Consider the following 72089-nt stretch of genomic DNA (forward strand, 5'->3'; position numbering starts at 1 on the left):
ATTCATAAACATTCATCTTACACAAAAAACTTTAAAAAGGATTTGGTTACCTCACCTCAGAGTTCCTACCAGCCCATCATTGAAGCTTTGGAAAGAAGAGTTCTTTGAGTTCAGAAGTGAAAAGGGAGGATATAAAAACAGGAACACCAAAAGGCAGTTGACCCTGAGATCTAGATCCAGGCTGAACCTAACACATCTTAGCCCATATCCACCAAAAATGCTTTCTCCAATCTGTTTGACATGTATAAAATGATGATTTCTTCAAGAAAATCAGCCCCACTCTGAAACAGAGCAGGATAACATGACGGTTAAATGCATTGGCCCTAGAGGCAAACAACCTCAATCTCAGCTCTACTATGTAAGCTATGCAACAAACAAGTAATTTTCTATCACTCTGTTTTAATTTAGTCACCTGTAAAATGATAAAAATAGAATTTGCCTGATAGGATATCTGTGAAGTTTTAAAGTGATTTACCCTATGGAAACTGCTTAGAACTATGCCTGGCACATATGAAGTGTTTTTAACGGTAGTACTGTGAATTAGTTTTCTGGTATCACTCTTCTATTAACTCTCTAATAGCAAAATAACTGAGGCAATAAGAATTCTAATAGAAAGAAGAGAGGAAATATATCCTGGAGTGCTGTAGAATGAAGAGGTATTGTTTAAGTGAAAGAAGACATAAGGTTTCAGGAAAGAAAGGCACTAGAAGAGGAGAAAAACAGAGTGGGATATGGGATGATGTTAAGAAAATATTTGACCAGGTAATTAATATGTTGGCCACAACTGACATTATATCAAAAAAGAAGCAGTCATTTTCCCCCTCTTTTACATTTTCATTCTTTTTGCACAGAATGGTCTATGGTTCTTAGAACTCAGAACACAATCTAGCGCTAAGGCCTTCAAAGGCCTCTAAACTAATCTGGGAACCAACTAATTCTAACCTTCTTTTTATTATAAACAGAGCTCTAAATTCTGACGAAGACTCTACAATTCAGAGTTTGAATATAGTAATTAACCAAGCCTTTTGCAAATATGTACCAGCAGAAACCCAAAGAGAGAGCTTCCATATAGAGCCCAAGGGTAAAAATACAAAGAAAAGGAGCAGAGTCCTGATGAGGATGGCTGATACAGAGTTCCCGAAATGGAAATATAGGAACCATCTGTTAAAAATGCATACTTGATGAGTTGTAAGCCATCAGGACCTTTTAAAGTCTTTACCATGTTAAGTACATCTGGAATCACACTGGTTATTGGGTGCTCAGAAAAGAAGCAGGCTCCAGCTGACTCTGGGCACTAGTAGCCAAATTGAAGTTAGAACAAAAGAAAAAAATACCATTAAGTAGCCTTCCTCAGGGAGCAGCACAGGAAAAAAGAGGCAGGAGTCAGGAGAGATTTATTTCCCTAAACACTGTAAACAAACGCTGCAGATTCTGACTTCTTGAGCCAGGGCAGGAGGTTTCCATGGGGAGAACCGCTTCAAGAAAGGTCATGTTAAGGTAAGACGAGAAATTCTTTTTCCAAAAATGACATAATTCAAGCTTTCCCAGAATGTCCAGTTTCTTATATTGAGCACTTACTCTGTGTCAAAATGTGGGCAAATCACACATAATATCTTATTTCATCTTTATTTTAAAACCCTATGATTGGAGTGATGTTGTTACTCCACTTGATAGATAAGGGAACTGAGAATCACAGAGAATAAGGGAGTAAGGAGTTTGTACAAGGTCACAAAGCTAGTCTGTGGTAAAACTTCAAATCCCTCACTAGAATTTATAAAATAATACGGATTACACGAATATTCCATACGAGAATATTCCATATGGAATACGAGAATATTCCATAGACTACTTGGCTTTCTATTTCCTAAAGAAAGAATGGGAAAGTAATAACATCAATTTGGAATTACACCAAAATCTTTAAATTTGTTTTAAACATAATAGACTTTTACAATTTCAGATACATACATGATTTCTACAGGCGAATGACTGCTTCTTGTATATGTAATTTAGTAAATCAACTGGTCTAAGTAGATTACATAACAAAAGTCTACTAAGAGATTATTAAAGTTAGTAGGAACAGAAGAAGAAGCAGTCATTGCCCTTGGGTGACATTTCTATTTGGGAAACGTTGGAAGTTTATTTCTACAAGATTAAGAGCAGTACAAGAATATCCCATTAAACGAGATCCTATGAATCTAAAATTTTCTTAAAGGAAAAAATAAAACTACTTGATAATAAATTATATTGTTCTGCTTCCTTACCAACACACATTATTTCACACACACACTCACACCCAAACACACACACACATCCTTTTACACCATCTCATCTCCTCGAGCAGAGCCAATAGTGCATTATTAACATGCTACATTAATTTAGCCCTGTTTTTCCTATACCATTAACTTTTTTCCTGGCTCTCTATATGTCAGTGTACATTAGTTTTTCATAGAAAAGTTACAATATCTGTTCTAAAGCTTAACTAAACTTCAGCGTAAATCTTCCTTGTCAAACCCAATCCTTTGACCCATCTTTAATCTGTGTTTCAAATTTACAGTTAGAGAAAGATGTGAGAGGGTGATATCAATGTAAAGCAAAATAGTGTTTTGCCTTGATAAATTTCAGTGTATAAAATCACTAACTCTAGGAACCAAAATAGGACTTAAAATGTCATCTTTTAATATTTTTTAAAGATTTTGCAAGCCAGCATGAAAATAGGAATGGTGTAAGGAGACTGATGGAGACATATTAGATATGTAATTAAAGCTATAGTTGTGCAGAATACTGTTAGCCCAGACATGTATTGTCACTGATAAAGAAAAAAAAGAAAAGAGTTGCAGGGTTTTAAAAAATATTTTGCCAGTGAAATATATAAAAACATTCCCCATACTTTGGAAATGTCATACAATATGTGTCAAAGAGAAGTCTCCTTCTCTTTGCAGCTCTGCTCAATGTTTTATGTTTCCATCATTTGTTTCCTCCTGTTTTGGTGATATGGATGTCATGTGTCTGTGGACCTAAAGGGAAAACTCACATAAACGAAATGTCTACGTTGACAACTTTACAGTTCATCTGCAGTAAAGACATCCATTGAGTGTGATAAAATTCCATTGCAGTATATCATCTAGAGACTTTACAAAAGAAAAGCCCTAGGTGCTCAGCACCCATTGTGGCTACTAAGGTGCGTATACTGCTTTATGTTTCCTTAATTTCCAATGTCCCAATTAGATCACAGACTAGCATATTACGCCTTCTTTATAAATGCCAGGATTTGATTTGAAGTTATAGAACAGTCATTTATTACTTTTGGGTGAAATTCCCATTTTGGAAATATTGGAAGTGAATTTCTACAACATTAAATGCATGCAGTACAAGAATACTTCATTACATGAGATTCTATGAATCTAGCATTTATATGGAAGACAACAGGGATAGCAAATATCTGATTAAAGTAAATGACTAACAGGACTCTTTTTTAATTTTTAATTCTGAAGATGCAAGGCAGGTTTGTATATTTATGGGATATATGGAATATTTTGATGAATTATACAAAGTGTAATAATCACAACAGGGTAAAAAGGGTACCCATCACCTCAAGCATTTATCCTTTGTGTTACAAACAATGACATTATACACTTTGAGTTACTTTAAAATGTACAATTAAAGTATTACTGACTACAGTCACCTTGTTGTGCTATCAAATACTAGATTTTATTCATTTAACTAATGTTTTGTGCCAATTATCCATTTCCACTTCTCTGCCTACCACCCCAGCTACCCTTCTCAGCCTCTGGTAATCATCCTTCAACTTTCTGTCTCCATAAGATTAGGTGTTTTAATATTTAGCTTCCACAAATGAGTGAGAACATGAGAAGTTTGGCTTTCTGTGCCTGGCTTATTTCACTTATGATGACCTCCAACTCCATCCATGTTGTTAGAAATGACAGGATCTCATTCTTTCTTATGACTGAATAGTACTCCATTGTGTGTATGTACCACATTTTCTTATTCCACTCATCTACTGATAGACATTTAGGTTGCTTCCAAATCTTTGCTATTGTGAATAGTGCTGGAGTAAACATGGGAGTGCAGATATCTCTATATATTTGTATTACCTTTCTTTTATGGATATATCTAGGAGTGGGGTTGCTGGATCACATGATATCTCTATTTTTAATTTTTTGATGAATCTCCCAACTGTTCTCACAGTGATTTTACTAATTTATATTCCCACCAACAGTGTACAAGGGTTCCCTTTTCTCCACATCCTTGCCACCATTTGTTATTGCCTGTCTTTTGGATAAAAACCATTTTAACTGGGGTGAGATGATATCTCATTGTAGTTTTATTTTGTATTGCTCTGGTGATCAATGATGTTGAACACCTTTTCACATGCCTGTTTTCCATTTCTGTGTCTTCTTTTGAGAAATGTCTATTCAGATCTTTTGCCCATTTTTGATTGAATTATTAGATTTTTTTCTATAGAGTTGTTGGAGTTCCTTCCATATTCAGGTTGTTGATCCTTTGTCAGATGAGGAGTTTGCAAATATTTTCTCCCATTCTGTGGGTCACGACTCCTTTGGGTGGAAGTGACAAAAATTCAATGGAAGATAGCTTAAACTATAACAGTAAGAGCAATAATTAACATTCACCAAAAACTTACTGTGTTCCAAGCATTTAGCTAAGTATTTATCACACATGTGCTAGGTACTCTCCTTGTCTCGTTTTTGACACATGAGGAAATGTGGCTCAGAGAACTCAAGGCACTTGTCCACACCAACAGAACTGGTAGATCATGGATTCAGACAGGAATCGAGCCAGTTTGACACTTAATTACTATGCCACAGGGAAAGAAAAAATCATTTATCTGAAGAAAACAAGGGGTGGTCAGAAAATTAAAGGAAGAATGAAACAACACCCCAAGTCAGGAAAGAGGGCAGAAAATAAAACCAAGAATTATCTTATGTTAAAATCTTGCATCCTTTTCTCCTACACAGTAACAGTCTCCACATGGCAGAGAATATGGCTATGAACAGGTCAGATTCCCATCTTTACCACTAAAGTTGAAAGGACATAGCATCAATACAACCAACATCCAAGACTGAAACATTCTGGGGAAGGATTCTGATGCATACCCACCCTCGGACCCAACAACAGGCTGGCGAAGTGCTGCAAATGGTCCACCTCCTGCTGGTTTGAAGGGGATGGAAAGGGCTTAGGATCCATTATGGAACCACATGGAAGGATTTGAGTAGTATTCCAAAGAAAGGTGCCGTTAACAGAAAAACATAAAGGCAGTTGTATTATAATGGAAATAACAATACATGTTTATTATTCTTGGATGCAGAGGTGTGGACTCCAGACTTCACTCGTGTGGCAGAATCAGAGGCCCTTGGGAATGTCTGCATTTCCATGCATCTTCTAATTCATTTAAAAATAATCATTTCTACCCTACCGTCTTTATGATTCTTTCAAATGTGGTAACATTTTTCAAAATATTAAAATTCATCGATTTGATTTGTGACTATTTCAAAAGGCAAAGCTTTGTACTATTTATAGGGATAAATATGTATACAAGCTAAGTAAATTGTATGCAACACTTTGATCTTCTAAAGAGAAAAAACACTTCTCAAGTGTTTCAATGGTACTACTTTAAAAACCAAACTTTAAGTGTGAAATATATACTAAATATAAATTTTTCAAGTTATTTATTAAAGCAAATATAAAAAGTCTTTGGCTGGTAGAAAATTCTATTAAGATTTTTCATGCTCCTATAACAAAACAATTATACCAAAATCTTTCAAAACTCACTTTTCACTAATTAGATTTACATTTTTGCCCTTCATTCTTTAACTCATCTATTCATGTACTTGTACATGCAAGGTGTTTTAAAATTCTATCACAATGAGTATAAATTAATTGCCCTGACTCTATCAAGAAATCAGCAGCCACTTAATGACTTCATTCAACAAATCCTACAAGGAACATTAGCCTCAAATTTTCCCTCTTCACTGAGTCTAACAATCAAAGTCCTGTTCCACCATAAAAAAAATGACTTTTTTCCCAAGGTAATGAGAATTTTACAATAAAATTTGAATTGTCTAGAATCACAGGTAGCCTCTTCTAAATTTTGTTTTGCATGTTGTTTCACTATTCTTTCCAAAATATACTAGCTCCCTAACAATTCTGTCAAACTAGATGTTACGGAATGGTTTGGCCCTCATTAGACCATTAGAAGATATAAAACATGTTTTAAATTTAACATGAGAGAGAGAAATATTCTTCCCATGTACCTGAGAAAGAATTTCCAGAGATACTTGGATAACAAAACTTCCTCCAAAGAATTTGAAACTCTTTGAAGCATCTCATTCTTCCAAACCCTTAATATACTCTAAACAATCATGACAGCAAAATCGCTTCACGATATCTACTCAGAGCTAAAGTGAAGAGAAAGCATTCCTTATTCATCTGAACTAGTAATATCCAAAATAGAAATAGAAAGAAGAGCAAAAACGTCTTTCATATTTGTCTAATGCACGATCATTAAGCACTCATTATTATTTTTGCTCAAGCATATTCTATCATATTAATAAATCTGTTCTCATATGCAAATGGCCCACAGAAATTCAGTCTTTCTTATTCCTGAGTGGTTCTAAGAAAGACTTCATATCCATGAACAATTCTTGCATGCATGTCACTATATGAATAAACAACTCCTAAAGGTTATCTTGAATGTCACTAAGCAGACACTGCATATCGAGCAAGAATGGATCTAAACATTGAGGCAAACTAGGTCCGAATTTCCAGAGAATCAAAATAGCAATTAAAGAAACTTCTTATAAAATTCAGAAAGTTCAGCACTGATTTCTCCACTACTGATGGGAATCAGAGTAGCCAATGCATCTTCCTGTCTTTTAGGGTTGTTTTATTCAATGGCTGGAAAGAAATTACAAAAAATATTTTGAAAGGCAAAATGATTTTGAAATAAAAAGCCACCACCCAAATGGATTAGACTGTGAAATCTCTTGGTCCCATTTAACAGAGTGGAAGCCTTCCACAAAGATCTGGCTATCTCTGAGACAAATCACTCAGGACAGTTCAATCTATGCTCCCAGAGCATTTAAATTTAGGATATCATTTACACAGAAACCCTCTAAATCTGATACATTCACAGGGTCTCACTAAGTGAAGTCATATTTGTATTCAGTGCTAGATGATACTGCTGCTACTTGCGAAAAGTGGTGTCGTTTGCTGAAATTTCTATTTTAAACCCAGCATTCTTTGTGATAATAGTTAGTCTGTGATGTTGTGTCCTCAGCTCCCTGCCACAGTTGAGGGAAGGGCAACTCTCATTTTCTGGAAGTAGCTGACAGATGTTTCCTTCATGATAGAACCAAACTTTCCATCAGTGTGTTTTACGAAGGTGTTCTGCTGAGACCTGGAAACCATCAGTTGTATTCACAGGTGAAGAATTCTCTCCAACAAGGGAGAAATTGTAATGGTATAAAGAAGCTACTGGAGAAGACAAAGAACACACTGTCTTCATCTTGCAGCTGGAAACTGGTTATGTTTGCTCCAGCTACTCCAAATAGCAGCTGAAATCTAAAAAGAAATGTGAAAAAGAAGATATTTTTCTTAAGGTGTTTCAAAAGCATAATAAGCAGAGAGGAAAACATTATCACTCAGGATAGGATCTCCATATGACTATCATGTCCCTTTCTAAGAATATTCCCTGGTGTAGTCTGTCTCTACCTGGATACTCACTATCCACTACTTCTCTTGACTACTTAGGCTTAAGAGATAAAAAGAAAGCCCTGACTCCAGCAAAACTAACAGGATTGAGGGTATCCATAGGCCTGAACTGAAGTGGCTTTTCCTTGGAGAAGCTTCTCCTGACACCCAAACAGGATTTGGTTTTCCCCACTATTGATTTTACTGGAATCATCTACTTTTTCTTCATAGTATTTATTCCAGATGTACAAACGTAATTAAATTATCATTTATGATATTATTTGTTTACTGTAGACTGATTAGGGGAAATGAATAAACAGATGTTACTAAAATAAAAAAAAATTCTCAGTTAAACCATGAGAAAATTTAATTATTTAGAATTCTTTGTTCCAAAACACTTAATTGGAAAAAAAAAAAAAAAGAGGAAGGGAGAAAGGAAGGAAAAGAGGAAAGGAGGGATGGAAAAAGGGAGGAAGGGAGTGAGAATCTTACTGATTCACCTGAGGGAATAGTCCAGAGTAATTGTAATTTCAGTTGAGACTGAATCTGGAGTTCAAACAATGTGACCACATTGTTTGTGACCACCTTTTCTGAACTACATTTTCACAGGCTGGCTTCTTTCAATGGCCTTGCTTCAAGGTTACATGCTTATTTGTTATGCCTAGTGGAGAATAAGAGAACATTTTATTCACTAACTACTCAACTAAAGTCAGATAATTGAGACTTTTTGGCCATATCTTAACTTGGCAGTGTGCCCATTCTTAAGCCAATCAGTGTGGCAGGGATTTGTGGACAGGCTCATTTGCTTAAGCCAATCAAAACTCATTCTCAGAGCCAAGCATAAGATTGTTGCTCCCAAATCTCATCACTGAAAAATCCAGGGTACTATTCAAAAGGCAAAAATTAAGAATGGATGCTACAGAGACAAGAAATAAATGTCTACAACAATGACCAATGAAATTTTGCACTCAAAGCCTCAAAGAGGTTTTCAGTAGGGAAATAGCAAAACCCGATTTAGGTTGTAACTGCTACCAGTGTGGAGTTGTTGGATATAAAGGGAATTTTTAAAGCAAAACAATAAGATTTGATGACTGGATAGAAATGATAAGAGAGGATATCATAAGGAGGATGGCTCTGAATTTTCTAGCTTCCACGAATGCATAGATGTTTCTGCCATGGATTAAGATAAAATATACAGGAGAAAGAGCAAACATTTAGGACTCTTAGAATCTCTGTATTATTTTTTACATTCTGTAGCAAATAGCTTTTATACAGATAGAACATTGGAAACTACAGAGGAATGTGTTAATCAGTCATGTGGTGAGCTTAATAGGCTACCACCTCCCAAGATCATATTAAAATAAACATTGAGTTACAATAAATTACAAACACATTGCCTAACTCTATTTTCTCATTTTTTTAGAGATAAAATTATATCTCTATTTTAGTCGCCAAAACAGGATATCCTACAACTTGAATAGCTTTTTACTAGAATAAAAGCTGAAACTCAACTAGGAGTACCCAGTGAATTCCAGTACTATTTCTGCTAAACACAGTGGAGGAATTTTTACTCTCTCACCTGAACTCACATCAGCTAAGAGAGTTTATTAATTAGTTTTGCTGCATGACAAACCACCCCAAAATTTAGTGGTTTAAATTACAATGAAATAATTTAACTCACAATTCCATCAGTAGGCAGTTTGGGCTAGGCTCAGCTAATCTGGGCCTGGAAAGCAGATTTCAGCCAGGACACAACCAGGGTCAGTCAGCTGCCAGGTCAGCTGGGGTCCCTATTTTCTCCTTAATAAGGTCTATCAATACCCAATAGGCTAGCCTAAGTTTATATAAAGAGTGACAGTACGGTTCCAAGAAGAAGAAAAAAGCAAGATCCAATGTACAAGTGCTTTTTAAGTCCTTACTTATATCACATTTGCAAACATCCCATTGACCCAATTAAGCCACATGGCCAAGGTCAGGGTTACTGTAAGGGGGCACTACTGAAAAGCTTGGAAAGAGGAATGTGTGAACCCACTGGAGCTTTTATGACAATTAATCCACCACAGTGACCAACATTTGACCTACACAAAGTATTAACCATAAGATACTTTCTTACTCTTAAACCTGAGGGAGCATTGTATCTATATTAAAGCTTCCTAAATTTTTAGAGTTGGGGAAATTAAGAAAGTATTTTTTATTCTTTTCATTAGACAATTACGTTAAGATTCTTGTTCTGGAAAATTGGGGTGATGAGTTTTCAATTTGCTATCTTACTTAACATCACCCTCTCTGACACAATTATTTATAACTACATTGACAGTAAAATTCATAAGGCTTTATTTAACTAAAAAAATAGAAATTTGAATTAGCAACAATTTATTTTAATTCTGATCTTAATATTCTCATTGCGGTTCTCATTATTAATCTGCACCAACCAGTTTCAATCAGTTCTCAACAGTGAATTTCTATCCTAAGGCTCATGATGGCCTTTTTCAACTTTGCCAATCAGGTACGTGTACGTTCCTGACAATAACAAGTCGGCTAAAAACATAGTTTTGGGAAATTATATCTGTAATAATGAAACAGAAAAACAATTAAGACATTTGAAAATTCAACTTCTGTTTCTAACCATGAGGCAGCAACAAGGGCCAGACTTCCCACTTGAAATAACTGTTGTGTTTTTATTATCATATGTTTCAAAAAATTTTTCAGTTTCTTTCTTAATATCTTCATTGATCAACTGGTCATTCGAGAGCATATTGTTTAATTTCCATGTGTTTGTATAGTTTAAAAAAATCCTCGTTATTGATTTCTATTTTACTTCCATTGTGGACAGAAAAAATACTTGACATTATTTGAATTTTTTGAATGTTTTAAGAATTGTTTTCTAGATATATATCTAGAAAACCCCATTGTCTCAGCCCAAAATCTCCTTAAGCTGATAAGCAACTTCAGCAAAGTCTCAGGATACAAAATCAATGTACAAAAATCACAAGCATTCTTATACATCAATAACAGACAAACAGAGAGCCAAATCATGAGTGAACTCCCATTCACAATTGCTTCAAAGAGAATAAAATACCTAGGAATCCAACTTACAAGGGTTGTGAAGGACCTCTTCAAGGAGAACTACAAACCACTGCTCAAGGAAATAAAAGAGGATACAAACAAAGGGAAGAACATTCCATGCTCATGGGTAGGAAGAATCAATATCATGAAAATGGCCATCCTTCCCAAGGTAATTTACAGATTCAATGCCATCCCCATCAAGTAACCAATGACTTTCTTCACAGAATTGGAAAAAACTACTTTAAAGTTCATATGGAACCAAAAAGGAGCCCACATCACCAAGTCAATCGTAAGCCAAAAGAACAAAGCTGGAGGCATCACGCTACCTGACTTCAAACTATACTACAAGGCTACAGTAACCAAAACAGCATGGTACTGGTACCAAAACAGAGATATAGATCAATGGAACAGAACAGAGCCGTCAGAAATAATGCCACATATCTACAACTATCTGATCTTTGACAAACCTGACAAAAACAAGAAATGGGGAAAGGATTCCCTATTTAATAAATGGTGCTGGGAAAACTGGCTAGCCATATGTAGAAAGCTGAAACTGGATCCCTTCCTTACACCTTATACAAAAATTAAGTCAAGATGGATTAAAGACTTAAATGTTAGACCTAAAACCATAAAAACCCTAGAAGAAAACCTAGGCAATACCATTCAGGACATAGGCATGGGCAAGGACTTCATGTCTAAAACACCAAAAGCAATGGCAACAAAAGTCAAAATTGACAAATGGGATCTAATTAAACTAAAGAGCTTCTGCACAGCAAAGGAAACTACCATCAGAGTGAACAGGCAACCTACAAAATGGGAGAAAATTTTCGCAACCTACTCATCTGACAAAGGGCTAATATCCAGAATCTACAATGAACTCCAACAAATTTACAAGAAAAAAAAAAACAACCCCATCAGAAAGTGGGCGAAGGACATGAACAGACACTTCTCAAAAGAAGACATTTATGCAGCCAAAAAACACATGAAAAAATGCTCACCATCACTGGCCATCAGAGAAATGCAAATCAAAACCACAATGAGATACCATCTCACACCAGTTAGAATGGCAATCATTCAAAAGTCAGGAAACAACAGGTGCTGGAGAGGATGTGGAGAAATAGGAACACTTTTACACTGTTGGTGGGACTGTAAACTAGTTCAACCCTTGTGGAAGTCAGTGTGGCGATTCCTCAGGGATCTAGAACTAGAAATTCCATTTGACCCAGCCATCCCATTACTGGGTATATACCCAAAGGACTATAAATCATGCTGCTATAAAGACACATGCACACGTATGTTTATTGCGGCATTATTCACAATAGCAAAGACTTGGAACCAACCCAAATGTCCAACAATGATAGACTGGATTAAGAAAATGTGGCACATATACACCATGGAATACTATGCAGCCATAAAAAATGATGAGTTCACGTCCTTTGTAGGGACATGGATGAAATTGGAAATCATCATTCTCAGTAAACTATCGCAAGAACAAAAAACCAAACACCGCATATTCTCACTCATAGGTGGGAATTGAACAATGAGAACACATGGACACAGGAAGGGGAACATCACACTTCAGGGACTGTTGTGGGGTGGGGGGAGGGGGGAGGGATAGCATTGGGAGATATACCTAATGCTAGATGACGAGTTGGTGGGTGCAGCGCACCAGCATGGCACATGTATACATATGTAACTTACCTGCATGTTGCGCACATGTACCATAGAGCCTAAAGTATAATAATAATAATAATAATAATAATAATAATAATAATAATAAAAACACACCCCCTGGAAACAGGAAAAAAAAAAAAGTGTTACTGTTATAACTCTAATTTTAATAGTAGTTTTAACATTTCACAATTTATATATTCACTCTTGATTTTTGTTTGAGAAAGATTTATAATTTAAAGTAGTTTTCTTCTATTCATATTTAAAGTAAAGCTTCAATTAGAAATGGTTGTTGCATTTCATCAATGTCATCTCAGCATCTATTGATGCAAACATATTGTTTACTTCTTTGTCACACTGATGTCATCAATTATTCTGGTATTCTCTGTAGTGGTAACCATATGCAGTTTCATACTTGGTCATTGTGAAGTCGTATTTTTAATACACTTCTGGATTTGCTTTGCTATTATTTTATAAAGTGTATTTGTTCTATCTCTATTAAGACATTTCCACAATGTCTATCAGACTTTGGCATTAAGGTTATCTAGAAATCCTAATTAGAATTAAGGCATTTTCCATATTTTTCTACAACTTAGACTAAACAACATAGGGAATGTTGTTTTTAAAATTTGAACATAATTTACCTTTAAGACCATGTTTATCTTTATTTTTCAACCCCGTCGTGGTTATTATTCTCTCACTTTTTCTTCCATTACTCACAGCAATTTTGGTTTATTCTACCAAAAAATACTCATTTTATTTAAAATGTGCTCCACAAATTTTCAAAAAGTAGTCTCCTATGATTCGTAAGTTTTTTTCTTGCAAATACATGTTAATCAACTTCTAAGTGTTCAAGAACACAAGAAAATTCTCTTTCTGAAATATATATGTATCTATGTATATCTATTAAAATAAAATTATCGAGTATATTATTTAAAAAAAAAAAAAAAGAATTGTTTTGTGGCCCACCATAGGATCTATTCTTGAGAATGATCCATGCACTGAGGAGAAGAATGTGTATTTTGCAGCCATTGGATGGAACGTTCTGTAAATATGTACAATGTCCATTTGGACTATGGTGCAGTATAAGTCTGAGGTTTCTTTGTTGATTTTCTGTCTGGGAGATTCGTTCAATGCTGAAAGTGGAGTTTTAAAGTCTCCAGCTATTATTGTATTGGGATCTATCTCTCTCTTTAGCTCTAATAATATTTGCTTTATATGTCTGGTTGTTCCAGTGTTGGGTGCATATATATTTACAATTGTTATAACCTCTTGCTGAATTGACCCTTTTATCATTACATAATGATCTTTTTTTCTCTGTATATAGATTTTTTCTTGAAATCTATTTTGTCTGATATAAGTGTAGATACTTCTGCTCTTTTTGTTTATTTCCATTGGAATGAAATATCTTTTTCCATCCCTTTATTTTCAGTCTATATGTGTAGAGATTAATCCATTTACTTGTAATGTTATTCGTGATAAGTAAACACTCACTCCTGCCATTTTGTTATTTGTTTTTTGGTGGTTTGTGGTCTTTTCTTCCTTGTTTCCTTCCTGCCTGCCTTTCTTTTAGTGAAGGTGATGTTCTCTGATGGTATGATTTAGCTCCTTGCTTGTTTCTTTAGTATCAGTTGTATATTTTTGATTTGAGGTTACCATGAGGCTTGCAAATAAAAGAGCCCATTATTTTAAACAGATAACAACACTGATCTTATAAAAAAAAAATACTAGCCAAAACACAAGCAAATAGAAAATAAAAACTCTACACTTTAACTTCATTCCCCCAGTTTTTAACTTTTTGTTCTTTTCTACTTATATCTTACTATACTGCCTATGTCAGGAAAAGTTGTTGTAGTTATTATTTTTGTTTGGTTCATCTTTTTGTCTATTTAAGATATGAGTGGTTTACATATCATGATTCCAGTGCTATAATATTCTGTGTGTTTCTGTGCACTTACTATTGTCAGTGAGCTTTGTACCTCAAGATAATTTCTTATTGCTCATTAACATTCTTTTCCTTCAGAATGAAGAACTACCTTTAGCATTTCTTGTAGGACGGGTTAAGTGTTGACGAAAACCCTTTTGTTTGTCTGGGAAAGTATTTCTCCTTCATGTTTGAAGCATATTTCGCTGGATATATTATTCTAGGAAAAAGCTTTTCTTTTCCTTCAGCACTTTAAATATGTTATGCCACTCTCTCTGTCCATAAGGTTGCCACTGCAAAGTCTGCTGCCAGACATATTGCAGTTTCATTGTATGTTATTTGTTTATTTTATCTTGCTTAAGATCCATTCTTTATTTTTGAGCTTTAGGAATTTGATTATTAAATGACTTGAGGTAGTCTTTTTTGGGTTAAATCTGCTTGGTGTTCTGTAATTTTCTTGTGCTTGAATGTTGATATCTTTCTCTAGTTTGGGAAATTCTCTGTTATTATCCTTTTGAATAAACTTCTATCTCTCTCTCTCTCCACCACCCCCCACCGCCCACTTTAAGGCCATTAACTGTTAGATTTGCCTTTTTGAGGCTATTTTCTAGATCTTATAGACATGCTTTATTCTTTTTCATTATTTTTTCTTTTGTCTCCTCTGACTGTGTATTTTCAAATAGCCTGTCTTCAACCTCACTAATTATTTATTCTGCCTCATCTATTCTGCTATTAAAAGACTGATGCATTCTTCAGGATGTCAGTTGCATTTTTCAGCTCTAGAATTTCTGCTTGATTCTTTTTAATTATTTCAATCTCTGTTAAGTTTATCAGATAAAATTCTAATTTTTTCTCTGTATTATCTTGAATTTCTCTGAGTTTTCTCAAAACAGTTTTTTGAATTCTTTGTCTGAAATGTCACATATATCTGTCTCTCTGAGCTTGGTCCTTGGTGCCTTATTTCACTTTTTTGGTCAGATCATGTTTTTCTGGATGGTCTTGATGTTTTCCAGTGTCTGGGCATTAAAGAGTTTGGTATTCATTGTAGTCTTGGCAGTCTGGGCTTGTTTGTACCCATTCTTCTTGGTGCGACCTTCCAGTTATTCAAAGGGACTTGAGTGTTGTGATCTACATTTCTGGTCACTGCAGCTGTAACTGCATTAGGGGGCACCCCAAGCCCAGTAACGCTGTGCTTCTTGCAGCCTCACAGAGGTACCACATTGGTGGTCATGGATAAGATCTGGAAAAATTCTCTGGATTACCAGGCAGAGACTCTTGTTCTCTTTCCTTATTTTCTCCAAAACAAATGGAGTCTCTCTTTCTGTGCTGAGCTTCCTGGAGCCGTAGGAGGGGTGACACTAGCACCCTGTGGCCACCACCGCTGGGACCGTGTTGGGTTAGACCTGAAGCCAGCACAATACTAGGTCTCATCTAAGGCCCACTTTAACCACTACCTGGCTATTGTCTATGTTCGCTGAAGGCCCCAGGGCTCTAGAATCAGCAGATGACAAAGCCAGCCAGGCGTGTATCCTTTTTTACAGGGCTGAGAGTTCCCCTGGGAACTGCTGGGTCCAGAGATGCTGTCAGGGAGCCAGGGCCTGGAGTCAGAAACCTTAGAAATCTACCTAGTACTCATACTACAGCTGAGCTGGCACCAAAACCACAAGGCAAAGTTCTTCTCACTCTTCCTCCCCTTTTCCCAGATACAGGAGTCTCTTTCCATGTCCAACTGCACCCCAGGCCTGTAAGGACTACTGCCAGGCTACCACTAATGTTCACTTCAGGCCCAAGGCCTCTTCAGTCTGATTGTGGTAAATGCTGGTAGGCCTGGAACTCAGCCTTCAGGGCAGTAGGCTCCCCTTTGGTCCAGGGTATATCCAAAAATACTGACCAAGAGCCAACACTTGGAACTGGGGACCCCAAAAGCATGCTTGGTGCTTTACCCCACTGTGGCTGAGCTGGTACCTCAACTGCAAGACAGTGTCCTCTTTACTTTTCCCTCTGCTTTTCTCAAACAAAAAAAGAGTCTTATCATAGCCACCACAACTGTTAATGTGCTAGGTCACACCTAAAGCCAGCACATCTCAGAGTAATCACCAAAGGCCCATGGCATGTAGTACCTGATTACTGCTGTTGACTATTGAGGGGTCAAGGGCTCTTTAGCCAGCAGGTGATGTATCTAGCTAGGACTAGTACCTTCTCTTCATGGCAGGGAATTTCCTTCTGGCCCAAGGTGAGTCTAGAAATGTCATGCAGGCGCTAAAGCCTCACTACTCTGCCGGGTGCCCTATCCTACTGTGGCTAAGCTGGTATCCAAGTTGTAAGACAAGGCCATCTTTACTCTTCTCTCTCCTCTTCTCAAGCAGAAGGCAGGGGTCTCCTTCAGAGCTGCAAGCTGTGCTGATTGAGGCTGGGTTAAGGGTGGTGCAACCACTCCCATGGCTGACCAGCCAGTATCTCACTAGATCTTTTGCCCCCCAAGTCCAATGGCTCCAAGACCAGCACAGCACTAGGACTTGCCCAGTAGTTGCATTCCTTGTGGCCTAGACTGCCTTTCAAGTTTATTTAGAACCCCCAGAGCACTTCAGCCTGCGGTGGCAAAGCTTCCCAAAACTCAAGTTCCAACAACTGGGATGGGACTTCCCTCTGGCAAGGGCCGGTCTAAATGCTCCCTCCATGGGCACTGGCTGAGTTCTGACTGGTGTTGCTTTCCACTACATTAGGGCAGCACTGAGTTTCAATGAAAAGCCCCAAAATCGCTGTATTCTCCCTCTCTCAAACACAAAAATTCTCTCTCAGCACCACAGGATTCTGATGGTGCACGGGTTAGTGTTAACAATTCAAGACTGTTTTTCCTACCCTCTTCAGTGTCTCTTTCACTGATATGAGTTTAAAACCAGGTGCTGTAATCACTCACCTAATTTTTGCGTTTTATGAAGGTGTGTTATTTTGTGTGTGTAGATAGCTGTTAAATTTTGTTTTCCTAAGGGGGGATGAGTGGTGGAGGCTTCTATTGAGCCATCTTGCTCTGTCTCCTCCTCTATGTTCATTATCTTGATGTGGTAAAAGTTTCACAGTTAATAGATATGTCATAACCCTTTGAAAGTTAAATATATGTAGTATGTTAATTATACTCCCATAAAGCTGTAGGAGAAAAAAATTTAAAAATCTAATAAACAGTTTGAATTTTGAAACTAGTATTCTCTTTGAACTTCGATATGTTAGTGATCATCTCTGAGTCCCAGTTTTTTCATCTATAGAAAAGAAGGGTTGGTTCAAATGACTTCTAAAGATTTTTCAAGGTTAAATGCCTAATTCTTTTGTTTTATGTGTTTATTATCTCAGGCATAATAGATTGTATATTTGTTCACAAATATGTGCTACTTCGTCTCATGACCTCTCCCCTTATGGTGCTTTCCTGTGGGTAGATTATATTCACCATTGCATGGCAGATTGGCTTTGCCATGTGATTTACTTTAGTCAATGAAAAGTAATTGGAAGTAAAATGAGCAGAAGCTTTAAGACTATGATTGTGCCCTATCCGTTACCCTTTTCCATGTGATTAATAAGTCCAAACAGGAGCTGCTCCTTCAGCCTGGGTTCCAGGATGAAGAAGATGTGGAGCAAAGCTGAAGACCTGCATGGGCATTAATGTGAGCCAGAAAGGAATATATTTTTATAAGCCTCTAAGGATTGAGGAGCTTTTGTTAATATTTGGTAAAACTATCACCTATAATAAGTTTGAAGTAAATACTGTATGTAATAAATTTTGGGCATTAAGCAAATAACGTGAAAAACAGAAGGCTCATAAGAATGAGTTAGTTGCATGTGCTATTTCTCCTATCTGACTTTAAGCTTCATGAGGATGAGCAATACAAATTGTTCATTTAAAAAGAAAGTGATGAGCTCAGAAAAATATATATGTATGCGTATATATATATATATTTATATATATACACATTTTTTTTTGACTGGTTTTCAAGTAGCACTTAAAGGGAACATAGAAAGTCTGGGAATTCTAGGTTGGGAAGATTAAACTAATTCTTAATTCTAACTAATGAATTATAAATTGGAAGGAACCACACGGAAACTAAATGTAATTAACACTCAGCCTCTAAACCAGGACCAAATCAATAATATGCTGAAAAGCTTTTTTTTTTTTTTTTGGATTGTTATCAGTGCTCTTGTCTTATTAATACATTTTAAAAGAAAAAACTTTGAATGGATTATGTTCTCTGAGGCCACAACGGTAGGAGAGCTCTTCGGAGGGCTGGTCTAAATGCTCCTTCCATGGGCACTAGCCAAGTTCTGACTGATGTTGCCAAGTTCTGACTGATGTTGCTTTCCACTGCATTAGGGCAGTACTGAGTTCCAATGAACAGCACTGTACTTCATTGAGGTGCTACATGTATAGCACACATTTATTAGAGAGTTGTTGGTTGGCTTACTTCCTTCATGAGATGAGACTATCCACTGTGATACCTTCTCAACTGGAAGGCCTCTTCCAAATAATCAACTGGCTTCTACCACTTCTGTGTCCTTTCTTATATGAAGAGTTTCTACTAATAATGTCATCAATGTTATCCCAAGTGAGTTCCCTGAAATACATATTTTGTGAAATGTTAATGTGTTAAGCAAAAATGGGTTTGTGGTCAAATTAGCTTAGAATGCACATAGTTAAACAAAATTAAACAGTTTTATCTAGTATAGAACTCACAGATTTTAAAATGCCAATGGATATGGTGAATCTCCAAGGAGGGACTTGATATGCAACATTTGCCAAACTTATTTGACCACAGAATGCTTTTTTCCCCTAGTGCATTTTGCATATTTTATATTCTATGGAAAACACATAGAATTTAATATTCTATGGAAAAGCTATTTCAACACTGTGGGAAACACTAAATGTATGTTAACATCTGTGTTTTAGCCCAACTTTACTTCATGTGGCGACTTCCATGATACTAAGAATAATTAGAAGCAACAATGACAAATCTTAAATTTTTGCTTCTGGTTCTTTTCTATGCATTTCTATATTTCATAAGGACTTGAATAATCAATACATTCTTTGTTCTTTCATTGTACCAAGTTTGTAGCTCAATTACAGCACTTCTTTCCAGCTGAGAAACTGCCTTTTGTTGTCCCCATTGCAGCAACACGTGGCCCTGGTTCAATGGGAAGGAAGCCAATCATATCTAGTTGCTGGCCCAATGCCTGGCACACCAATTGAAAGCTATATATGAGCATGCAGCTCTAAAAAGAGTTCTGAAAAAATGTTGAAAAGTTGCTTATCTTGCTGGGTCTCTCCAGCCCCTTCCGCTCCTTGTCTGTTCATGCCATTTTCCAGCATCTTTGAGATATGCTATTGCCCTTTGTTCGTTCATTATTCCCATTAACTCTGCTAGTTAATCCCCTCAATGTTCTCCAGATATGCTCTGTGCTTTCATTTCCTGCCTCTGCTCTGGTTGTCCCTTTTTCCCAAATGTCCCTTATTTCCACATAGGCAAGACTGCTTATCCTTCAAGGTCCAGTTCAAATGATCTATTGCCTTGATTCCCTAATTTTAAGAAAGCTCTCTCTTGAGAATATCCACAGCACGTAGTTTTTGACATGAAGCATGCTCTTTCATATGGTAATTTATGTACATGTGTATCTCTTCTGACTATTAAGTTCCATGAGGGTGGATGGTACAATTTGCTCACCTTCATCTCTTCCTGTGCACACGCTTTCCTCACCTATAATATGTTTCAGAAGACAGTGATGTGTAAGACATTTATTGAAAGTCTTCCACATTGACTGTCTCTATCTTGGTGCAACACACATACATCAACATTGACTGGCTCTATCTTGGTGCAATGTACACTAGTATATAAACTCAATACCCTTTTACTTCCATAGAAAATAATTATTTGCAATAAATATGCTAGTAATATAGATTTTATAAATATTTTATAGAAAAGAAGATTTACGGCCAGGCACGGTGGCTCACACCTGTAATCCCAGCACTTTGGGAGGCCGAGGTGGGCAGATCACCCGAAGTCAGGAGTTCAAGACCAGCTTGGTCAACATGGTGAAACCCCATCTCTACTAAAAAATACAAAAAAAAAAAAATTAGCCGGAATGGTGGTGTGTGCCTGTAATCCCAGCTACTCAGGAGGCTGAGGCAGGAGAATCACTTGAACCTGGGAGGCAGAGGTTGCAGTGAGCCAAGATCATACCATTGTACTCCAGCCTAAGCTACAAGAACAAAACTCCGTCAAAAAAAAAAAAAAAAAAAGAAGATTTACATGCCACACTCCACAACACCCTTCATAATTTTTATGTGTTCAATACGTCACTTCTGTTAAGTCCCTATAGACCTTCTGCCCATGAGAGCACTTCATCATTTTCTCTCTCTCATAGCCAAGCACACTTGCTTTTGGCTTTTCCATTCCAATACCCTCTTCCCCAGCTGTTAACTCCCTTTCTTCCTTTATATGCAGAAAAGATATCTCCATATCTGAATCAACATACTCTCAGGAAAGGTGTGTATAATCACTGTCCGCAATTTCTCTCCTTCCACTCAATCTTTAACATACTCCAATTACACTTTTACTACCATCACTCCACCAAAAATTACTCCCATCAGGGCCAAAATACTTCCAAACAACTAAACCCTTTGATCAATTTTGGATGAAGCATTTGACTACTAATCAGTCGCTCCTCCTTAATACTTTTGTTCACTCAGCCTCCTACATAGTACATTTTTGTGGTTTTCCTTCTACTCAACTCTTTGCTTCCTCTCAGTATCACTTGGTGATTTTACTTTTTCTCCTTGGCTTCTAAGTGCATACCTTCTAGGAACTAGTCATTGCATATTTTCTCTTCACTATCCTCATTTGTTTCATTGGAGATCTCATCCAGGCCCACAGCTTAAATATATGTTCGCTAGCAACTCCTGAATTTATTTCTCAACCCAAACTTTTTCCAAAGTCCAGATTCCCATATCCAACTTTCTACTCAACATTTCTACTCAACTGGTTAACAGCCTTCTGCACCCGCACACACCCTGGCTGCTACTCCAATCCCTGCTCTATCCACAGCCTTCTAAGTTTCACTGATGGTAATGCCTTTCTTCTTGGTCACAGGACACGAACCTTGAAGTCATCCTTAATTCTTCTTCTCCTCACACTCTTCAACCAATCTATCGGAAAATTATCCTGGCTCTACTTTCGTAGTGCATCCAAAATAAGAAGTCCTCTCACCCCATTCATTGCTACTCCCCTGCTCTGAACCACAACCATGCTGCCTGGATTGCTGCAATACCCACTTAACATGTTTCCCTACTTCTACCCTGGACCCACTTAAATCTGTTTTCAGTTTAGCAGCCAAAGTGACCATTTAAAATGTGAGACCATGTCACTCCTCTGCTTAAAACCTTCCAATATCACCCCTCTGCTCAAAACCTTCCGAATTTTACTCAAGTAAAAACGATTTACAAAAGCCTAAAAACTCTACATTTCTTAATACTTCTCTGACCACCTCTCTTTCCCCTTTCTTTGTCAGTCCTTCTTCTCCAGCTGTACAGCTACACCAGCCCCCTGGATGTTCATCAAACACCAGGCATCCTTCTGTCCTAAGGCCTTTGCTCCAACTGTTCCCTCTTTCTAGACACACATGAAGACACAAAGAGACCTGTTCATCTTTGCTTAAATCTCACTTACACTAAGCATATTATTTAATACTAAAACCTGGCATGCAGATGTGCATGCATACATACAAACATGCACTTAGCATTCCCAATCCACCCTACCCTATTCTAATTATTTTCCATAGCATTTATCACCTTCTGCCATAATGTATGATGTGTTTACTTATTACTTCTCATTTTATTAAGTGTTACCACAGATGGAATATGAGTTCCATGAGAGGAGACATTTTAATCTGACCTATTTGTTTGTTTGTCTTTTACACTGATATGTTCCAGATACTTAGAATAGTACCTGGTACTTAGCTGATGCTCAATAAATATTTATTGAAAGAATAAGTAGCCAAGTGTTAAAAAAAAAAAAAGTTCTTGACCTGGACCTACTTTCTTTAGTATACAATAGGGACAGAATAATAATTGTCACTATTCCCTTTATAAAAGATTTATATATTTTGTTTCCTTTTTAATACGAAAATACTAGCAATTCATAATTGTTTATTCCAGCAGTACCCAACCTTTTTGGCACCAGAAACCAGTTTCATGGAAGAAAATAAATCAGAGGGGTGGGGTAGGTGGTTTCAGAATGATTCAAGCACATTGCATTTATTGTGCATTTTATTTCTATTATTATTTACATACCCATCATAATGTAGAGTCAGTGGGAATCTTAAGCTTATTTTCCTGCAACTAGATGGTTCCTTCTGGGGGTGATGGGAGACAGCGACAAGTCATCAGGCATTAGATTTTCATAAGGAATGCGCAATCTAGATCCCCTTTGCATGCACAGTTCACAATACAGTTCACAATACTATGATAATATATTCCCAACATTGATCTGACAGGAGGCAGAGCTCAGGTGGTAATGCTTGCTTGCCTACTGCTCACCTCCTGCTGTGCAGCTGGGTTCCTAACAGGCCATGGACCAGTAGCAGTCCATGGTCTGGGGTTTGCAGATCCCTGGTTTATACCTTTCACCTCCTCCTACAGTGTGATCCTCCATGTACAACTGACATTTCTAGGCTCTTACACATTATTAAGATCAGTCCTTCTTCCTCTCTACTTACCCAAACAACCCCAACTCTAATATTTTAGCAGCATATAGACAATATTCAATAACATTTTTATAAAATTACAAGAGAAAGTTTGTTTAGCCTTATTAATCATTGTCTATCATGTCTGGATTTTTAAAATCATTCTTTTTATTGCATTATAATGCAATGAACATATAATAAACTGCACATATCTTACATGTTCTGTTTTATAAAATTTGACTATTGTAAATATCAATGAAATCTATCTTCCAAAAGAAGTTATGGACTATTTCTATCATAAATGTAAAGTTCCCTCAGGCCACTGTCTTTCAACTGTCTCACACTCATCCATAAGAGGCAATCACTGTCCTCACTTCTATCCACAGAATTATTTTGCCTGTCTATGAACTTTACATAAACGTGTATGGAATGCATTTTTATGAGTCTTAGTATTTTTTCTCAACATATGGTTTTGAGACTCACTCTTTTTATTACATGTATCAGTAGTTTGTTTTTCATTAATTGTTGAGTATATTCCACTATACAAATACACCACAATGAATTTATCCACTCAACTTTTTGACAGAGAGGTATTTCCAGTTTGGAGTAACTAAGAATAAGGCTGCTATGTACATTCTTATGTAAGTGCTTATGTAGATAAATATTTTCATTTCTCTCAATAAAAACAAAGAAGAGGAATTTCTGGGCTGTAGAAATGTGTTTTTTTTTTTTAAATTTTACAAGATATCACTAAAAAGGTACCTGAAGTTGTCGTAACATTTTTATCCTCATGAGAAATATATGAAAGTCAGTTACTCCACTCCTCATTCACATTTAGTGCTGTCCATCTTTTTCATTTTAGCCATCTTGGTGTGTGTGAAAGGAGATTTTACTGTGATTGTAATTCATATTTCTCTGTGACTGATAATGTTGACAACTTTTCATGTGCTTAGGAGTCATTCAAATGTCATCTGTTGTGTAGTCCCTGAGGTTTCTTTGCCCATTTTGAGTGGAATGCTTGTACTTTGATAGTAAATTTATAGGAATTCTTTACATATTTTCAATATGAGTTTTTTGCCAAATACCTATGCTACAAATATTTTCTCAAGGCTGACTTACCTATTTATTTCCCTAATGGTGTATTTTGGTGAGCAAATAATTATAATTTTGATGCTACCCAATCCACGAGTTTTTTTCTGTTACTGCTAGCTCTTTTTGTGAAAACCTAAATAGAGAGATATATCCTGTTCATGAATTGGAAGACTAAACGTTGTTAAGATATCAGTTATTTCCATATAGCTCTATAGGTTCAATGCAACTTCAGTGTAACATACAGCAGAGGTTTTAAAGAAATTGACATGCTAATTCCAAAATTGTATAATAAAATGTCATTTATTTATAAACATTAGACCAATATATTTAAAAATATAACTGCTTAAGTGAACTATGCTACCTTATATCAAAATTTGTGAAAAAAAATCACAGGAAATAAACCAGGATGGTATTTGTATTAGGGTAAAAAATAGATCATGGGACATAATAAATTGTCTGTATTTAGACCCACTTGAATATGGTTAATTGATTTCACTACAGATAATTAATTTAGTCAATTAAATGTAAAAAGAAAAAGGATTTTGAACAAATAGTGTGTATTAGTCCGTTTTCACACCACTGATAAAGACATACCTGAGACTGGGCAATTTACAAAAGAGAGATTTAATGGACTTACAGTTCCACATGGCTGAGGAAGCCTCGCAATCATGGCAGAAGGTGAAAGTCATGTCTCACATGGTGACAGACAAGAGAAGAGAGCTTGTGCATGGAAACTCCCCTTTTTAAAACCATCAGATCTCATAAGACTTATTCATTATCACAAGAACAGCAGGGAAAAGAACTACTCCCACAATTCAATTACCTCCGACCAGGTCCTTCCCATAACACGTGGCAATTCAAGATGAGATTTGCGTGGGGATACAGCCAAACCATAACATTTTGCTCCTGGCCCCTCCCAAATCTCATGACGTTACATTTCAAAACAAATTATGCCTTCCCAACAGTCCCCTAAAGTCTTAACTCATTTCAGCATTAACCCAAAAGTCCATAGTCCAGTGTCTTATCTGAGACAAGGCAAGACCCTTCCACCTATAAGCCTGTAAAATCAGAAGCAAGTTAGTTACTTCCTAGATACAATGGGGGTACAGGCGTTGGGTAAATACAGCCATTCCAAATGGGAGAAATTGCCAAAACAAAGGGGCTACAGGGTCCTTGGAAGTCCAAAATCCAGGAGGACAGTAAAATCTTTGTGCTCCAAAATGATCTCGTTTGACTCCATGTCTCACATCCAGGTCACGCTGATGCAAGAGGTGGGTGCATGGTCTTGGGCAGCTCTGCCCCTGTGGCTTTGCAGGGTACATACAGCCTCTCTCCCAGCTGCTTTCACAGGCTGGCATTGAGTGTCTGTGGCTTTTCCAGGTGAATGGCGCAAGGTGTTGGTGGATCTACCATTCTGGGGTCTGGAGGATGGTGCCCCTCTTTCCACAGCTCCAATAGGCAGTGCCCCAGTAGGGTCTCTGTATGGGGGCCCCAATCCCATATTTCCCTTCAGCACTGTGCTAGCAGAGATTCTCTATGAGTGCCCTGCCCCTGCAGCAAGTTTCTGCCTGGGCATCCAGGCATTTCCATACATACTCTGAAATCTAGGTTGAGGTTCCCAAACCCCAATTCTTGATTTCTGTGTACTTGTAAGCTCAACAACATGTGGAAGCTGCCAAGTCTTGGGGCTTGCACCCTCTGAAGCCACAGCCAGAGCTCTACATCTTTCAGCCAAGGCTGGAGCTGCTGGAGCTGCTGCTCTGAAGCCACAACCAGAGCTCTACATTAGTCCCTTTCAGCCAATGCTGGAGCTGCTGGGACACAGGGAACCAAGTCCCCACACTGAACACAGCACAGGGACCCTAGGCCTGGCCCACAAAACCATTTTTTCCTCCTAGGCCTGTGGGCCTGTGATGGGAGGGAGTGCTGTGAAGATCTCTAACATATCCTAAAGACATTTTCCCCATCGTCTTGGAATTAACATTCAGCTGCTTGTTACTTACGCAAATTTCTGCAACTGGGTTGAATTTCTCCTCAGAAAATGGGATTTTATTTTCTACTGCATTGCCAGGCTGCAAATTTTCTGAACTTTTATGCTGTCCTTCCCTTATAAAACTGAATGCCTTTAACAGCACCCAAGTCACACTTTGAATGCTTTGCTGCTTAGAAATTTCTTCTGCCAGATACCCTAATCATCTCTCTCAAGTTCAAAGTTTCACAAATCTCTAGGGCAGGGGTAAAATGCTGCCAGTCTCTTTGCTAAAACATAACAAGAGTCATCTTTGCTCCGGTTCCTAACAAGTTCCTTATTTCCATCTGAGACCACCTCAGCCTGGTCTGTATTGTCCATATCACTATAAGCATTTTGGGCAATGCCCTTCAACAAGTCTCTAGGAAGTTCCAAACTTTCCCACATTTTCCTATCTTCTTCTGAGCCTTCCAAACTGTTCCAATCTTTGTCTGTTACTCAGTTCCAAAGTCGCTTCCACATTTGCAGGTATTTTTTCAGAAGCGCCCCACTCTACTGGTACCAATTTACTGTATTAGTACATTTTCATGCTGCTGATAAAGACATACCCAAGACTGGGTAATTTACAAAAGAAAGAGGTCTCATGGACTTAAATTTCCATGTGGCAGGGGAGGCCTCACAATCATGGCAGAAGGTGAAAGACACATCTCACATGATGGTAGACAAGAGAATAGAGCTTGTGCAGGGAAACTCACCTTTTTAAAACCATCAGATCTTGTGACACTTATGCACTATCCCGAGAACAGTATGGGAAAGACCTGTCCCCATGATTCAGTTACCTTCCACCAGGTCCCTCCCATGACATATGGGAATTCAAGATGAGATTTGGGTGGGGACACAGCCAAACCATATCATTGTGCTAGCAAAATTACATGTACATAGGGGGAGAAAAAGAAACAACACTGATCACACTTCATTCCCAAGCAGTAATTTAGGGTGGATAATAAAGCTAAACTTAAAACATGGAATAACATTTTATAAAAAAAAAAAGATAAAATCTTTATGATCTTAAAGTAGGCAAAGATTTTTTGAAAATAAATTTTTTACTCTACTTCCAGGTTATTGAATGAAGCCAATCTGATTCCTTTATCTGAGCTCATTTGTTAATGGAGAGCAAAAGGTGTAAAATATAGCCTATTTCAGAAAACATAAGGAGAATACTTGGAAAATTCAACCTTAGGAAGAATTTAGTACATAAGGTTGGAAAGAAAATATTTTTTGAGCAGAAGATACCCTCTTCAGATGCCTCTGTAATAAAAAGATAGCCCTCTTATTTGTAATATGTACCTTGTTGTATAAACGGTTACCCTATGGTGACTACTATGTTATAGAGACATGCAAGGACAGGCCTGCATTCCTATCATTAATGGGTGGGACTTCCTTGAGAAAGTAGCCATTTCCTGGTGTCAGTCATCCTGATAGTGGTGGGTCTTTGGGTAGAAAACAGAAATCATGAGGAATGCTAAATTTTCTACTTCTTTTGGTCTATATTTAGACCAAAAATTTACCAAGGATAGCAAGTACCTGGCACATTGCTCCTTACTTTTAGAAGACACAATTAACATAGCATAAGCAACTACTTCCTATTTATTAGAATTGGCACTTAAGAAAACAATCAAGGTATTCTTAATCTAAATGATTAGAAAAGGTACCCTAAATGGTATGTTTTAAGATGGTGTTTGTTGGGTGAAATCCATCCTGGAATAAAAAGGGAGAGACATAGAGATTTTTTTTCTAGGGCTCCTCAGAGATGGCACAAAGACTAAAAGCTCAGGGAAATAAGTTAAAATGCATTTGGAAATGTCATATTCTCTAGATATCTGGCATTCTGTATTTATTGGCTTTCATGACCTCTAAGATTTTTATGCATGTATGTATGCATTTAATGTATTTATTTATTTATTTATTTTTGCATTTTGACTTTGCCTATGAAAATCAATTTCCCAGCTACCTCCTGCTTTTCTAACAAAACTCTGACTTTGTCTTATACTTTTGTCATACTTCCTTGTGTTTCAGGGGAGTCTTAGGAATTGAGTGCTGATTGGTGCAAGCTAATCACGCAGAGTACCGTTTTTGTTAGGGGCAATCAGTGCATGTATAAAGCAATGCTGGCCAAAGAGACACAAAGGGATGTCTGAGGGGTTTTAAGAAAGACTTTCTTGCTCTTTAAAAGGAACACATGAAAAGGTAGCCTTCCTCTTCCTCTGACCATCATCATGACTGGAAATAACGTCTGAAATTGCTGTAGTAGTTGTGTGCCTCCAAGTGGCACAAATATAGAGGATGGTGAAACAAAAAGATGGAGGAAGCCAAAACTGGATGACATCATTGAATTTCTGATGATGTGGTGCCAAAGATCTGCCTTCCTCTGATATTCTTGATAGAGTCCCATAAAGTTATATCAATTTAGTATAAGATGTTTTCCATTACTTGCTACTAAAGGCATACTAACTAATATGCTTTTTTTGTTTCTTTAAAAAGCTTCAGCCTTTCCTTCATTTGAGTAGTTAGGTTATAGGGATTTATGAAAATCGTTTTGGTTTATATTTGACCTAAGTTAAAAATGGAGGAGAACAGTTCCATGCCCTCATGTTCCCATAATCACCCTGCCTGGAAAGAGATTGAGTGCCAACTTTGAAGAGTTTGAGTTTGATTTTAATTAAGAAAGATGTTATTCTTCTCAGACCTTCGAATCACACTAAGGAAATCACTCTCTGACAGTTGAACACTTGTACACAGAGCCATTCTGCTCAGAGACACTGGAGAAAGAAAAAAAGGCTGCTTGGATGCCTGCTGGCTCAGTGGGTACTTATCCAGGAAAAGGCGAGAGTCAAATTCTTTGAACAATGATTACCAGAATCCAAGAAGCCACTTCAGTATTTACTTTTCTTTCTATTTTAGAAGTTAGGACATGTTTAGGAGGCAAGATCGTTTTTATCCTAAGTTTTCTTTTTTGATGCTAATCACTTAATGACATTTTCTCCTTCTGGGCTGAGGTTTTCCACATTTGGTCTCTGTCTTCGTTTTGGCTTCATTAATTGGACCATAATCCCTTTCCCATCTGCCCTGCATTACCACTGATTTTCAGAGCAATCTCACAAAGGTGGAACAAGTACAAGAATGTGGCTCTTTGCTGGTGATGATGCAGCAGACAAGGAACTGAAAATATGGTGGCAGAAGATATATCTGGGTAGAGACTACATCATGAGTATTCACAGGGTTCCAAAGGATTCTCCACACCACTCACCCTCCAAACTCTGGTTTGTCACAGCACAATAAACTAACCACATTTGAGCATGTTTATAAATCCTAAGCTTAACCCCCTTACATAATATATTTTTTTCACATTGATTCTTAAGTGCCTTCAATTCAACATTTCATTTACAATAATGGTTCCCATCTTTGAATACTAAGTATCTGCCAGGCACTATGATAACTTATTTGCAGATAAATCTTATTCATTCCACACAGTTATCTAGCAAAGTTGGTATTATATTTTATTTGTGAAGAAACTGATTAAAGGAGAATGATTTGCCCAGAGTCCCCCTGTATGTAAGTGCCAGAACCTAGATTCATTCTAGTCCTATCTGACTCCTGTCAATTCTCTTAAGCACTAAACTGATTTCTCTTTTTCTTTGGCATCCACCTTCCAAATATGAATTTCTTAAGGGTATATGTACAATTCGCCCAGACCAAGTATACCTATAAGTGCTCATAAACAGCTATTGCTATTAGTGTAGAATACTGTGAATAATATAGGCAAAAGGAAGTTTATTGATTCAGAATAAAATTCTTGGTGAGTGGACATCAACTCTGAGGAAATTATCCTAAGTGTGGCACTTGGCTCAGTTATTTAAGATAGTTCTTAGTCAAGCTAGGTCTAAGATTTGGTGGCTATAATAGCTATTTAGCCAAACTCTTGGTGGTAAGAATTGGGTCTGATTTATCTCTATTCCTCCAAGAATTGACACACAGTGGCTGGCACGTATAAAATATTAAATAAATGTTTGTTAAGTTGAATTAAAATGCATTACAGGCCAGGCGCGGTGGCTCATGCCGGTAATCCCAGCACTTTGGGAGGCCAAGGCAGGTATATCACCCAAGGTCAGGAGTTCGAGACCAGCCTGACCAATATGATGAAACCCCATCTCTACTAAAAATACAAAAAAATTAGCTGGGCGTGGTGGTGTGCACCTGTAGTCCTAGCAACTTGGGAGGCTGAGACAAGAGAATTGCTTGAACCTGGTAGGCGGAGGTTGCAGTGACGGAGACTGCACCTGCCCTCCAGCCTGGGTGACAGAGCTAGACTCTGTCTCAAAAAAAAAAAAAAAAACACGTTACATAGAGGGAAGGAAAATACATTTTAGTTATACATTTAAATAAATACAAATAAAAGTACAAAAGAGCCTTTAACTGAATCTCTATTTTAAATATATTTTGTAACCCTGATATTATGAGAAAACATGGAGGTGGAAAGTCAAAGAAATATTTGCTCAAATCCTTCTCCTTTATTAAAAAGTTATGTGATTCTGGATAAAACAACTAACATTTAAATTCTGTTTTTTCTTCTATTAAATTGAAAATCATATTCAACTCATGGAGTTTTTAAGAATATATATATAACTTATAAATTACATATAAAATTATTATATGTATTACATATATAAGATACATATACAAACATACATATACATGTAATGCAATCATGCAAAGCTTAACAGGGAGATACATTCTGAGAAATGTGTTCTAGGTGATTCTGTCACTGTGTGAACACCACAGAGTGCACTTACACAAACCTAGATGGTGCATCCTACTACATGCCTAGCCTATATGATATAGCCTTTTGCTCCTAAACTACAAACCTGTACAGCATGTTACTGTACTCAATACTATAGGCAACTGTAACACAATGATATTTGTGTATCTAAACATATCTTAACATAGACAAGACACACTAAACATACAGTGTTATACACTTACAAGACCACTATCTTATATGTGGTCCGTAATTGACCAAACGTGGATATATGGCACATTACTATATATTTAATATGTAAGATACATATCATATATGTACATATAGTATATATTATATATGTATTACATATTACATACATGTGATATATACTATATATTACATATATTTTTATCATAAACTTATGAGTATTTTCTGTATCATATATAAAATATGAAATATATGTATGTCACATATGTGACATACATGTTATATATAAGGTAGTCAGTCTATGTATTAGTTTTTGCTGCAGTAACAATCAACTGTAAAAATATCAGTGACTTATAAAAACAAATGTTTATTTTTTGCTCTTTTTACATAAGGGCTGCAAGAAGTGGGCTGCAGCTCTGCTCTAGACTGCAGGTGGGTGTAGACCTATTCCATGTTTCTTTTAATCTAGGACCCAGAAGGACCTGCTGACTCATGGAAGAGGGCAAAAACACAAAAGTACTGGTAGAAACTTACAATGTCTCTAAAAGCTTCTCACATTCTATTTCCAAAGTTAGTCACATAGCCAAGCCAAAGTAAATGAGTCAGGAAGTGCACTCACCTACAAAGAAAGTGGGTAATATAATTATTCACAAATATATCACCAACCACCATAGAGATATTTTTTAAAATTTAGTTTCCATTTCTATTAAAAAACAAACAAACACTTATGGAATACTAGCTGCATCCCAGATATTGTGCTAGTGACTGGGAATATAAATATGAAAAGTTTTAGATCCTGACCATAAGGAGCACAAAATACCATAAAATGATACATTTTAGAATTCCATCAGTCTGATACTGTTGCATCCCAAGCTGTATAATACATTGAACAAAATTTTCTATAGTTAATACCTGTTATAAAGTACATGTATGTATACATACATCCAATCTGGGTGACAGAATGAAACTCTCTCTCTCTCTCTCTGTGTTTCTCTCTCTGTCTTAAATAAATGTTTATTAAGTTGAATTAAAACACATTACATAGATGGGAGGAAAATACATTTTAGTTCATATACACATATATACATACATCTATATATGTGTGTGTATGTGTATACATAGATAGATAGATAGATAGATAGACAGATAGATAGATACAGACAGAGACAGAGAGACTCACTCCATCACTCAGGCTGGAGTACAGTGGCGCTATCATGGCTCACTGAAGCCTCGACCTTCCCAGGCACTACCGATCCTCCCTTTTCTGCCTCCTGAGTAGCTGGGACTACATGCGTGCACCACCGTGTCTGGTTTATTTATTTATTCATTTTGTATTTTCTAGAGACAGGGTTTCATTATCTTGCTCAGGCTGGTCTCGAGCTCCTGGACTCAAGCAATTCACACACCTCAGCCTCCCAAAGTGTTGGAATTACAGGTGTGAGCCACGGCGCCTAGCCTAAAGTATATATTTTTTTACTAAGTTTTCTAACTTTAATATTTTTGCTTAAGTTATCTGAAGAAAATTATGTTGCTGAAAAACCATCCAACATTAAAGATGAACAGGCAGTATCCAAGTTAAGAACTGAATAGTCACATTAGCTAGTGCAACTTTTATATAGTCCACATTTTCAATTGCTATCTTGTCAGAAGTTTGTGGTCCTATCTGTTAAATATGGCCATATTAAAACTGACATGAAAGAGTCTCTAGTTTGTTATTTTCTGTTTATAACTTTTAGCCTAAATGTTTTTCATAAAATACACTTTCTTACTTAAATTCTTAAGGAAAATGTATTTTTAAAAAACCAGAAAGCTGGCAGAACCTTGCTGCTAATTGAAAATGTGGTCAGGTTTTCTATGAACTTTCTGTCTGAAAGCAGCACTGAGCTTGGGAGTGCACATGTGTATTTTTGCACACATGCAAAAACTTTTAGCGAAAAAAAGTTTTAGACAGGTCTTGCATCAAATTACTCAATTTTAAAGGTTGCCATGGAAACAGATTAGCCCTCTGGAAGTGCAAAACCATGCTTGAGTCTAATGCAAAGAACGATCCATAGCATGAAAGAGAAGAACAGCTGGGAGCTGAGGTAGTGTCAACTGACATGTCAGACAGTAGCCAGACAAAGTGAGCCAGGCACTGTCTGGAAAAAAAGGGGAGTGGGGGCTGGGGACGCAACTGAACACTGGCTACAGAGTGAACAAAATGGACCAGCTGTTCGCTCTCATCATAACTAAGGAAGTATAGAGAATTCCAAGGATGAAGATTAAATTTACGAAGAGAATGAATATTTAAAATAAAATGGATTGCCCAAAGCAGCCTCCACCAGACGCTTTTGACTAGAAAGCGCAAGCAGGACTCTTCGTGGTAGACCCAGTATCCTGGTTGCTAATGTGCTTGGGATATAAAAACTGAGTGTAATCTCTCTCTTCCTGGGATATTGCCCTTCTTGCTTTGTGGCTGTTGGAAAGTTGCTTTCTTCTAGCAAGTTATCATGTAGCACTTCTCTTCTTTCACTGTCCCGAAGGGGAGGGGCAATTTCTACACTGAGATGGATTCAGGGAGGCCTCTCATGTACATGGTATTGGTAGCATGATTTGGAGGAATGGCCTGGGAGACAAAATGTCTGGAGTCATCTAAGACACTTGTTTTCTCTGAGTTGCAGTTGTTGGGCAAAGTAAGGCAGTATGTTTCAAATAAGCTGACGTCAGAAAAGATGTCTTAGGAAACAAATAGGTTGAAAGACCCTGTGTTTTTGAATCTTGAGGACTCACAATCTTGTCTTGTAAGTCCTCACTTGATGTCATCAATAGGTTCCTCGAAACAAAGACCTTAAGGGAAATGATGTATAACAAAACCAATTTTACCACAGGCTAATTGCAATAAATAAGAAGTAAGTTTCTACAGCATATTTCTCATCACAAGAACTTCACCAAACTTCTAAATAAAGACCAAAAACACTCTTAATATTAAATATTGCAATGTGAGATATATAAGCATTTTTAAAAGATTAATAAAAACAAGCAGGATAATTAGTTAGTATTTTCAGTTCATGATCATGAGTTGCCAGAAGTGCCAGAGCCTATCCTGGTAGCTCAGGGTGAGTGGCAGGAACCAACCCTGGACAGGAGGCTATCCCATGGAAGGGCACACTCACACCCACACACACACTCACTCAGATGAGGACCATGTTAGGGACCACATCACATAATATGAACATCTTAGAGATGTCCGAGGAAACCAGAGTACCTGGAGAAAACCCCACAGATGTGAGGATAACTTGCTAACTCCACATAATAGCCCTGGCTGGGAATCTATTTTTTTTTTTATAGCAAAACAATGTTGAATAAAATGATGTTATTCAAAGATCTGCTATATACTAAATTCTCTATGAAATCCCAAAAAGGAGGAAAAGCTGTCAACTATGTTTAATCCAATGTTTCCCTCATTATTTGGCCACAGAAAACTTTTATCACTTAACACTTGTTAAGATCCCACAGTGATGGAACCTTAGAGTTCACTTTGGAAAACACTGGACTAACTGTTCCCAAGGACATTTTCAGCTGTGAAATCTGCGTTATATTCCATATTTTTCAACTTTGTTGACATAGGGTCAATGCTGGAAGCTCAACCTTGGCTAGCACCTGGAAAGAAAAGATTGACTATCTTTAAAATCATCATTAAAACACAGAGGGTAGCTTCTGTTTCATATATAAAGTATGGTCAAGTAGTAACTACAAGCAAATTATTTTTAAAAGTGGGTGCTCCCCTGGCCTCCAGAGTGTAATTAAAATGCAAGGCAAGTTCTTATCCACAGGCAGCATCAGGATAATGTAGTTTAAAAATAGCATAAAGAGCAAACTCTACAATCTTACAGTTTAAAACTCAACTTTATCACTAAATAACTGTGTGCCTTCAGGCAAATAATTTAACCTCTCTAAATCTCAACTCCTTTTTCCTATAAAATAAAGATAACTACAATGTTCACCAACACAATACCTAACAAATAATAAGTGTTCAATAAAGGTTAGAAAAAAAATCAGTAAAAGGAAATTAGGAGGACCTCAGAAAAACCAGGCAACTTCCCTAAACAAAAAACAAAAAACAAACAAGCAAACAAAAAGAATCATCCTTAGGTCAGGACTTTTAATGACATCCCTATCATTTTAAATTAAGGAGGAATAATATCTAAAGTTAACTGAGTCTAAACACAAAAAAAGTGGGTTTCTTTCTTTAGTTTTACCTTCCTGAATACTTAGGTGATACTTTTTCCAAAATACAAATATAAGCACGTCATTTGCCTACTTAAAACGTTGCTGTATCCTAAGAAGCCACTGCCTGCGCAGTGACTCATCCCACACATTTATCTCTACATCACAGCCCTAGCCCTAGCTCCAGGTTACACTTACTTGTGATATTGTAAATGTACCGTGTTGTGTCCTAAGTTGATGCCTTACACTAGTTGCTCCCTTAGCGTGAAACACCCTTACCCTCACTTACCTGTTTGTTCCTTTATTCCACCCCTGGCTCATGTCACCTCCTCTATAAGCCTTCCCTAATCATCCCTCAGTTCCTGACTCACCCAAGTTCCTCCAGAGAGTTGGCTCTGTCCTCTGGGTGCCCTCATAGTTCACTACAGTGTCCCTGGGCTGCACTGAAATGATTTGCTTCCTCATCAACTCCCCAGCTCCAGCATGCTTCCTCCTAGAGAAGCCATTCATCTCTGTGTCCCCAGAGTCTCACAGGGCCCTGGGCAAATATCTGTTAAAGGAAGGCATGAGGATATAGGGAAATGTTTCTGGAAACTGTTTTACCAAACAAACACTGTTATGGCATGGAAAAGGTATTTTTTCCTACCAAATGTTTTGTTTTTTTAGCTACATATTAAAAAAAAAAAAAAAAAAAAACTTGCATACCTCAAGAACCACAAGCAAAATTAGGGTGCAAATCACAAGCAGGAAAAAAAAAACAAATCCGCCACAAACAGAGTATCTTTAGCTATCAGAAAAGGCAAATTTAACAAATGCCAATAAATACCTTGCTCACCTTGCTCAAATGATGGGCTTTAGGATAGTGAAGGGTACTGGTTTCAGTTAGAAGGTGGTCTGGCATTCTCGGATAGGACTCTGAGATAGGATCTGGAAACCTGATGGTACATGTCTTTTTTTCTCTTTTATTATTACTTTTAGTTGACACTTAATAATTATGCACATTTATAGACTACAGTGTGATATTTCAGTATGTGTATACATTGTATAATGATCAAATCAGAGTAATTAACATATCCATCACCTCAAACGTATCATTTCTTTGTGTTGGACGTTTTAATGTTCTAATAATGATCATAGTGGAACTTGAGGCTCTAGAGTTGCCTGTGTTTAAATCCAGGTTCCACTTCTTTCCAGCTCTGAAAATGTGAGAAAATTTTTTCACATCTCTGAGCATGTTTCTGCTTCTGTGAATAACCATACACACTCCAGTCCTTAGAACAGGGCCAAGCATAGCGTAATGTTACCAGTGGAGGGTCTTGACTATGAGTCGTCCAGGTTCTTGGCGTTTTGAACAAAGAATTGAACAAAATGCATAAAAAAATGAAAGAATGAAACAATAAAAGCATAGAATTATTGAAACAAAAGTACACTCCACAGAGTAGGAGTGGGACTGAGCAAGTGGCTCAAGAGAGCTAGTTACAGAATTTTCTGGGGCTTAAATACCCTTTAGAGGTTTCCCACTGGGTACTTGATTACACTCTATATAAAGGAAGGAGTGGCCCACCACATCATATTGGTTGTGGGAGACAACCAATTAGAGGCTGAAGTGAAGTTACAAAGTCACACAAGAAGAACTGGCCCTTGACCAGTCTGATTGGTTGCAGGAGGGGACCAATCAGAGGTACCTTCCATTTTTCATCTGCAACCAGGTGCAAAGGTAACTGATCGTTTTGTTACTTGGGTGTGGAGAGGTGGGGTTTTCCTTTTGATTCAGTTCTAGGAATTCAGCGTGAATCAGCCTTAGGTTCCCTACCTCTGGACCCTATTCTCCTGCCTGAGTAACTGCTTGTTAATTGTTACTGGATCATTTTACTATTATTTGCACCATTATAGTATTCATTGTTGTTGTTGTTGTTGTTGTTACATAAAGTTATTTAAGTGTGGTGCCTGGAGCAATGTGTTCATTGTGTGACCTTAGCCCAGCCGAATCTCACCCTTTTTTATATGTAACAATAGCAGGGAGGAGGGTTGGAGATAACACAAAAGATTAAACATGATAATCTCAAAATGAAATCATTTGTAAACTGTAAAGAGTGATTAAGTCATTAATTCGATATTGTTTATCTTATTTAAACTCAATTAAATAAAATTTGGCCCATTTGAACCTTCCTCTAGGTGTGGCCATTTGGTTGGGGACCAAGTAATATAAATAATGTGAGCTAATTAGAAACCATAATTGTAAAAGAATTTCTGAAACCTTTCATAGCCTAAGTTTTCAGTGTGGAAGCCTACAAATTCTGTAGCCTCAAGACTACTTATTTTCCCAGATGGCATTCCAGATATACCTAAAGTTTTGCAAAATCCATCCTCTTTAAGATGATGTGTAATTGAATAAAAAGAATGAAACTGACTCTGCAAATATTTGGTTAACACATTTACTCACTGCTCAGTACTTCAGTAATATAGCAGTGAGCAGAAGCAGGTTGAAAGAGTAAGTCCTGAAACTTCATTCACTGCAAATGGCTGTTACCTTGAGAGAACCACAAATTGGGAGTGAGTCCATGTATAACAAGCCCTTTTTTGGTTTGTTTGTTTTTACTTTCTCTTTCAGTAATGACATGGATCTGGAGAGATTCTCTTAGGAGAGAATCTGGCTAAGTGTCTAGCAGGATAATTGATTAACAAGATGTTTTGTTTTCATCATCTCAGAGATAAGTACAACTATTCTGTCATCTAATCTGCTAACTCCTACATTATCAATACGGTAGTAATAAATTATGAATAAACATAAAATATACAGAGATAGAAACTGCAAATTTATTTCAGAGAGCACAATTAAGGGACTGCTTTTATTATTTACACTGAATTATAAGCACAATTATTTCCTCCAACTATAACCACAGAAAGCACTTTAAATTAGGACGCTTGGGCTGAACAGCCCAGAAAATCAACTAGCCAGAAATTGAGATGAGCCTGTGGATAGAGTTTTAGGTCATGCTTCCAGTTCACATTCCAGCAGAGATAAATGTGAGGCCTGGGCAGCATTTAGATTTTGAGGTTTTTCACCCTTTGTTTTTTCCTTTGACTTTTAGCAGTAGCTAGCCATGATGAATGGCTATCAGTTACAATTAGGGTTGCCAGATAAAATATAAGGCTTCACGTTAAACTGATTTTCAGATAAACAATAAATAATCACTTAGTATAATTTGGCACATATACTAAAAATTTGGGTTATACTAAAAAAATTCATTGTTTATCTGAAATTCAAATATAATTAGACCCTCCATATTCTTTTTTAAACAGCTTTATTGAGGTATAATTGATATGCCAAATAGCTGGACACATTCAACTTGTACAATTTGATGAGTTTGGAGATACACATACATCTGTGAAACCATCACCAAAATCAAGGTAATACATATATCCGTCACCACTAAAAGTTTCTTCTTTCCCCCCCTTTTTTTTGTTATTTTGAATTTTGTGGTAAAAACACTTACCATGAGATGCTATTAAATTTTTACATGTACAATACTGAATTGTCAACTAAGGGCACTATATTGTAGAGTAGATCTCTAGAACTTGTTCATCTTAAAAAACTGAAGCTTCAAACCTATTGAACAACTCCCCATCCCCCTCTCTCCCAGGCTCTGGCAACCATCATTATACTCTGTTTCTGTGAATTGGACTATTTTATTTATTTATTTATTTTTATTTTTTGAGAGTGAGACAAGGTCTCACTTTGTCACCCAGGCTGGCATACAATGGTGCAATCATGGCTCACTGCAGCCTCAAACTCCTGGGCTCAGGTGATCCTTCTGCCTCAACCTTTCAAGTAGCTGGGACTACAGGCATAACGATCATGCCAATTTTTTTTTTTTTTTTGGTAGAGATAGGGTCTTACTATGTTGCTCAGGCTGATGCTAAACCCCTGGCCTCAAGTGATCCTCCTGGCTCAGCCTCCCAAAGCACTGGGATTATAGGCATGAGCCACCACACCTGGCCTGGTTGAACTATTTTAGATATTTCACCATGATTGCAATGGTACAATTATATCTCACTGTAGCTATTAAGCCAGTCACAGAAGACCAAATATCTCACTTACATGAGGCATACTCATATTTAGCATAACATCTTCCACATTCATCTATGTTGTCGAATTTTTATTTGCCAGCTCTGACAACCTTAGTTACAATCAATTTATGAGAAGGAATTATCTGCCTCCCTACATACATTTCCCAGTGAGGAGAAAATAAGTGATTCCCTCAGACACAGAGGTCCCAGACAGCCCCACTAGCTACATTTTCCTCTTCCAAGTACAGAAGGAAATAGCTCCTTTAATGTTAAGAAGGTACCAGTTGCTTCCTTTGCCTGATTAAACTTTTTTCCTGCCTTCCCCTTAACTCTTATTTAAGTGGGAGGAGAGAATGGAAAGGTAATTAAGCATTTCAACCCAACGCCAAAATACACAATTTGCTAAGCAAATGCTTGTAAAAGAGAGGCTTGTAACAGAAAGAAATTGTTCATTAATTTCCTTACACCCTTTTCTTTTATTAATGATTAATCTATTTTGGCAGTTAGCAGAAGACACTTCCCTCTGTTCTAGGGTATTTATATGAGTCATGTTGGAGGGAAAAACAAGGGTTTGGGATTCACACAAAGTAGTTTCAAATTCAGCCTCCAGGACATACAAGTTATATGAGCTCTGTTTCTTCATATTTTTATCTGTAAAATGGGACAATAACACAGTAATCACACTTACGGAACTATTGTGGGGGTTAAATGGTATGAGGTAGAAAAAGACACGAAATGTTGGGTTGGGATTTTCCTCCTCCTTCTCTTTCTGAATTTTTAGAATGCTTTGAAAGGTTTATTCATCCTTTCATCTTTTCATTTTTTAAAATATAAAAAGTCAAGGCACTGCCTCCTCTTCTCTCCACCAAGTGTATTTCCCTTGTCACTGCTTGAAGGTTCAGGATTATCTGCTTAGGAATCCTCTCTGTGATCTCTATCTATAATCACCCTTACCTTCACATGTGTCTGCCATATAAGCTTTATCTTTGGGGTAAGAATACTTGTAACTTCAAATCTGTAGATAATAAAATAGTCTATTTTTATACATGCCAAATACTTTTTGGAAGAGACCATCGAAAATTATTAAGTCACTCTCTGAGTTTGGAAGTAATGGTTAATGTTCACTCAATGTTATAAAGCTGTGAATGTTTCCAAATTTTGAAATATAAATATGCATTATGTTATTATAAAAATAAAATTGAGTATCAAAATATTAATAAGTTACTAAAGACCTCATAACCAGTCAGAGGCAGAAACAAACCTTGAATTTTGTTCTTCTGACTACAAATAGGGGCTATTTCCTTCTGGTATGCTGTCTCCTTGGTATGTTCCACTTGCCCTGGTGATCTTACAATGGATAATAATAAATATTCAAAAGTGAACAAACCCTGTCTTCCCCAATAGATCATAATGTCCTTGAGAATGGGAGCCATGCCCTGTACTTGCATAAGATGGTGTCATCTAGATCCTAAGTGCTTATTAAATGTTTATTGACTAAATGATTTCCTATTCACAATAACTCTTCATTATCTTTTTAATGGCCATGGTGGTCTGTCTGGAGTGGCCACTGCAAGGACACCATGAGCAGTGGGGGCGGTGCAGCCAGGGCTGCGCACTCTGTAGAGCCAACAGGGGCTGGAAATAGGTGATCCCGGCAGGAGCCCCGCACCCTACCGAGTTGGGGGTGGCAGAAGCCTGTGCTTCCAGGGGTGACTGCAGCCACCCAGCCGTGGCTCCAGACCCAGGCCTCCCTGTACTCTCAGGGGCCTGGACATCACCCTGTCCCCCCAGGCTTGGAAATGCTTGCTTCCAATCCCTGGCCTTTTCCAGCCCCCGCCTAACAGTGGAGCAAAGTTGTGGACATGTCCCGATAACCAAGCCTGGGCACTGTCGTGACCTGACCGGGTGTGCATGTGTTTGGGGCAGCACTGATATGCCAGCCTCCCCATTGCCTCTGCTCCCTCTGGAAACTGCTTCTAAGGCTAAAACTTTGAGCACCAACTAGCACGAGAGTGAGGATGTGGCCAGGGGTGGAAAGGCCTGAAGGTGGCTCTGGGCCTGCAGGCACTCCTCAGCATAGCCTGGGCACTGTGGACGGCATGTTGATGGTGGTGGGAGGCAGAGAGGTTCCTAGGTGGGAATGTACAGGTCCCCAGCAAAATCCAACCTTCCAGCCAGGGACATCCTGAAGCCTGGGGGCTGGGCTGCCCTTTCCAGGTGAAGTCTTCAACCTGGAGTGATAACTTTCTTGATGCTTTTCAGCCAATAGAGTGGTGCTTTCTCTGGGCCCACTCAGACTAATCAGCATGCACTTCCTCCATTCTGAGCCCATAAAAACTCAACTCAGCCAGATTCAGACAATGGTTGGGACTACCTGCCTGTGGATAGGAGCTACCCACTTCAGGTCTTCTCTCCACTGGGAGATGTTTGGTCACTCAATAAAGCTCTTCTCTGCCTTGCTCACCCTCCAGTTATCTGCTTAACCTCATTTTTCTGGGATGTGGGACAAGAACTCAAGACCCACCAAATGGCAGGAGCAAAAGGAGTTGTAACATGTTCCTGCCTGACTTGCTGAGCTGTAGGTAGACTGCAGAAGTGAAGAGTGGTTACTGTACTAGTCCATTTTGATTCTGCTGATAAAGACATACCCAAGACTGGGCAATTTACAAAAGAAAGAGGTTTATTGGACTTAGAGTTTCACGTGGCTGGGGGGGCCTCACAATCATGGAGGAAGCCAAGGAGAAGCCAGTCATATCTTACATGGATGGCAGCAGGCAAAGAGAGAGCTTGTGCAGGGCAACTCCTGTTTTTAAAACCATAAGATCTCGTGAGACCCATTCACTATCATGAGAATAGCACAGGAAAGACCCGCCCCCATAATTCAATCATCTCCCACCAGGTCCCTCACACAACAAGTGGGAATTATGGGAGCTACAAGATGAGATTTGGGTGAGGACACACAGCTAAACCATGTCAGTGAGCCTTCTAGGGGCCCAGACCTTGGGATTCCCCAAGCCAGAGCTTAACAATATAGACCTTCCACCCTTTGCCGGTAACAGATGGCTGCCCCATGTGACAAAAAGCAGCAGCAGGGCCAGGCCAGCCCAGGAGCCATGGGCCAGAGCGGGATGGTGAAACTGAAAGAGCTGCAACACAAAGGGGTTGAAACATGCCCCTCCACACATGGTCCCTGCCCGCCACTCCCCCCCCACCCTCCCCCGGCTGGCCAGGCTGCAGACAACAAGAAGAACAAGAAGGAGAAAAGAGCTGTGGCCCTTCTGGGAACCCAGACCTTGAGGCTCCCTGAGCCAGGGCTGTGACATGTTGTGACTTGTAACATCCTTTTTGGGGCTCTGCAGTTCCTGGCATCTCCAAACTTTCAGGCATCACTGTGTTTCCCTCATCCAGATGCTGGTGCCTGCAGTGGAAGCTGCTTGAGATACATCTGGTCCAGTCACAGCCTTGATTGGAGCCAGTGCCTGTGCCAGCACTTGGAGCTGCCTGCCCCACCTCAGCAGCCAGCATGCCTGATTGTGCACAGAGGCCAGACCTGTGCTCACTCACTGACACACCCCTCACCACTCCGTGCCTGGCTCACCCTTGGCAGGCATGGGATCCCGGCCAGTGGCATGAGCCAAAAACAGCCTGCTGGGCCAAGTGGGTAAAACAAACCCAGTGGGTGCGAGCAAGACTCAAGCAGAGGCACCACCAGCCGCAGAGGCACCACCAGCCGCTGAGGCACGACCAGCCACAGAGGTTTCTGGCTGGCGAAGCAACACCTGAAGAATCCTATGACATTTTCCTGACTTTGAAATTTACCCACTTAGTCAAGAAAATATGAAGCTATTCATTCCCTTTACTTGTCTAGCGGAATATTTCCACATAGAAGATTTTAGTCTTTGTCATCAAGACTGCATAACATTTAACACCCCTTCCACCACATCAAAATGCTACTTATACATACATAATAAACACTCAGAGAGGAATGCTGCCTTAGACATCATCTTTTCTTCCCTCTGTCTAAAGCATGAATGTCCTTAGATGTTCATTCAAAATTAGTGCCAGGGAGTGCTATTTGGCAAGGCCACTTGGAATATAGTAATTAATTAGAGTGCGTTTATTAAATTAAGCTGAAACTATCCTCTCTAACTTTCACTGATTATTCAATATATAAGCCATGGGGACTCAAATAAATTCTCTTCCTTTCTACTTTAGAATTGCTTTTGAAGTGCTTTTAGATATATCTGGACCTCCTAAATATTCCTTTTTCCTTTCTTTTGGCTGGATATTTTTTAAAAAATTAAGCCCTCTCCTCAAATTCTAGAACATCCAACTTTTAATTTCCTGCCTTGCATTTGATATCTTAAAGTAATGTGAATAGATGAGTAAGGGTAATATCAACTGTAACAAATGCATTCAAAAATATATATAATGTCTTAAATACGATAGAAGTTTATTTATCACTCATGTTATTGGTGGGCAGCTCGTTTTGACTTGGTGTTATGGACAGCTAGGAGGTTCACACCCCTTGGCTCTCTGATCCCCCAAGGTTTCATTATCATTGTTTGCATCCAACAGATAAAAGGAGACAGAAGAGTGTGGAAAAGAAATATTACTTAAAAACTCTTTTCTAGATACTCATCACTTCTGTTTACACTCTAAGACAAAAAAAGAAAAAAAAAGAATCAATCACATGGTTATCTCTGAATGCAAGGAGGCCACGGAGGATGACACTCGGAAGGATGGTCTCCTCTTGGGTTGTCACTTCCCTGGAACAACCTTACATTATTACTAAAGGGGAGAGAAAATTGTGCGTGTGACAGTAACCTTATCTGCCATAGTGTGAGGGTAGATCAGATTTAGCAACCGAGTAGCAAAGTGCCAGAAGCCTCAGGTTAACAAGAATTTCTCCTTTATATGTCTTCTTCTTCTTTTTTTTTTTTTCTTTTTCTTTTATTATTATTATTATTATTATTATTATACTTTAGGTTTTATGGTACATGTGCGCAATGTGCAGGTAAGTTACATATGTATACATGTGCCATGCTGGTGCGCTGCACCCACCAACTCGTCATCTAGCATTAGGTATATCTCCTAATGCTATCCCTCCCCCCTCCCCCCACCCCACAACAGTCCCCAGAGTATGATGTTCCCCTTCCTGTGTCCATGTGTTCTCATTGTTCAATTCCCACCTATGAGTGAGAATATGCGGTGTTTGGTTTTTTGTTCTTGCGATAGTTTACTGAGAATGATGATTTCCAATTTCATCCATGTCCCTACAAAGGACGTGAACTCATCATTTTTTATGGCTGCATAGTATTCCATGGTGTATATGTGCCACATTTTCTTAATCCAGTCTATCACTGTTGGACATTTGGGTTGGTTCCAAGTCTTTGCTATTGTGAATAATGCCGCAATAAACATACGTGTGCATGTGTCTTTATAGCAGCATGATTTATAGTCCTTTGGGTATATACCCAGTAATGGGATGGCTGGGTCAAATGGAATTTCTAGTTTTAGATCCCTGAGGAATCGCCACACTGACTTCCACAAGGGTTGAACTAGTTTACAGTCCCACCAACAGTGTAAAAGTGTTCCTATTTCTCCACATCCTCTCCAGCACCTGTTGTTTGCTGACTTTTGAATGATTGCCATTCTAACTGGTGTGAGATGGTATCTCATTGTGGTTTTGATTTGCATTTCTCTGATGGCCAGTGATGTTGAGCATTTTTTCATGTGTTTTTTGGCTGCATAAATGTCTTCTTTTGAGAAGTGTCTGTTCATGTCCTTCGCCCACTTTTTGATGGGGTTGTTTGTTTTTTTCTTGTAAATTTGTTGGAGTTCATTGTAGATTCTGGATATTAGCCCTTTGTCAGATGAGTAGGTTGCGAAAATTTTCTCCCATTTTGTAGGTTGCCTGTTCACTCTGATGGTAGTTTCTTTTGCTGTGCAGAAGCTCTTGAGTTTAATTAGATCCCATTTGTCAATTTTGGCTTTTGTTGCCATTGCTTTTGGTGTTTTAGACATGAAGTCCTTGCCCATGCCTATGTCCTGAATGGTAATACCTAGGTTTTCTTCTAGGGTTTTTATGGTTTTAGGTCTAACATTTAAGTCTTTAATCCATCTTGAATTGATTTTTGTATAAGGTGTAAGGAAGGGATCCAGTTTCAGCTTTCTACATATGGCTAGCCAGTTTTCCCAGCACCATTTATTAAATAGGGAATCCTTTCCCCATTTCTTGTTTTTGTCAGGTTTGTCAAAGATCAGATAGTTGTAGATATGTGGCATTATTTCTGACGGCTCTGTTCTGTTCCATTGATCTATATCTCTGTTTTGGTACCAGTACCATGCTGTTTTGGTTACTGTAGCCTTGTAGTATAGTTTGAAGTCAGGTAGTGTGATGCCTCCAGCTTTGTTCTTTTGGCTTAGGATTGACTTGGCGATGCGGGCTTCTCTCTAAGCCCCAGCTGTGCCACCCTCTCCATTACTCTCACCCTCTCCCGTGACTTTCTACTCTGATCAATTAAAAGACTCACTCAATATTTTGTGTGACCCTACGAAAGGAAAAAAAACCACTGCTGATTATTCTGGCACCGTTCTTTCAGAGCACAGTGACTGTATGATATATCCCAATATCTGAAGTTTTAAAATTGGGAAAAAAAAGCATCTTAGAATCACAACGTATGGTATCTGCTGTCTTATACAAACACACAGATGCACACACTGCAATGCATAGCTTGTTCTATTTTCTATTTCAGAACTTCCATGTATTATTCCCTTAATCTAATATACCTAAAGCTCATAGGAGATTGTTTTAACAATCTGGGAATCTCTCAATCACACGACACTTATCTATCATACCCCTTGTAACATGTTGTTACAAAGAATGTAGCTCAAAACCTTGCTTTCTGAATTTTCTGAATCAGTCTGAAAATCATACTCCTTGTAACACAGTATGAAACATACTCCTTGTATCTCAGTCTGAAAATGATACTCCTTGTTACAAGTCAGCAGAGACATGAAGGACAGGAGAGGCAATGGAGTCTCCAAGGCTCTAGCCACACCCAGCATACACTGATGGAGACAAAACAAAAACAAACAAAAAAACACACAAAGAAACTGTTTTCTTTGTATTACCCACAGTTCTCAACTTTATTGATATGTACTGAAACTTAAAACTAGAAAATCTTCTCTTTTTTGTAAAGAGAAGAGAGATGAGTACAATTAAATTCCCGGACTTTTTCTCTCACCAAGTCACCATTTCACTGTCCAGCCACACCAACAGTTCAGCGTTCTCTTGGCAGTACAGGCCAAAAGCTTCCAAATAGACTCTGAAAGTGGCTATGCAGCCATGACAAGTGACGAGAACCCCTTGTTTCTGACAGGAAAACAACTCAGGAGCTGCTTGCCACTTTCACTGGGGCCTTTTGGAAAGCCTCACTTCGATGGGCCCTAGAGGTGCATTGCTGAGGGGGGAGATGAGAGAGCTCAAGAGGCTTGTGGAATGTGAGCCATGGCTTTTGAAATTACTTCTTCCTGTGGGCTGATTTTGCAGTTTGATTTTACTTTTAAGAGAGGAAATACAGAGCCAGTCTCCACTAACACTTTAACTCATTTGCCAGAAGAAAATCATACCAGAAAGCAACAGAGTTACCCCAAAGGCCCTGGAGTGGGCGGGGGGGTGGGAGAAGCAGAGGCAATGGGGGAGGGAGAAGAGAAGGAGAAGAAAACAGGGGACTGTGGAACTGCAGCCCAAGAAAAACCTATAAACCTTTAATCCCTTACACACTACAAAGTGATTAAACTCACCTACCTCACACCTGCCTTAGAAAGAATGCAGATATATGGAAGAAGAGAATATTTGCAAACTGCACTTTGGACCCATGAAAAGTTCATTTGGAATTCAGAAGGCTGATCCCACTTAGGGTTCTGGCTGCAAACCCTATATACACGGGTTCTGGCTGCAAAATTGGAGGGGAAATGTATGAGCCATTATGAACCAGAAACCTGTCTTGCGTTTCTCCAGAGAAAGTAGACTATGAACAATCCAAAGAAAGTGGTGGATGGTTTCTGGAAGAACAAGTCTGCACCAGAGAATAAAATGGCATTCCTTAGGGTTGCTGAGGATTTTCTTCGATTGTATTCTGCTAATGTGTGTGCAAGGCAGATATAACACATTTGTGGAAGGCTCTAGAGGCATTTTCTACAAATTTTGTCCTGGTTTCAGGTAGTTTTCTTCTCCCCTTATTTTAATGTCATTATTATAAGTTGGACTTAAAAAATTGACATAAGAGTTGTTTGTGTCTTTTATAGAACTTTTTATACAATACCAAGTTAGTTGAGTTCACTACATTTGTTTCTTTTTTGTGTATAATACATTCATTTTATTCTCTAATGATTTCAATATGCGTTTCCAAAAAATTTGGAAATGCCACTCAGTATAATCTTATCACTCTTCTTTTACTTTTTAAACTTTTAAAACTATTTTTCAAGTGATAAGGTAGTTAATATAATTGTTCCAATAGATAATTAGTCACAGAGTACAATAAGCATCTGGAAACTCAATACATCAGTGACAAAAGAATATGATGAAGGAAAACTAAACAATTGCCTGGCCAATATAAGTATGCAGTAAAATTAGGATTCTTAAATGGTTTTGTGAAAGAATAACAATCCAAAGACTTTGCATTTCTATAGTGTCATTATCATCATCATTATTAAGATTTTTATTATTGAGTCTGATCTTATGAAAAGACAAAGAAAATAATACACTATCTGGGAGTAATTTGTTCCCCCATATGATGTGAATTAACTTTTCCTGGAGAACAGGGTTCTGTTCCAAGCTCTGAGAAGAGATAATCTCTGGGGAGCTCATGCTAATGTGAATGCAGCAGCAGAGGCTGCAGCCAGGAAGCAGAAGATTGTGAGGCCATCCTTTAACCAAAAGGAATCTGTCTCCTGCAGCTCACAGAAGCTCCCCGCTCCCCCTCTGACTTAGTGCACATTCATTCCCAAAGTATTGCAATCCCTCTGGGCCTCCTGATGAGCTAGATTACTCCAATACATCCTGCAGAGATTGCAGAAAGTCTAGTTTTCCCAGGAGTGACACAGCAGAAACAGCAGGGACTTGATATTCTACCTATGTTTCTGACATGTTACCTGAGCACACAGTAGGGAAGAGGGAAAGAGTGGTTTCCTTTTTTTTTTTTTTTTTTCCAGCCAGTCTTTCACTTCCCTTAGTTCCCCTAGGGACTTTCACGACCCTTGATGCCCACTATTTGCTTTACATATGCAAACCAAGTCAACACAAATCATATCACAACCCTATCTCTGGCACAAATGCCATCAATTCATGACTGAGAGAATCTAAAGTTCAAGAGCAGAGGATTTATATCAAACCAACACCCTCACTTATTAGCAATGTCACCTTGGGCAAATCACGTAACAGCTTTAGTGATACAATGTAAATGTCCAATAAATGGTAGCTTTTAATATTATTTAATGCTGTATTAAGGAATAATATGTATGTTCTTTTTAATGTTTTTATTTTTTATTGATACATAATAGATGTACATATTTGGGGGTGCATGTGATAATGTAATATATTCACATAATTAGTAAAGATTAAATCAGTGTAATTGGGATATCCATCACCTTAAATATGTGTCTTTTCTTTATGCTAGAAACATTTGCTAGCTATTCTGAAATATACAATAGATTATCCTAAACTGTAGTCAGCCTACTATCTATCAAACACTAGGTCTTAATTTCTTCTATCAAACTGTATATTGTATTCATTAATCAACTTCTCTTCATCCTCCCCGCTCTACCCTTCTTGGCCTCTGATTACCATCATTCTAATCACTATCTTCATGAGATCCACATTTTTAGCTCCCACAAATGATTGAAACCATGTGATATTCATCTGTCTGTGTTTGGCTTATTTCACTTAACATAATGACCTCCAGTTCCACTTAGACTGAGTCCATATTTTGGCTATTGTAAATTCAGTGCTGCAATAAACATAAGAGTGCACATATCTTTTCTGTATATTGATTTCCTTTCTTTTGGATATATAACCAGTAGCAGAATTGCTGGATCATATGGTAGTTATGTTTTAACTTTTTTGGAGAAGCTCCATACACTTTTCCATAGTGGCTATACTAAGTTACATTCCCACCAACAGTGTAGGAGGATTCCCCTTTCTCCACATCCTCACCAGCATCTGTTATGCCTGTTTTGTTGATAAAAGCCATTTTATCTGGGGTGAGATATTTCACTGTGGTTTTAATTCGCATTTTCCTGATGATTAGTGATGTTTCATAGACCGGTTAGCCATGTGTATGTTTTCTTTTAAGAAATACCTACTCAGGTATCTACTCAGATATTTTCTATATTTTCTCCATTTTAAAATCAGATTCTCTTTTTTTTTTTTTTTTTGCTATTGTGCTGTTTGAATTCCTTATATATGCTGGTTATTAGTCCCTAGTCAGATAGATAGATTGCAAATATGTTCTCCCAGTCTGTGTGTTGCCTCTTCACTTTGTTGATTGTTTTCTTCACTGTGTAGAAGCTTTTTGGCATGTTGTAATCCCATTTGTCATTTTTGCTTCAGTTGCCTGTGCTTTTGAAGTCTTACCCACACACAAAAAAAATTTGCCTAGACCAATGTCCTACAGTGTCCCCTAAAGTTCTCTTCTAGTAGTTTCAAAATCTCAGGTATTAGATCAAAGTTGTTAATATATTGTGATTTGATTTTTGTATATGATGAAAAATAGGAGCCTAGTTTCATTCTTCTGCATATGGTTATCTAGTTTCCTCAGTACCATTTATTGAAGACACTGTCGTTTTCCCACTGCATGTTCTTGGAAACTTTGTCAAAAATGAGTTGGCTCTAAATACATAGATTTATATCTGGGTTCCCTATGTGTCTGTTTTTATGCCAGTATTATGCTGATTTAAGTTTCTACAGCTTTACAGTATGCTTTGAAGTCAGATAGTGTGATGCCTTCTGCTTTGTTCTTTTTACTCTGGATTACTTTGGCTATTTGAGGTCTTTTGTGGTTCCATATAAATTTTAGAATTTTTTTTTATTTCTATGAAGAACATTATCAGTATTTTGATAAGTATTGCATTGACTCTATAAATTGCTTTAGGTAGAATTGTCATTTTAACAATATTGATTCTGCCAATTCATGAACATGAAATGTCTTTCCAGCTTGTAGTATCCTCTTCAATTTCTTTCATCAGTGTTTTATAGTTTTCCTTGTATAAATCTATAATTTCTTGGGTCAGATTGATTGCTAAGTATTTTATGTTTTTCGTAGATATTGTAACTGGGATTGCTTTCTTGATTTCATTTTCAGATTGTTTGTTGTGTATATATAAATGCTACTAATTTTTGTACGTTGATTTTTAATCCTGGACATTTACTGAATTTGTTTCTTGGTTCTATTTGATGGAATCTTTAGGTTTTCGAAGTATAAGATCATGTTGTCTGTCAACAAGCTTAATTTGACTTTTCTTTCCAATTTGCATTTTTCTTTTTCTTTTTTCTTTTTTTTTTTTTTTTTTTGAGATGGAGTTTTGCTCTTGTTGCCCAGGCTGGAGTGCAATAATGCGATCTCAGCTCACTGCAACCTCCGCCTCACAGGTTCAAGCGATTCTCCTGCCTCAGCCTCCCAAGTAGCTGGGATCATAGGCATATACCACCACACTCGGCTAATTTTGTGCTTTTAGTAGAGACAGGGTTTCACCATGTTGGTTAGGCTGGTCTCAAACTTCTGACCTCAAGTGATCCACCCAGGTCGGCCTCCCAAAGTGCTGGGATTACAGGCGTGAGTCACCGTGCCCAGCCACATTTTCTTTGTTTATTTCTCTTTACTAATTACTTAGGCTAGGACTTCCAGTATTATGTGGAACAAAAGTAGCAAAAGTGGCTTTCCTTGTTTTGTTCCAGATCTTAGAAGAAAGGTATTAAATTTTTCCCCAGTTAGTACAATGTTAGCCATGAGTTTGTCATATATGGTCTTTATTATGTTGAGGTCAGTTCCTTTTATACCCAGTTTGATAAAAGAATGTTATCACAAAAGGCCGTTGAATTTTATCATCAAATGTTCTTTCAGCATCTATTGAAATTATACATCTTTTGTTCTTGGTTCTGTTAATGTAATGTATCACATTTATTGATTTACATATGTTGAATTATTTTTGCATCCGGGGATGAATCTTAATCAATCACGGTGAATAATTTCTTTAATGTGTTGTGGAATTCAGTCTGCTAGTATTTTATTGGGGATTTTTGCATCTGTGTTCATCAGTGATATTTACCTGTAGTTTGTTATTGTTGCTGTTCTGCTCTTGTCTGGTTTTGGAACTACAGTAATGCCTGACTTGTAGAATAAGTTTGGAAGTATTCCTTCCTCTTCAGTTTTTTTGAAGAGTTTAATTAGGACTAATACTAGCTTTTCTTTAAATGTTTGGTAGAATTCAGTAGTGAAACCATCAGGTCCTAGGCTTTACTTTGGTGGGAGACTTTTTATTATGGCTTCAATTTTATTACTTATTATCGGTTTGCTAAGATTTTCTATTTCTCAAGGTTCCATCTTGGTAGGTTGTATGTGTCCAGGAATTTATCTATTTATTCTAGGTTTTCAAATTTGTTGGCATTTATTTATGTTAATAATGATCTCTAATGATTCTTTGTATTTCTGTGGTCTCAGTTGTTTCATTTCTATTTTCATTTCTAATTTTACTTATTTGGTTCTTTTTTTTTTTTGTTAGTCTAGCTAAAGGTTTGTTGATTTTGTTTCTTTTTTCAAAAAGCCAAATTTTTGTTTTGTTCATCTTCCATATTGTTTTTCTAGTCTCAATTTCATTTGTTTCTGCTTTGTTCTTCATTATTTCCTTCCTTCTACTAATTTTTTTTTCCTCCATGAGGTACACCCTTAAGTTATTTGAAGTCTTTCTACTTTTTTGATATAGCTGTTTATTTCTATAAACATCCCTCTTAGTAGTGCTTTTGCTGGGCCCTTAGATTTGATATGTTGTATTGCCATTTTTATTTGTTTCAAGAAATTGATTGATTTCCTTTATAATTTCTTCATTGACCACTTGGTCATTTAGGAGCATGTTGTTTAAGTTTCCCATGTTGGTGTATTTTTTGAGGTTCCTCTTGTTATTGATTTCTAATTTTATTCCATTATGGTCAGAAAAAATACTTTATATGATTTCTACTCTTTCAAATTTCTTGAGACTTGTTCTGTGGCCTAAGATATGGTCTATTCTGGAGAAAGTTCCAATTGCTGATGAAAAGAGTGTGTATTCTGCACCAGTTGGAGGCAACATTCTATAAATGTCAGTTAGGACTACTTGGTCTACTAAGTAATTAACAACAATATTTCTTTGTTGGTTTTCTCTCTGGATGATCTGTCCATTACTGCTCATGAGGAGTTAAAGTCCCCTACCATTATTGTATTTCAGTCTATCTCTCTCTTTACATCTATTAAAGTTTGCTTTATCTACTTGAGGGCACTGATGTTGGGTGCATAGATATTTATAATTGTTACATCCTTTTGCTGAATTGACCTATTTTTCATTATATAGTAACCTTGTCTCTTCTTACAGTGTTTGATTTGTAGTCTATTTTATCTGATATAAGTATAGCTACTCCTGCTCTTTTTTGGTTTCCAGTTGCATGGAATATCTTTTTTAACTCTTTCACTTTCAGTCTCTATGTGTCTTTATAGGTAAAGTGGGTTTCCTATAGACTTTTTAATTGGAGAATTCAGTCCATTTACATTCCTTGTTACTGATGAGTAGAGATTTACTACTGCCATTTTGTTGTTTGTTTTCTGGTTGTTTGTAACCTTTTCTTTCTTCTTTCCTTTGACACTGTCTTCCTTTGTGGTTAAGCAATTTTCTCTGGTAGCACACTAGAACTCAGCACTTTTTATTTTTAATTAATCTATTATAGGGTTTTTTCCACTGTGGTTACCATGAGGTTTACAAAACACCTCTTATGAATATAATAAGTTATTTTTAAAAGGTGACAACTTAGATCATAAAGAATAGACACAAAGTGAACATTAAAAAATACTTCTATAATTTAACTCCATCACCCCCAAGCAAACAAACATTTTGACTTTATTTTGTCTTAATGTACATATTCCTATATTACCTATTTCTTAACAGGTTGCTGTAAGTTTTATTACTTTGATACATTTGTCTTTTGGGCTTCATACTAGAGTTATGAGTGGATTGCACATCACAATTACGGTATTACATATTTGTGTATCTGCTCATGTACTTAATTTTACTAGTGTAGGTTTTGTACCTTCAAATGTTTTCTTTTGGCACGTTAGTAATTTTTCTTTTAGATTTAAGAACTCCCTTTGGCATTTATTATAAGGCAAGTCTGGTGGTAGTGAACTCTCCCAGGTTTTGTCTGGAAAAATCTTTCTCTCACCTTTATATTTGGATACCTTTGTTGGACACACTATTCTTAGATGCCAGGTTTTTTCTTTGAGCACTTTGAAATGTTGTTTCACTCCCTCCCAGCCTCTGTATTTTCTGTTGAGAAGGCTGTTGCCTGATCACTGGAGCTCCTTTATATGTTATTTGCTTCTTTTGTTTTGGTGCTGCTGCTTTTAGAATCCTCTCTTTGTCCCTGTCCTTTGAGAATTTGCTTGTTATATATGTTGGTGTTGTCCTATTTGTTTTGAATCTGTTTGGTGTTCTCTGATATTCCTGTACCTGGATATTTGTCTCTTTCTCAAATTTTAGAAAGTTTTATGTTATTATTTCTTTGAATAAGCTTTCTACCCCTTGCTCCTGCTTAACTCCCTCTTGAACACCAAGATTCTTAGATTTGGTCTTTGAATTAATTCACTATCTTGCATGCGACCTTCATTACTTTTTACTCTTTTTTCTGTTCTGAATGTTTATGTTCAAGTAGCCTATCTTCAAGCTCACAGATTATTTCCTCTACTTGATTCATCCTGCTGTTGATGTCCTCTAACAAATTTTAAAGTTCAGCAAATGCATTTCTCGGTTCCAATATTTCTGTTTGATTTTTTAAATTATTTTAATATCTTTGTTAAATTTTTCTGATAAATTTCTGAATTGTTTTCTTTGTAATTTTGAAGATCACTGAATTTTCTAAAACTGTCATTTTTAACTCTTGGTCAGAGAGTCCACATATTGCCGTCTCATTAGAGCTAGTTACTGGTTCCCTGCTTTGTTCATTTGAGAACATCATGGTTCCCTGTTTGTTGTTGATTTTTGGGGATCCATATCTGTTTCTTTGTATTAAAGGATTAGTTATTTGTTCTAGTTTTCTCTATCTGGCTTGTTTTACTTTTTATTGAATATCATTGCCTAGAAATTCTTTGTAATTTACCTATTCTTTTCTTTTTTTTCTGCTAGGTTGCTGCCTCCTTCTGAGTACTAGATGGCACTGGCACCTTAAACCCACATTGGCCTCAGTTTTAGTAAATAGAGTGCTGCCCATCCTAAATGGGAGAGGTCCCAAAGGGAAAATCTTGATAGTGTGGGAAGGCTGGCTAGTGGTTTCTGTCCATGGTTAACTGTGGATAAAACCTCTTATAGTATGGTGCTGCCGAAGAGCCACTCTGATTTGGCTATGGCCTAGTTACAGGGCAGAATTTCCAGGGCTCTGGGTGATACATCCACCTCCCACTTTGTCTCTGGCTATGCTCAAGGATATTTCTCCCTTTAGTCGCTCTCAATCCTTCCTTTGGGTTGAAGCAGGGACTGGTCCCCTGACAGGGAATTCTAGATAGTAGGAAGCTGCTTGTCCACCTCAATCTCACTTTTTCCGGTGTAGAAACCATGAGTCAGAGGGAAGAGTCCTGTACATTTTGTGACAGACATACTGGAAGAAGGGCCACCACAAATATGAAATTTCAATTCTCTTACCATCTGCTCAGAGTTGCTTCACTTCTCTGTGGCCCTAGAAACTATCTCATTCCCATATTTGACTTCTGGGATATTGCTGGTGATAATCTCAGAACTGTATATTTGTTTTTCATTTTCTTCGGGGTAGGGATGAAGCCAGCTTGCTTCTACACTGCCATTTTAGAACCAGAAGTCTGAAGGGTAAGGTTTTTAGCTCTGGCAAATTGTCACATTGAGCAAAATTTTTCCATTGCATGAGATACTATAAGTTAGGCATGTGGAAAGGGCTCATTGTTTTATCAAGAGTCTTTTTTTGCATTAACTTAAATCAACTTGATTTAGGTTCAGCAAAAGAAAAATAAGACAGAGTAGAGGAGTGCGATATATAGGTATCAGTATTTCTTAGAATCAAAGTAGCTGAATCTCTAGAGCACCAGTGTCTAATAGAAGCCTAATAGGAAACACATTAATAAGGCTAGATTTCCTAGTAGCCACTTAGAAAAGTAAAAGGGAATAAAGTTAAATTGATTTTAACCCAACATATCCAAAATATTGTCATTTCAACATGGAATAAATATAAAATATTGATGAAATTTTAAAACTATTTTTTGCACCAAGTTTCTGAAATCTAATGTATATTTTACATGTACAGACAACTTAATCTGGACTAGCCACATTGCAAGGACTTAGTAGCCATAGGTGACTACCATGTTGGAAAGCAGCTCTAGAGATTCCTGAAACTAAGAACTAGACAGCTGTCTGTAATCAGGTAGCAGTTTCTCTGCTTGATTCTCTTCTGTTCTCTACTCATATTCTTATTCCTTTGCAGAACAACTTTCTCTGATCTCTGTGGACATGCTTAAAATGGCTGACTCACACAGCAAGCGTATCTAACTGTACCTAAAATCAACCCACATTCAGATGCTAACTGTAATCCTATTCCCTGATCCATCATGAAAAAGAATCTGACTGACATAACTTGTCAAGTGTTCACCCCAGCTTCTATCAACTATGGGGAAGTAAGGGCCAGAAGAGGTGTAACCATCATGGCTACCAGGCTTTGAAATATTTACATTACATACTGCATTTATTAAAATACAAATTAAATCTGCAATAAAACACTAATTGACCATTCTTTGGGATTCCTTCTATGGGTAATATTTTCTGCAAAAAATGTTAACCTCTCCCTTAATGGTAATGATTAAGCTAAGCTGGTGCTTGATCTTTATTTTGATTTTTTTGTTTGTTTGTTTTAGCTGTGAACATTGGACAGTCCATGAAATTAATATACTGAATCAGGGATCAGCAAATTTTTTTTAAAAGGCCAGGCAGTAAATATTTTCAGCTGTATGAACCAAGAAACACAATTGAGGATATTGCATAGATATAGTGTAACCATTTTAAAATCTTAAAACCATTCCCAGCTTACAAGCATACAAAAAATAGGGGACAAGCCAGATATGCTGTACAGGCATAGTTTGCAGACCCATGTCCCACATATTTCTGTTCCTATCATCTATAGGTACTAAGTGATGGTCTCCAGGTATAAGCCTGGCTCTTTCACTGCACCATGAAAACCTGTAACAGACCTTAATGTGAGCAGCATGATGAAGTTCAGCTTCACTATTCCAAAATTAAAAAGAAAGAGACTGTTCTGTGATGAAGCAAACTCATTCCCAACACTAAATGGGCCACACTCCCTCCTGCTGCTTTGCTACTTTTAGGTTTCCTATAGTCTGGGCCTTTGAGGGGACATTTGTGTGACACACACAGAGATGGCAGAGCTTTTGAGGAAACTCACCTCCTAAGAGGGCATGCTTCTGAAATGCCCAGTCACAGATCCTAGCACACCCCCAGGTGAGCTACCGTTATAACTTTTTCACTAGCAATTATTCTCACCAGTAATATGTCAAGCCACTTCTCAGGACAGTTAGATACACAAGAGAGTATTCTATATTTAACCCTGTTATCTTGGGCACATAACCTCTTTAAGCCCATGTCCCACTATATAAAAATTAGAGTTGAATGCCTACCTCACAGGGCAGCCATTAGGACTAATGCAAATAAAACACTTAGCACTGTGCTTGGCATATATTCAGCCACTAAATATATGCAGGCAGTGATGATGATGATATGATGATGGTGATGATGGCAGTAATGATTAAGATTCAGAAGGCCAAACCAAGAGTTTCTCCTAGAAACACATGAAGTTACCTTCAGGAAATCTAAGTTGCAAGTGCCTTAGTCCCATTAACAGACATGCTGATATTTGAAGCTTACTGATATGATCCAGATTTGGAATTATCACATTAGTCACCACTCTGCAATTTCTCATCATTCCAATTTCAGATATTTTAGTGAGGGAAAAAATTTCCCAGCAATGTGTTCTGTGAAAAACTAGTTTTTTGGATTGAATGGCTTACATACACATGCGCAAAAACACCATACATACATAGGTTCTGTGGACAAACAAGTTGGAGAGATACTGAGCTAAATAAAGTTAAACACTTTTCATATCAGTTATTTTTAAAGCACATTTATTATGACAATTTACATTGTGACTCTCTATGAAGAAACTAAAGAAAAAGTAAGACTTCCCAAATTCATTAATAGAGGCAGTCTTTTATTCAGTGATCTGCTTGTTGTATCAGCTTTCTATGGAACACATTTTCAAAATGATGACATTAAAAATGAGCATTTATTGATCAATTAATATATGCTATACTGTCTGCTAAGAACTTTTATTTAACTTACAAAATAACTTTATGAGGTAGGTACTATTCTAGCACCAATTCACAAATGAGGAAACTTCTCAGGAAAACTTAAATTTCCCACATTCAGACGGCAGAATCTGTATTTGAACCAAGTAACCCGAATTTAGAGCCTGTGCTCTTGATCCATGTAAGTAATGAAATATGGAGAAAACTGATACATCATGTCCTATAGTCTAGATTAGGAACTGGATGGAGACAAATCAGAAGGGGAAAGTGGATGTTTTACATTCCTAACAATAACTCCCAAAACTGCTTCTCCTTTATTTTAAATGGAAGGTTCCTCTCCATCCATTTTTTTTTTTTTTTTTGCCAATTTGAGAATTATCTCACTTTTGTCCCGAACCATTAGATTTAATAATACTGGATTCTGATTCTCAGAGTGAATGTTTCTATTTTCAAGGTTAACTGTCTGTTGGAGTGTTTATGGTATAAGATCATATTCTTAGAAACATAGGATCCTGTCTTTGGTACTGGCTGTTCCATTCAATAGCTCTGAGACCTTGAGCACATTATAGGACTTTTCAGAGGCTCAGTTTCCCCATCTATAGATCAAGAATAATGAGACTTTTAAGAAGTGATTACTTACACGTAGAAATTTATGTAATTTAATAAGTTAATATTTGTATATGGCTTAGTGGAGAATCTGGTATGTAAATAGGAACTATATCAGTGTTCGTTAAATAAAATAAACAAACAATGTAAAGTTTTAAAATGGTATACATTAACCACTCAACAATGCTAGTTATTATTATTATATTAGAAAATTTGGAAAATATTATCAACTATAGGTCATCAGGAAATTTACAATTATCTTCCGTGATGGTTAATATTAAATGTCAACTTGACTGGATTAAAGGATGGAAAGTATTGTTTCTGGGTGCATCTGTGAGGGCATTGCCAGAGGAAGTAAACACTTGTGTCAGTGGACTGGGAGAGGAAGACCCACCCTCAGTGTGGGTGGGCACCATCCAATCTGCTACAAGTGTAGCTCGAAAAGGCAGGAGGACGAAGGTGGGATAAGCTGGCTTGCTAAGTCTTCCAGTTTTCATCTTTCTCCCAAGCTAGATGCTTCCTGCCTTTGAACATCAGGCTCTAGGTTCTTCAGCCTTTGGACTCTTGGACATATACTGGTGGTTTGCCAGGGGCTCTCAGGCCCCTGAAGGCTGCACTGTCAGCTTCCCTACTTTTTTTTCTGAGATGGAGTTTCACTCTTGTTGTCCAGGCTGGAATGCAATGACAGATCTCAGTTCACTGCAAACTCTGCCTCCCAGGTTCAAGCGATTCTCCTGCCTCAGCCTCCCAAGTAGCTGGGAATACAGGCATGTGCCACCATGCCTGGCTAATTTATTTTTTAGTAGAGATGGGGTTTCTCCATATTGGTCAGGCTGGTCTTGAACTCCTGACCTCAGGTGATTCGCCCACCTCGGCCTCTCAAAGTGCTGGGATTACAGGTGTGATCCACCACGTGAGGCCAGCTTCCCTACTTTTGAGGCTTTGAGACTCAAGCTGTGGCACTAATGGCTTCCTTGCTCCTCAGCTTGAAGAGGGCCTATCGTGGGATTTCACCTTGTGATCATGTGAGTCAATTCTCCCTAATAAACCCCCTCACTATCACAAGAACAGCATGGGGAAAACTGCCCTCGACCTGGTGGGATTACAATTTGAGATGAGATTTGTGTGGGGACACAGCCAAACCATATTAACCATATTAACAAAGTATGCCTGTACCCCCAAATCCTTTGTATTTTGGTTCTTTATGTTCCCAGAAATAATTTTTTCTGGAAATTTTAATTATTATCAGAGTGGTTAATAACTCAGATATAAAGAAAAAAAAAAAAAAGCCCCTAACTCCTAAAATAGCTGCTCAATTCCCTTGCACTAAAGGTTTAGTATTTTGCGGAACAAGAATATAGTCTCTTCATTTACACACAAGAATAAATCTCTGAGTCACCTGAATTCTCATAGCTAAGCAGATTAGAAACAGTAAATTCGGAGACAGATGGCCACATGAATCCTGGGAGGGGTAGTTGATGGCTGGACAATGAAAAAGAGAAAAACAAAACCTACCAGAATAGAACTTAATGCAATTGCCAGTAGCCATCATGCTGTTTGGACTCATTGAGAAAGTGTCACATTATAATCCATATTTTTAAGAAAGCAAGAAATTATAAAGTGTAGAAAGAGTTATTTCAAAAACAATTGAAAATGATGGTTAAAATAGTAAAACTTCAGTTATATAGAAGCTTCACTTCTATGATCCAAAATTTCCACATAATAAAGTGTCATAGTATTTGATTTGGATGACTAAATTTATGAATGGTAACTTTTTGTTTGTTTGTTTTTGAGACGGAGTCTCGCTCTGTTGCGCAGACTGGAGCGCAATGGCGCAATTTCGGCTCACTGCAACCTCCGCCTCCCGGATTGAAGCAATTCTCCCACTTCAGACTCCCGAGTAGCTGGGACTACAGGCATGCGCCACCACACCTGGCTAATTTTTGTATTTTTAGTAGAGACGGGGTTTTACCAGGTTGGCAAGACTACTCTCGAACTCCTAACCTCAAGTGATCCACCCGTCTCGGCCTCCCAAAGGGCTGGGATTACAGGCTTCAGCCACCGCTCCTGGCTGGTAACTTATTTTTTTATTAAACAAAATAATGATTGAGTGCTTATACCTTGGTAAAATTCTGTTTGGGTATTATTTTGAAAATAGTAAGATTTCCCTAGGCGCAAACCAAACATTTATAAAAGGTGATCTTACTAGTAATAAGCTCCACAGAGATGGTAAGTAAAATATATCAAGCAATGCGTGTGGAAGCCCATTCATTAGAAATTAAAATTTTACAGTTCTAGTGAGTTGCTATGAGGCTGAAATGACAATGGATTAAATTGCTTTATTAATATTAAATTGTTATGCAATAATTTTAGTGCAGATAAAACTTTACCCTTTACAGGACATTTTTCAGCCATTATTTCATTTAATTTTCACATAATAATTATAATGAAAATAGCAACAACAACAATGGCAATGTGTAGAACATTATATTAAAATTTATTTGATTATCTCACTTATTAATTCAAAAACTCCTAATGGTAAGTATCATTTTACCTTAGAAGAAAATGAAGTTTAAAGAGGTTAGGTAACTAGTTACACAGGTAATAATTTACAGAGAATCCAATTCTAATATAAGCACCATGTTCTAAATCACAATGCACTGTTGCTTCCAAAAACTCTAAGTGCTGGAATTTTCTAGGACTGTTATATACAAGAAAATTAATCTCCGAGTAATTTCCAAGATTTTTTCTCAGCATGTAAGTCTAGGGTCAGATTCAGGCCTTCTGATGATTGATTCCATGCTATTGCTACCAGGCTTGCCCCATCTGTTTTACTTTCCTAGCTTTAGGAAGCACATTACGGTTCAAAATTGTTAACTAAAAAAACTCCACACAAATCAATTCCCCCAGTATAGCTGCAAAGTGCCAAACAAAGTGTTCTCCTGGGAATATAGGGGAAAAGCTTCCATAGAAATCATAGTGAAGAAGTGACTTGGTCAATGGCAGCTGGTGAGTCAGGGTTCCTCTAGCTAAAAATCCTGATTCACGCCCTTCGAGACTTTTGCAACCTTATCTCAAATCACCTTTCAAGAGTAAAATGGTCAATGTCAAAGTATTACTTAGACAAGAGTGGGAGGGAGTTGTGCTTATTATTTGGGGGTCTATTCCTCCTGCAGCAAACATGAAGGAAGAAATGCCACTCTCTGAGGGGAAATTTAGTCTAAGGACATGGTTTGGAAGCAGTAGAAAAATTACATATAAAATATACTCCTCTTTCCCTTTGTAGACACAAATGTCTGTTCTGAACTCATGGGATGACTTCCATGGTGCATGAGATGGATGGAGTCACTGGTGGCCAAGGGTTTTGCAGGCTTTCCAGTAATTCACAGCCTGTATTCCACTTGCCCAAAGTTTCTTATTAGGCAGCGAAGATAATATACTCACCAAAATCAAGGTGGCTAGGAAGTATGTTTCTACTTCTAAAGAGGTATTTCCTTATCATTCTATGTAATTAAGACAAAAAAAAACTGGGTTGTTTATCAAAAAGTCCACTGTGATATGCTTCAATGTTTAATTGTAACATTCATCATTATTTGCCTTTGACTAAGAAAAAGCTTCAGTTGAAGGCAATGAAATCCCAAGGTTATATTAAACAATGCCTTTGGACTAGCTAAAAACAGCATGGACTCTGGCTTTCTTGGGTTCGCTAAAGAGCTCTTCTGGCAGCGAAACAGCAGGAGTGGGTGCTGTGGCGTTAACAGTAACAGTGGTGTACTGCCATTGCCTGTGCACAGCCATGTGTGATGTGTGATGAAGAAATAAATAGAGAATCCTTTTTTTAATAAAAAGGCAGAGAGCAAAGAAAGGAAAGAGAAGAGGCTTCCAAATGTAGGACACTATCTTATTTTCCTATATTCAGCTCTTCACTGGGGCAAGCGGGGGAGAGGAAGACGCAAAATTAACTTTTCAAAATATAATTGTTCTGCAAATTAACAACTTTGATGATTCACTGGAAGAAAGAGTATTATTTTATTTAAATTAAATCCAATATGTGTAATACCATTTTTGTCATACTGGAACTACTTACTGTGAAGTCACAAGCTGCCTTATGTTAACTTCTGTTATCTTGTTATATCTCTTGTTTTGATTTTAATGAAGATGAGTTTCTACATGAAAGTTATCCTCTAAATTGCAATTATCCCCCTTAAGATAACCTTTGAAGTTGAAGTTAATCATACTTTTTTTTTATTTTTATTTTTTTATTTTTTAGTTTCCTGAAGTACTTACAAAAGATCCTGTGTCCAGGTTATTGGGATTTTTGGACATTCAAGTATACTCTGGCTATTCTTACACTAAGTATTTACTCTGAGGCGTTCCTTTGGTTTAACAATGTTTTTTAAAAAGTGTTATGTTCAATATAGAGAGCAGTTTTAAGTAAACTGAATTCATTATGCAACATCTCAACCTTAAATTATAAATATGGTTTTGGTTAAAATCACAGTTTCTTGAGTTATTTTGTATAACATCTAGCCAAATATAGGTACGGTTATATGTTTATTGTATATTTTTGAATAATTATGATACTTTAGTAGCCTTTCTCACATTCTAAAAATGAAAAAAATACATACCTCTGTATCAAATATTTGTAGATAATCTTAAATTTTAGGTAAGTAAGTTTATCAAAAAAATGTTATTGAGAAAAGTTTACCACCTTAATTGACATTGCTTAGGACCACACTTTAGGATGCGTTATAAAAACACTGAATGTAAGCCCATAAGGGCAAAGAACTTTGGTCATTTTATTCACTGATGTATCTCAAGCCCCTGGAACACTTCCTGGCAAAATAAATTGTCACTCATTAAATGTAAGTTTAATTAAATTATTATGTTTACCATTGTTATTCAATCCAGATACAAATACGTTAATTTTAAGAAAAAACACACTAAAAAAGAATTGGAGTTTTTCATCCAGAGGGATCCCTCAGAGCTACTCCAGAAACTGTTCTGACAGCTGTTATTTTAAGCCTTTTCTTTAGTCATCAACTACCTTCATAGCCCTCTGATGACCTTTTTGTTGCTCAAATTAGCCAGAATAAGCATATGTGGCTTGTATCAAGGAATCTTAATGGAAATAATGGTTGTTTCTTGAATTATCAGTCTCATAACTCTATATAATAAGTGAAATAACCCATGTCATTGCTGAGGAGAGGTTGTGTGTGTGTGTGTGTGTGTGTCTGTGTTTGTGTGTTGTGGGGAAAGTGGTTGCTTTGTGTTTTGTTGTTTCACTTTCTAATGCCATCCAAATCAGATTGTATTGCTTACAACCACCTGGATGTGAAGAGAGCAGTCTTGCTGAATAATATCTAGTTATTGCTTAGACTTTTAGAAATGTGCCATATGGCTGCTCATTAATTGCTCATAACGATGTTTTAACTACAAATAATTGGAGTAACTGGGCCTTGCAGCTCTCTTAATTTACCTTTCAATGGCTCCAGACATTCTCCCTCATTTCTCTCCACCCACCCTCCAACCCCTACTCCCTCATCTAGGCCAGAATTCCAGCGAAAGGAAAAAGAAAGCAGTGCCCAAACCACTTCCATTTTCCTGCTTATCCTTTGTAAAGTAGCTAGCCACTCCCCTTCCTGAGAGGTCAGTCCCACAGGAGGTCACCAAAGCCAGCGCACTTGAAAGGCCAGTGTCCTTTTATGAGCAGGAAAGCACATGCAGAATAGCCACATGAACTAAATCCTCCACTTGGATCACTGTGTTCTGTCCAGAATTATCAAAGGCTTTTTATACCAGGAAAGCAACTACAGAAACTGCTGTGTGCACAGAGGCTGGGTTTTCCTTGAGTAATTGGATATTATTACCAGTATCAGGGCTTTTGAACAATGGGTCATGAAACATTAGTGAAGTTTAAAATCAGTTTCATGGACTGAAGCAAGCATTTTTTAAAACGTAACTAAAATTTTTCGAATTATATTCTGTTGCTCTGAAAAAGGAATTCTCATTTCATTTAAATATCACAAATTAGGCAAAACCGAAACTAGCTATTTAGGTGTTCTGAGCAAACAACACATATGAAATATGCCATGAAGTCAATTTTATAACAGATGATACAGTTCACAGACATGTATTAATAATACTGTGTGCCCTCCAGTGGCACCTTACTCTTAGAAATTATTCTTGCCGACTAGGTGGTAGACTCAATTGTCCTGTGAATGGGTAAATGTGCTATGAGCATATAAATCTAATTTTAAAGTGATAATCTTTTGTATATCATTATTTACATTTTTGTACGCTAGGGTAAGTATTGGATTGGCTCTCTCTACATATGGATCTGGAGATGAGTGTTAGTATTACCCTTATTTTTATGAATGAAGACACTGAGCTTCAAGGATTTGGATAACTTCACCAAGGTCACACAACTAGTAAGTGGGAGAGCTTAGAGAAAGTTCTCATCACCACAATAGTGCACTGCCTCTTCTTGAAGCCTGGGAAGTAGAGCACCCTGCTCCACCCAACTGTACAAAACTGCTACAGCAGTGCATCCTAAGAAAATGGTCTCCACCCAAGAGCAAAGTGGGAGAAGGAATGTGGGTGAAGCCATTTCATTTCTATTTTGTTCTTCCTGAGCTGCCTTTTTGTCAACTTCTTCAGAAAGAACTGCCTTGCACTGAATAACCATAATTTTATCTAGAAAGTTTTGCTGAAATTCTATCACATTTCTTTATTCCTCTGTGTAGCTTTCATGACGTCTGCTCTATTGAATTTTCGGATATCTTTTGTCTGTTAACTCCTCCACTCTAATATCATACTATTCCTTCTCTACTTTTAGCCACACTGTTTCAGTTATTATTCTATTTTTTATTTACCTGCTGAAAGCATTTGTCTATTATATCTTAAAATACTATGACTTAATGCATCTAATAGACTGAGAAAAAAATTAAATCTAAACTATTGAAAACAGTCAGCTTTTCAAAATATATATATCATAAAATCACTTTCTGAGAATGCCCTGGAGAGCAAATTATAGATGGCTGGAGTTCAATAAAAACAACTTTGAATGTATTAGGACTGGGTTATTACATGCTTCTGCTGCTTATAGCCAGCATACTTCCTCTTTATTGTAAATTGTGAGTTCAAACTACAAATACTTCCTATTGACCTGAACTTAGTTGCACTTCAGGGTCTTTCTGTCTTGCCTGTCAGCCACCTGCAATATCTGCTACAGGGATTTGGTGAGGTTTTATGATGACCCAGAATTTTTTTCTGCCAACATGAGCTATATTTTATGTTGGACAAGTGGATTTTATTTTATTATATTATCAAGATCTTGGAGTAGTAAGAAAACAGAAAACACAAGCAAAAGGGTGATGTGGCACAAAGAGAATCAGTTGGGTCAGAAATGCTAGGAAAGTCGGGTTCAAATTTTTGTTTTCTTGGTACTCATTCTACTTCTCACCTCCATTTGGTTGCCTTCTTTTCTTGCCCAATTTCAGTGCTGAGGTTGAAATTAACATTCCAAGCTGAGTACTCCAATTAAGACTAGAATTGCAAAAATGACACGAAAGCAGAGAATAACTGATTTCAGTCCTTATGTCAAGGCAAACATTCATTTGCCATTTAGACTTTCTTAACCATAAGACTGGACAAATTTTCAGCCGCCTGATGCTATGGTTCAAGATGTCAAAACATCAGTATGGCAGGCAATTGCAGATAAAAGTTCTAACTTTGGAATCAGATGGACTGCATTCAATCATATTTCCATTAGTTGCTAACAATGTGAATTTAGACAGATAACTTCTCTAAACCTCATTTATAAAATAAGGAAATTAATAATATCTACTTTATAGAGCTATGTGAAAATTAAAGGAGGTTATGGGTGTAAAATGCCTAATGGAGGACACCTTGTGATCACTCAGTATGTTATTTTATTAGTATTACACTACACTACTTTTACACCAAGCCCAAGCTGAGAGGTAGGAAGAGAGTAAAGTTAGGTAGAATTGCCCACATTGGGAAAACCACTGCTGGGAGGCAAGATAGAGATAATTATGGAAGAAGCAAAGAAAGTTTGAGCCCAGAGAGTGTACATGTTTGTGGGTTGCAGGGCAGGTAATAGTGGTGGAATGAGAGAACATTTGTATGAGAGGGGCTTAGAGAAAAAGAAGCCTGGATTCTTGCTCTGGGTCACATACTAAATGGTTATGTGGCCTTTGGCAGGTCACACACTCTCTGCCTCTCACAAAACTCATCATATGTAAAATGAAGAAATTAGTTTAATGCAGCTCTAATGCTCCTTCAAGCTATCAATGTATTGTGGCACACAGTTAAGAGTTAGTTAGCAAAGAAATAGAGAACCCAGGGGCAGAGGAAAGAGGCTTACTGCCAGTGGGGAGATGAGGCAAATGAGCCAAATTACTGTAACTGCCTGACAGGTTCTTCCTGCAAGTTGCACAAAGACAGACCACAGCAAAGAAAGGCCGGCCACACCACATTGGAGACAGTTATTACTCAGATGGACCTCCCCGAAAATTCGGAGACTGGGTTTTTTTAAGGATGATTTGGCAGGTAGGGCCCAGGGAGTGGGGAGTGTTGATTGGTCGGGTCAGAGATGAAATCATAGGGAGTAGAAGCTGTCCTCTTGCACTGTGTCATTTACTGGGTGGGGGCCACAAGATCAGATGAGCCAGTTTATCTACCCGGATGACACCAAATAATCCACCGAATGCAGGGTCTAAAAAAATATCTCAAGCAGCAATCTTAGATTTTACAGTAGTGATGATATCTCTATGAGCAATTGAAGAGGTTTTGAATGTTGTGGGCTCTAGCCGCATGATACCTAAACCATAATTTCTAATCTTATGGCTAATTTGTTAGTCCTACAAAGGAAATCTAGTCCCCAGGCAAAAAGGGGGTTTGTTTGGGGAAAGGGGTGTTATCATCTTTGTTTCAAAGTTAAACTATAAACCAGGGTCCTTCCAAAGTTAGTTTGGCCTACACCCAGGAAGAAATAAGGACAGCTTGGAGGGAGGTTCAGAAGCAAAATGGAGTCACTGGGGTCAGATCTGTTTCACTATCATAGTTTTCTCAGTTATGATTTTTGCAAAGGCAGTTTCAGCACAATGAAGGATGGGAAAACATAGGAGAGAGAGAGAGAGATCTAGGAGAAAATAAAAATTCAGTGCAATTTTTCTATTTTCTATTATGCCAGAACATTTATAGTAGGAGTTGTTCCACATGGGGACATTGCAATTGTTTCCTCAATATCCTGATAATACATAAAAAGCTTACAACATACTGCCCATTACCCTCATAAAGCAGTTCTGTGGGTGTTAAATATGGTATCACTCAGTAGCCTCAGGTTAAGCCACAGCAAACAGACAGAAAGACAGACAGACACACACACACACTTCTGAAAAATATGCTATCCCTATTCCCAATCCCTGTCTCCATTAAAACTTCTGATTACTTAATTTTTCTGTATAAATACAAATAAGATTTAATACTAATTTGCTGTCTAGTTTTTTAGATTGTTATTCTACAGAATAACCCTGGATAGTTCTTTATTCCTATAACATGCTGTAGAAGATCATCTTCCTGAAGTAGTCTAATTACAATATTAGATCATCAGTGCCCTCAACTGTTTGTCTTTTCCCCCTTCCATTTGTTCCTCTCACACATACATAAATAAAATGGCAATAGGAATACCTTGAAGATTCTTTTAGCTTGCATTATATTTTCTTATATTTTTATATATGTATACCTACATCTGTGTGTGTGTGTTTTAAACCATTCAGCATTCATACACTCTATCTTATATCAGCTGTTTACAGGTATACTCTTCTTTAATTTATAGAAAATATGGGTCCCAAACCAAATCAAAGTGGAACACATAAACTAGGTTAGAAAAATCAGCACATTATATAACCTCTGGCCACTGCGACTGGTTCTTTAAAGGACACACAATTCAATTAGAGTCACTGAGATCCAATGAGAACCTTGCCTGAATGGAAAGCTGGGACCACCTGTAGTTATCTTCACTCCATGAAAGAAACTCTTCCAGAAATAGCGAGCTAATCCAGAAGCAGCAGGCCTGAGGGACGAAGCAAGAGATTAGCTGAATCTTTTTCTACCATTTGAGGCCTTACATAAAGCTTAAACAAGGCCATTCTGACCTCTGAGCTTTTTAACATACTAGTTTTTTTTTTTAAGATATTGTTATTTTTAAGAGATCACTGCTATGTATATGCATATGTAAGCTCAGTAAAAATTAGGTAAAATGCAGAATTAACCTTTACTATTAAATAAAATCACTTTTGTTCTAAAAGGAAGATGTACTGAAATCTGGCATTAAACCTGTACACACACACACACACAGTGAGCTAACTTTAAACTTGAAAATGACCTCTGATATTTTACTATTTCAAGTGTCACTGAAATTTTATTCTTGCTCACTAAAGCCTTTCTATTCTTTCTTCAAACTAGCTTTTCATAGATATTCCTATTTCTTAGCTTACCAATGAAAATACAGCATTCTGAGATATTCAAAGCATGGCACTTTCAGCCCATAAAGACTTCAGATTTCAGGAGCTTAAATTTTCAGTTCACCTTATACTTCAAAAGAGCTTTATTTTGCCAGTTATAGTTCCTTTAAAGAAATAGCTCAAACTATTTCTATCCAATTTTTAAAGTTAAGTGTTTTTCAGATGGATCATAGGGATAAATTGCCTCAAATAAGAAAATTGTTCATTTTGAGAGTAATTACAGGGCATTTTTCTTTTCCAAATGATTTTCTCTCCCAAATTTGTATCTCTCTAAACGAGCTCTCTCTGGTGACTAACTGCAGCTAGGATGTACAAACATGTCTGTGAGCAAACACGCACATTTATTCAGATATGTGACATGTCCCAGATACTATCCTTGGCCTTCTTTCTCTTACGCTATGTCCCTTTTTGAATAATATCATCCATTCTCACGGTGTCTACTACCACCCAAATACTGATGATTTGCAAATGCATTTTTCCAACTCACTTCTATCTTCCAAAATCAATGATGAAATGTCTGGGGTATCCCAGAGGATGCAAGACTTAGTTGATTCAAAGCTAAATTCATCACCTTCCAATAAAACCTCTCTACAGACCAGGCAATGTATTCCTCTTCTGGGGCTGCCAATAACAAAGTACCCCAGATTGGGTGGCTTAAACAACAGAAAATTATTTTCTCACTAATCTGGAGGCTAGAAGTCTGAGATCAAGGTATTGACAGGGTTGGTTTCTTCTGTATCAGTATCCAAATTTCCTCTTCTTAGAAGGGCAGCAGTAATATTGAATTAATGCCTTCTCTAATGACATAATTGTAATTTAATAACCTCTTTAAAGATCCCTTCTTCAAATACTATCACATTCTGAGGAATTGGGAGTTAGGACTTCATATGAATTTTGTGGGGGACATAATTCAGCTCATAACAGAGTTGCACTTTAGGAGCCTCCCAGAAAATAAAGGCATCGTGTTCAGTATAGAGTGAGTGCTCTGTAAGCACCATAATACTACAACGCCCCAGGCATAATAAACCTCATGCAGATTTCAAAACATGCCATGTTCTCTCACATGTCCAGCCCTTTATTCAGGTTCTTCCCTCTGCCTGGATTGTTCCCTGATGCCTTCATCCCCCACCATTCTGCCTCAACCTTTATACTCCCACTTAGCTCATATTTACCATTTAAGACTGAGTCCAAACATTACTTCCTTCTCTGAAATGCTATTTTCTACTCGTGATGAAAGAGTTCATCACCTTTTCCTTTACAAATATTTTGTAGCTGGTATGCATATATATGGACTAATTTTATCAGGTGTCATTGTGGCAAGTAACATAAATGCCTAAATCCTCCTCTAAATTTCCTGCTCCTCAAAGGCAGGGGTTATGTTCTCACCTTTACTGATCAAATTTTAGCAAAGTGCCTGGTGCATAGTAGTCACTCAGTGTATGTTTGTTAGATAAATGAACATAAATAAGCCCACCAATAAAGCCATAATGTGTGTAACAGCTTGCATCTTACAAAGTACTTTTATGTATATGATCTCCTTTGAACAGCTCAATAAGGTAAGAGAGACAGAGTAGCATACTGCAGGGGACAGCTAGCTATGGTTTGCAGGCCAAATCTGCGTGACCTCTGAGTAAAGTTTTTCTTTGTGTTTTGTTTTAGGGAGCATACTTATAATATTTCTTAACATTTAATAAACCTCCTATTTCCAAAATTTTAGATTTGCAGAAAAGTTGCAAGAATACTAGAGGTTCCCATTGTCCCACCTTCTAATTTCCTCATTGTTAACATCTTACATTACTTTGATGCAAATGTTACAACTGATGAACCAATATTGATACATTATTAACTAATGTCCATACTTTATTCCATTTCTTTTTTACCTAATATCCTTTTTTTTTGTTCCAGAACCCCATCCAAGATACTACATTGCATTTGGTCATCATACTTCCTCTAGGATCTCTTGGCTGTGATAGTTTCTCAGACCTTCTTTGTTTTCAATAACCTTGGCAATATTGAGATATACTGGTCAGATATTTTACAGGATGCCCTTTACTTACTTTACATCTATGTTTTTCTCATAGAGTTTACAGGTTTTGGGGAGGAAGACCATAAATGTAAAGTGCCATTCCCATCACACGTATCAGGGTTACTGGTATGCTATTAACATAATTTTCACTGATGATATTAACTTTCATCACCTGGCTGAAGTTGAAGGATGGCTTTTATATTATAAAGGTTGAAAAATCAAAAGAAGGTTAATATTTTGTGAGAGACAATTCTATGAAATTCAAATTTCAGTGTCCATAAATAAGTTTTATTGCAGCACAACCAAGCCCATTTATTTGCATATTGTCTAGGCTGCATTGACACTATAATGGCAGAACTGCAAAACAGGCTCATGGCCTGCAAAGCCAGAAATATTTACAATCTGGCCCCCTGGTGAAATGAAACAAGAACAAGTTCAAATCAGACATGTCTGAGTTTAAACCTCAGCTCTGGCATTAACGTCTATGTGACTTGCAGCCAGCTGCTTAACATCTTGGAAATAAGGTTTTCTCATCTGTCAAATGAGGTTGTCAATGTCTGTTTCAAGGTTATAATGAAGATTGTGATAATGTTTATAAACCTTTTAATGATTAATATCAATTACTAATCAAACAGATAAAATTATCCTCATTAAATAGAGAAAATAGATTCAAAGGGGCAAAGTGATTTGCATACCACTGGTAAATGTCAAAGTGGAGTTTCAGTGTGCATTTGTAGGTGCTGCAGCATGAGGCATGCCACAAACTTTGAAAAAGGACATCTTAGTGTGACTTTAGGTTCTGTCTGAGTCTTCCTAACT

At 37.4% G+C, this 72089-nt stretch overlaps 1 long non-coding RNA gene across 2 annotated transcripts; it reads left to right on the forward strand.

Moving 5' to 3' along the window:
• The first annotated feature begins 36995 nt into the window (after positions 1-36995).
• Positions 36996-56510, forward strand: LOC134740337 (uncharacterized). 2 transcript variants are annotated; one of them, XR_010127735.1, is made up of 4 exons: positions 36996-37096; positions 37991-38094; positions 38683-38790; positions 56198-56510. It is a non-coding gene; the product is annotated as an uncharacterized LOC134740337 (long non-coding RNA). The 2 variants fall into 2 exon arrangements; XR_010127734.1 differs by lacking the exon at positions 56198-56510 and adding an exon at positions 42859-43436.
• Positions 56511-72089: the final 15579 nt, after the last annotated feature.

Source organism: Pongo pygmaeus, chromosome 9 (genome assembly GCF_028885625.2).
Source record: "Pongo pygmaeus isolate AG05252 chromosome 9, NHGRI_mPonPyg2-v2.0_pri, whole genome shotgun sequence".
Lineage (NCBI taxonomy): Eukaryota > Metazoa > Chordata > Mammalia > Primates > Hominidae > Pongo > Pongo pygmaeus.